Source organism: Papaver somniferum, chromosome 11 (genome assembly GCF_003573695.1).
Source record: "Papaver somniferum cultivar HN1 chromosome 11, ASM357369v1, whole genome shotgun sequence".
Lineage (NCBI taxonomy): Eukaryota > Viridiplantae > Streptophyta > Magnoliopsida > Ranunculales > Papaveraceae > Papaver > Papaver somniferum.
In genome coordinates this window covers 41,914,825-41,986,913 of record NC_039368.1, presented here as the reverse complement: position 1 = coordinate 41,986,913, position 72,089 = coordinate 41,914,825, and the positions used below count along the sequence as shown (strand labels likewise).

At 35.5% G+C, this 72,089-nt stretch overlaps 1 protein-coding gene across 1 annotated transcript; it reads right to left on the bottom strand.

Moving 5' to 3' along the window:
* Positions 1–31,440: 31,440 nt before the first annotated feature.
* LOC113323876 (TIMELESS-interacting protein-like) lies at positions 31,441–34,378 on the bottom strand. Its single transcript, XM_026572220.1, has 5 exons — positions 33,988–34,378; positions 33,666–33,788; positions 32,887–32,995; positions 32,480–32,598; positions 31,441–31,766 (listed from the first exon to the last, which is right to left on the bottom strand). Exons 1-5 carry the CDS (start codon positions 34,351–34,353, stop codon positions 31,542–31,544), a joined length of 942 nt encoding a protein of 313 aa, XP_026428005.1. The 5' UTR covers positions 34,354–34,378; the 3' UTR covers positions 31,441–31,541.
* Positions 34,379–72,089: the final 37,711 nt, after the last annotated feature.

The window sequence follows — 72,089 nt, the reverse complement described above, 5'->3', positions numbered from 1 at the left end:
AAATTTGGCGAATTTAGTCTCGTTGGAAACTTTAGAGACCCTTCTTTCACATAAAAATGATAGATAGAAGTAATAAGTTCATATCCATGACATAAAATCTCTTCCAAACAGGATAGAAATCACAATTTCATAAATTATAGTTTTTGACAGTCTATAATATAATAAAAAATTCATACGCCAAAATATTAGGAAATAGAATAAGGAAAATTTGGTCTCGGTAGAAAGCTACGAAAGCCTTCTTTAACATAAAAATGATAGGAAAAAGTAACAAGGTTCATAGATGTGTCAAAAACATCTAGTAAAAACATGACAACAATCAAGTTGTCAGAAAATTATAGTTTCGGTAGCCTACAGTCAAATATCCGTATAAAATTCATTAGATAATAGAATTTGGATGATAGAGTCATCTTTAGCACAAAAATAAAAGGTGAAGGTATCAAGGTTTATATATGTGTCGAAGAGTCTCCACAAAACAGGACAGTAGGACAAATTCAAATATTTACAGTTTTGCAAGTCTCAAATAGAAAATTCGTAGAAAATTCATTGATTACTGGTTAGAAAATTTGGTGCCTTAGGAAAGCTAAGGAAACCCTCTTTAAGACAAAAATGATAAGAAAGAATAAAGAGTTTCATAGCTCTACCAAATAGGACAGAAAACAAGTTTTCAGAAATTACAATTTTGATAGTCTATAATCGAAAATTCATACGAGATTCATTAGGCAACGAAATTCAAAAAATTATGGCTCGTTGGAAAGCTGAGAAGTCACTCTATCATATAGAAATTATAAGAAAATACAGTAAGGTTCACAACTGTGTGGAAAAGACTCATCAAAACAGGAAAGGAACAACTTGTCAGGAATTTTCAGTTTAGAAAGAAAAAAAAAATTAACGTGCACGGATTAGTTCATGGACTTAAAACAACATCGAATTCAGTAAACCATAGCTACGAAGGAATGAGGTGTATCAAGTATTTCAAATAAATTTACTATATTGTCGAGAACCCAAGCTTCGTTGGAAATCAGCCAAATATAAAAAAAAATCAAGTTGTTTTTCTCTCGGCAATAATGACAGGATCATACAGAAAAATTTAGGATTTTCATAAGCAAATTCCAGCTTAACTCTAACACTAATGTAGTTCATAAATACCCATTTAAGTAAAATTTGTAAAATCATACAAATCAAGGAATAACGAAGTCAATTAGTTCACCAAAATCAGGCAAAACAAGAACATCAAGGGAAAGAAAACCCCTACTTAATACTAGCGATATGAGAAGGAATTCTAACGGCAACAAAACAAAATTATATACCATCCTTGTAAAGAAAGGTAATCGTTTCATATAACAATTCACTACTGTTGGATACTTGGGAAGCCAATCCCTGCCTAAAATAACATACAACGATGTTCTTATTAAAAAAAATGTCTAGATAGTTTTTGGTCACCAACCCGATAATTACGGCGTAAACTAACACTTGTAACTAGAGTTAACAGATGAAAAATTTCCCTAATGGTTCGGAATGCAAATCTACTAAACAACACGAATAAGAAAAAAACCTCTAGCACCCACAAAACGGTCAACAAGGTACCTAGGTTTCCAACTATCGATTCAAACGAGTTCCGTTAATATCATAAAAGCAACAATCAAGCCAAAAAATTAAAACAAACTTAACACGCAATCAATCAAAGAGTTTTTATAAGAGGAAATGTGCCTAAGGTCCCATGTAAGATCTAATGCTCTGATACCAACTTGTAACACCCCAAAATTCGGATCATGGATTAACCAAAATTTTAGAGGTTACGGGCGGGTATCGAAGCCTAAACTTACTTCTTGGCTTACATTTTGTGCCTACAATTTGATAACCAGGACTAACTCACATGATATAATGTATTGTTACCAACCTAACAGATGGAAAGAATAAGGCTTAACCAAATAAAAAGAATTCCAAAATGTACATAGTAAAAATCTAGGCACAAATGACGCAGAAACCAGTCCCAGGCAGTGTCACTTGCCAAGACTCCACGGACCTCGTAAAGAGTCCAAATCCAGAGCTTGATCCCAATTTTAAAACTAGACAGACTCATCTTTCAAAGCACCTGAAAAATCTGAATTTCGAGTTTATTTGGTCTAAAAATGGGCGTGCTAAGATGATCACAGAACTGCGAACCTGCAGTTTCCAGATCTTGTCTACTGGACGTTGTAGGCTAGAAATCCTAAAGGATAATTCAAAACACTAAGACCTTTGAACCCACAACGTCCAGATATCCTAAACGATAATTCGAAACACTAAGCCCTTTGAACCCATTATAGACAAGACATAAAGGAACGTTTTTTGTTAAGAATGTGTCGCCTAAATCCTTACCTATTGGTGCCAGTTTCGCAGTCAACAAGGTGCAGAAAAATGTATCAGAAAACATGTTTTTTTTCAACATTCAGTTTAAATATAGCCTTCAAAGACAATCACCATTCAACATAAAATCTTTTCAAATGTATAACAAAAACTTCAAGGATAGTATCTCATGTGTCTAAGTCTCCCATATTTATTCTCTCAAAGGGAAACATCAAAATACATGGAAATGAAACAAGAAGCAATGCACGCTTAAACTAAAGACTCCTCACTTGCTTCGTCCTTCGATAAAATCCGCAAAACGTCAATTGGGGTGAGATAACGGCTCAATAGGCTTACGTTCCTATCCTCAAAGAGATGCGGAAGGAATCTCGGAAAACATAGGGGATTAAAAGTAAAGAAGCGACGATAAACTTCGAATGGTAAACAATGTATTCAACAAACATATTCACAACACCAAAGAAGTTTTCAACAAATCCATTCATTTAGATTTCGATACATTGAGTCCACGACACGAAAACCTTGGTTCGTACATCCACCTATCGTTTCTCGGCACGGACAACCGCCATCGATGGTCGGGAAGCTAAGTTCCTATGGGGATCATTACCCATTTGTCTATATCGGGGATCATTACCCGGCGTATGATGGAACCATGTTCCAACTAACGGAAGACATGAACTCAATCAGTTTTCTTCATATAAATCATTTTATTATCAATAAAATAAGCTTCATTTCCAAGCTAACATAACTAACTCACAATCAAAACAAACATCTCAAGCGAAACTTGTCGGCAGAATACATACGGGTATACAATCACCCAAATTCAGTAAAGTTTCCCAATTTCATATTTGAAGTCAACCATTTCAAACTTGCAAGAAGTAAAATCACTGACAAACAACATAGTAAGAAAATGAGTCCAGTACCATGCTTTCATAGGTGTAAAAGAACAACCTGGTTTTATGTCTCACAAACTTGGGTAAAAGAAATCAAGTTTCAAACAAACATTTTGACAAACACCTTAAGCTCCAAAAGAACACAGTGAGAACCAACCTTTTGAAATTAGGTATTTCCTTCACAAAACAAGCACTCCTATTTCATAATTTAAGATAATTAAACAATAAACATCTAGTTCAATTCGTATGGATCATTTCAATAACAAACGTGAAAGCCAAATCTGGGAATTTAAATCAGCAATTGTGATGAAATAAGGCTTTAGTAATAGGAAGCTTCTCAAGCAAAATGAGTAGTAAACCTACCTCAAATTAGCTCAATCCAAGCACTCTTCCTTAGAACTCTTCTCATGCCCTAGCTTCAACTCCAGGAAAAATCTCTGATTTATAGTTCATATATTTAATTTCAATTCTCATCTTTTCATCTTCCATAAGTTATAAAACCCATTCTCCTCGATTTACGTTCATGTTTCTTAAGTTCATTTGCAAAACATATATAAGTGATGGCTATTCCCACCCTAGCCTACTACCACTTAATGGGGTGGGATACAACTATTTATATTTCTACTTTTATCCTATACATAAACTTTTCTGGGCTAGTGACGCGTATGGAATAACTAGTGCTAAAAAATGTATGATGCTAGCCCAACTTTTAATGCAGAACATTTTAAAACATGCGGCAATACCAAACTCTTGGTCAAAATTTAACAATCAAAACGCATATTATTTAATACGGTTGATACTCGACCCAAAACACACACAAAATGGGTAAATAAAAATAGAGGGTATCACAGTTTCCACTTCTTACGAGACCAGGGTACGTTTCGTTGCGACTTGTATAAATAGGTCTCACCTATTTCCACCAAAGGAAAAGTTTTGGTCAGGAGAATACAACACTCAGAAATCACTTGTTAGCTTTACCATATGTTAGCTTTCCACTTTCTGATACAAGTCGTCAAACAACTACTCTTCCCGAATCAACTATTCTGGTCTCAATACTCTCTTCGCTTCCCTCCCTGTACCAACCCCTTCACTTTGTGACTGAAGCAAGTATGGAACGACCATTTCTTGGTTTATGCCGGATTTGTACAGATTGATCTCTCGAATCAAAGTACTCCCTTGTAGTACTTGTTTAGGGTTTATACTCGTTTCTCACCCACACACTCGAAATTAATATTTTATCTTATCTGGTCCTGACATCAACAATTCATCAGAGGAGCAACACTTGCTCATACGAGCAATATTTGCTCAGACTAAGGAATATTGGTTCAACTATCAATATTCAACAATTCAACAACATTTTCTCACCTTAAGTTATCAACATTTATTCAACAATATACTTTTATCTCAACGGGCATGTTCAATTCACGAGTCTCAGAACATTTTCGAATCACGTTCAACTCAGCAATAAAAGGACTCATCGTCCCATAAAGTCAGCAACTGAATCCACAATCACGAGATGTCAATCGTGTCACATGGGGGATATTAATTAGGATTTTGGTCTGGCGGTCTATGACACGTGTGTTCATACACACGACGAGAATGTGAGCAAGTCGTGCAATCAGTTGGAGGAGTTAGCAAAGTAGTGGATGGGAAATCAACCAAGTCTCCGCACGATGCGCAACTGGTTCTGACACGACTTCCTACCTCCCCACTCTTTGACTTCAGCAACTGTCACACTTCATGGGATCAAGGTGTTTTACAATTCCAGCAATATAAAAGGTCTCTGAATCATGATTGAAACAGATAAGAATTTCTCGACAAGTTCATACAGATAATCTTTCGTCTACATGAACTCATCGTCTGAGCAATCACTCTCAACTGAGTAAATTCAATCATTCAGAAATTTCTTACACAGAATACACAATACACCCACAATCTCGATCACCATTGATCTCACACATTTCTCAACTTTCCTCCTACAGATCGACCCATCCTCTCTTGTGACCGAATTGACTCTGAAACGGCCATTGTCTTGGTTCAGGTCGGAGTTCTACAGATTGATCTCTCGAACTTAAAGCACTCCCTTTTTGTAGTGCATCTGTGTGAGGTTGAGCATTTGCTCGGTTCAAGGAGTCTCCTCCGCATGGTCATCTCCTCGATTCTGTAAAAACCAGCAAATCGTTTTTCCCTATCTACAGTGCTAGATTTTCTCTATCTAAGTGGAACAAAATGGTGTTTGGAGACATCCAATTAAATAACAATAAATTGCAATCTATACTAGAAATTGCTCCTAAATGATATTAATGTTGTTGATCAAAATGATAGAGTGAAAAATATTGTTAGTGAATTGGAAAATTGGTATAAAATCCAATCTGATTTTTATAAAGAAAAGTCTAGGGATAAAACTATTCTTGATTTGGACAATAATACTAGATATTTTCATACTATGGTCAATAAAAGGAAGCATACTTATAATATCAATGTTCTTTGTGATGCTGTGAATTGGATTAGAGATAGGAAAGATATTATTAATCTTCTTACTAGTCATTTTAGTAATATTGCTACTACTACTAATCCAGTTCTCTCTGATGTTGATTTTGATGTTATTCCTTGTATTATCTCTGATTCTGATAATGTTATGCTTCATGTTGTTCCTACTGATATTGAAATTAAAAATGTGGTTAAAAATATGCCTGCTTGGAGTTCACCTGGTCCATATGGATTTCAAGCAGGTTTTTATCAAACTCAATGGCAATTAGTTGGTAGAGATATTATTGATGTTGTCAAAATATTTTTTCAAAGTGGTCATATGCTAAGGTGTCTTAATAAAACTTATATTTCACTTATTCCTAAGTGTAAAAGTCCCAACATGCCATCTGAGTTTAGACCTATAGGTCTTTGTAATGCTTCTTATAAGATTGTTTCTAAAATTTTATCTAATAGAATAAAACCCTATCTTAAGAAGTTAATTTCACTTTATCAGGTTGCATTTGTATCAGGTAGAGCAATTCATGACAATATTACTATTGACCATGAAATGATTCACTCCATGAAACACAAGGAAGGTTTCAGTGGTACAATGGCTCTTAAGCTTGACCTGTCAAAAGCTTTTGACAGATTAGAATGAAGCTTTATTGGAAAAGTCCTAGAAAAATTGGTTTTAGTAAGGAATTCTGCAATCTTATTATGCAATGTGTTTTCACTACAAGCATCAATGTACTTTTTAATGGTTCTCCTTATGATCAGTTTGAGCCAACTAGAGGCATAAGACAAGGTGATCCTTTATCCCCTTATCTTTTTATTCTTGTCATGGAATATCTTTCCAGAACTTTGTTGCTTGCTGAAACTAATAAAACTATTGTGGGTGTCGAAGCCTCTAGGAAAGCTCCTGACATTACTCATTTGTTGTTTGCAGATGCCATTTAATTTTTGGTCAAGCTAATATGCAACATATTAATGCCATTTTGCATATTTTGAATGATTTTGGTAAGTTGTCAGGTCACTTTAGTAAGAGTTTAAGTCCTAGTGATTGTGTTGTTCTTGCTAGAGATTTGAATATGTCTATTGTCTGTGATTCTGATAAATATATAGGAGCACCTCTTTTGCTTGGACATTCTAAGATCAAATTCTTTGATCCCTTAATGCAATCTTTTCAAGCTAGACTGAACAACTATGTCAGTAGCACTCTTAATCAAGCAGGTAGATCAACTTTAATCAAATCTGTCTTGAATACTTTACCTGCTTATCAAATGGGATGTTTAAAAATTCTTTCTACTTTGATCAAACATCTTGACACTTTGCAGAGAAATTTCTGGTGGGGGCATAAGGCAGGTAATGGTATAAAATTCACTTCTTGGGATAACATAAATATTCATAAGGATTTAAGGGGGGGTTAAGATTTAGAGATTTATAATATTTTAATACTGCTCTTATCTGTAAGTTAGTCTGGAAAATTCTTGCTGAACAAGATGAACTGTGGGTCAAGCTTTTAAGTGCCAAGTACTTTAAAGATTGTAATATATTGCATCTAGAAAAACTTAAGGATAATTGTTATTGGATATGGAGGGATATCTATAGATGTATAACTATCATTAGATATAATATTTGCTGGGCTGTAAGATGTGGTTCTAAAATTAAAATTTGGTTAGATTGTTGGGTAATTGGTCTTGACCATCCCCCCACTCCAGCTGATGGCTTAGTGAACATTGTTTCCTATGTATGTGTCTCTGATCTTTTTATTGAAGACACTAGAACTTGGAATTCCCTCTTGATACACTATTTCTTCTCTTCAGATTCTTCTAATAATATTTTAGCTATGAGAGTAACTACTACTGGAAGTGATACCGTCATTTGGTTGCCTGATAGGAAAGGTCAATTTACTGTTAAAAGTGTCTATAATGTGCTGACTAGAACTCCTAATCCTACTGCAGGTAGTCAACCAGTTGTTAATCAGGTTTGGAAAAAAGTTTGGAAGGTTAACTTACCTCATAAAGTTAAACTTTTTATATGGAAATGCATGAAGGATATAGTCCCAACTAGAGATAAGATTGCTAGATATAAACCTAACATTGATGTGCATTGCAGCTTATGTAATCATCCTCTTGAATCAGCGGATCATTTGTTGTTGAACTACTCTTATTCTAGATCTATCTGGCTAGTTGTTAATATTAACTCGTTTTTCACCCGTGCGATGCACGGGTTTGTTTATTGCTTATGGGATATTGTATGCTCTTTTTATACAGAGAATATACTACAAAACCATTATATAGAGAATATACTACAAAACCACGGTAATTTCAAATAAGTGTGTAAGACAAAAATGAATAAAAAGGGGTTAAATATGACATTTACTAAAAGGGAACCATAACATTTACGAAAAGGGAAACTATAACAAAGTTGGAATTGTTTCTGATTTCTAAACAAATTTATTTCTAATAAAAATAAAAGAAAAACTCATTCCTAAGTAATCATAAAAAAAAAACTCTAATTAAGGACTCAAATCACTCTAACCTTCTATTCACGATTCCTATTATAGGCCACTGCTTGGAGAATAATATGGTCTATAGACTCGGAATTTTCAGGATTGTGTTGATGGACAATAGTTTGGTGTATCCATCTGGTAAATCATTCTTTCTGATGATAGTGATTTTTGTTTTTGATGGTTCCTTAGCTGTATTTGAAAAGCCAATGTATGACGGATTTTCATCCTCCAACTAAAAGCCAATACTGTGTAAGCTTTGTGCCTTGCATCTGTCAGTGTGCATTGCAAAGGAATTTTTTAGTGGAAACTGACATCTAGTTAGTGGTATGGTGTCCCTTGATTTCATTACATGCCTCCCTATTACCATTTTTTCCCCGACTGCAACTCCTGTTAACACTTCTACAACAATTTCATGTTTCAGTAACTGTGTTATAATCAACCTTGTGCCCTCAACAATGTCTTGGTTCCTTGATAGTGCACTCAAGAGAATAATCAGTAATCCAATTTTTAATCTTAGTTCATGAGGTGGCATCTACGCATTTTCAACCTTGTTCAGAAATTTCCTAGGATACAACTGCACTGCTTCAGTGTAATTATCAGTAGTAAAAGATACACAATCTCTGCTCAGATACTCACATCCTTCTTCTGGAAACAGGGCGGAGATGAGCTTATTTATTTCATTGATTTTGTCATCTTGATGAGCGGGAATAGCAGCATGAGCAACGTACTATTTTCTGAACTTATTTTTCACCAAATATCCATATGAGGCTGCGATTATTTCATTGAGAAACTCATTATATGTTAAGAGAAATAGATAGAACTTTGTCCGGGTAGTAATCACTGCCTGATCTCCTCCGTTAATGGTACTTAAAAGATTTCTCAAATACTGATTTTCTGCCATACCTGTGGTTCAATAAACAGTAAGCCATAATATGATTAACACGAAATAAAATATACATCATGTTTATCATACGATCTACTATATATTGTGCGCCATTAACAACACTAAAACATGCGAAAACTTTAAAATACATCATGCTTATCAAATGATTAAATCATGTGAAAAGTAATACAATCCCAAAAGTATTCAAGTTTATCGTACGATCTACTATATATTGTGTGTCATTAACAACATTAAATCATGCGAAAACCTTAAAATACATCATGCTTATCAAATGATTAAATCACGTGAAAAGTAAGATAATCCCAAAAGAGAATGACTAACCATGTTTTGTACTAAAAAAACGAAATCAATTTTGTGAAACCCGCAATGAACTTATACATACGATGTTGTCTATTCGAGGAACCATCAAATCAATATTTGGATCGGCCATATTAAATAACAAATCTATGGATTGGAGCACGCTCATCTGTTATAACGAAACAAAGAGTATGATAACATGCTAAATAGAACGATAATATGTTTTGATATATATAGATAGAAAAATCAAAAACAAAAATTCGATAAAGAAGTTATTGTCGTACCTTTGAGAATGATGCTTTGATATCCATCAAGATTTAAGAATCAGATAGAATACAACCGGGAAGTGATATGGAGCTATGGTTGCACCTCTTGATCAGACATATATAGTTTTATGAAGTGATATTAAATTAGGTTTTTAGCATATTCTCATGCACTGGCCCATTAAATTGTAAACGGGTTGGAAATGGGCAAATGGAATAGGTTTTATGCTGAAATGGGTATATGGAATAAGCGTTCATTGGTTTTGGTTCTGGTTCTATTTCGACAGGATCAATTCCATCTTAAACGGATTGGAAATCAGTATGAATGTAACTACAGTCCATTTTTTATTCAAATTTAGGGTTTTAGTTACAGAAAATCCAAAGAAGACCATCATTAATGGATTAACGGAATCGTTGCTGGGAATGAGGAACATCTGAATCGTATTGGATGCAATCTGTTGTATCCAATACGATTCAGATATTCCTCATTCCCAGCGACGATTCCATTAAAACAAAATAAAAAAATCAATTTTCTCTCCGCCTTTTTCTTGAAAAAAACCAACCCTTTGGAGCACCGAAGTATACCCGGTCTCACGTACAACTCATGAGAATTACAACGTACCAGTGCAATTTGTTTCCATCTTCTTTATTCAATTTGTTCAATGATGAAATTTATTGGATTCGATGATTAACTGAGATACTCTAATTTGACTACTATAATTCTCTGGAGTTAAACAATAAAAACTTTTTTGAAAATAGCAAACCCACATTCGCTCGAAAGTAAATTTAAATTATCTGATAGGAACTAAATATCTCCTGGTTGGTTGAACAGAACCCTATCATTCTCATCTAATCGAAGATTATCACCTGTTTCTTCTAGGATTTCCTTATTTTCTTCGTATATCCTCCTTTTTTTGTTGATGCACAGTTCTTCAAGGTAGAGATACGTATACTTTTCCCTCTCATATTGGTCCTTAAGCATAATGTGTTTTTTATTTTGTGAATCTGTTAATTTTTGCCATTTATTTTTGTCAGCTTTGATTCTCACGTGCAGGTAGTGATACTCGTACATAATTGTTAGTTTTTTCCTAAATATACCAGGATATTTAGGTTTCCATGTCCATGCACAAAATTATACATATTATTCCATATCTTTCTTCATACATATTATTCCATATTTTTCTTCCTATATTTTCTTTTTTAATTTTGGTTAGATCACGTCCATATTTTTCTTCCTATATTTTCCTTTTTAATTTTGGTTAGATCACGAAGATTCAAGACCTGTTATAAGGAAGTAAAATATCGCTAACAACTCCTTACTGTATTTAGGTTTTCATGTCCATGTACAAAATCATAGATATATTTCTTTCGATAATTTCTTTTTTAATTTTTTTTTAGATCACGAAGATATTCTGGTTAAAACTCAATTTCTTTTTTAATTCTTTTTAGATCACGAAGATATTCAGGCTAAAAATCAATACTTGTCATAAAGAAGTAAAATATCGCTAAGAAGATACCATTCTTTGCAGAATATCAGGCGTGCAAAGAGGGTTCCGATATTCATTCCATGATGAGGCCTGTCCTGCCCAGTTTGGATTTTGATATTGTTTTTTGTGAAGTACAGAATGTTATTTCGCCTAGATTCAATCCCTCATACGATGGGAAGTATGAGGATGTAATAAAGATTGTTTAAAAGCAGGGTTGCTTTTTATGAAATTTCCTAAGCGTAGATTAACACCCATTACTTCTAGGATTATCTTAAAGATTGTTTAAAAGCAGGGTTGCTTTTCATCAGATTTCCTAAGCGTAGATTAACGCCCATTACTTCTAGGATTATCTTATTTTCCTTGCATGTTTTTTTCTTTCTTTTTGTTGATGCGCATATCTTCAAGCATGAGATAACCATTCTTTGCCATATCATTTATTTCCTAAGCGTAGATTAACGCCCATTACTTCCAGGATTATCTTATTTTCCTTGCATGTTTTTTTTTCTTTTTGTCGATGCGCATATCTTCAAGCATGAGATAACCATACTTTGCCATATTATTTATTACCCGGATACACAGCATTGACATTCTGAAACTTACAAAATTTGAAAGCACCAAAATGCTTTCTTAAATATAGTACTGTTACATGTAAAAACTGAAACCACATATTTCTCAAAACCTAAGTATCAAAATATAAAACTCGATACTGGACTCTAATTTGACATCAAAACCTAAGTGTCAAAATATAAAACTCGATGCTGGACTCTAATTTGACATCAAGATCCCAAACCATCCTCTGCATTCGCATTTGCCATGGTCTGGTTTATAGTATCATCCATGAACCGTGAATTCTCAAAGTTTTGCTTGTAAACAGTGGATTTTGTATAGTGTTTTGCTTGTTGTTCCTTTTTTAATCTCCAATTTTGTACTACCATACATTGCCTCCTTTGTCGAAACACCAATGTACTCCGGATGTTCACTATAAGTTCCAGAACTTAAGAAGAACCCAGCGTGGAGTAGGTTTTGATCCCTGCCACCGCCAACTGCCATTGCTACGCATACTTTCACAGGAAATTGATACCTGATTACCGGCAGTGTATTGTTCAACATTATTGCCCTGCGCCGTATTATCGCTATCTTACCAGCTAGCACCGGTGAGGAATTCTGCCACAATTTCCTCAGCGCCTAATTGTGTTATAACCAATCGTATACCTCCAACGACGCCCTCTCTTCTGTTGATGTCTCTGAGAAGAATAATCGGTATTCCAACTTTTAATTGTAGCCTATGACTTGGAATATGTGTATACTCTAGTTTATCCAAAAACACTTGAGGATACAACTCCATATTGGCATTGTAACTCAGAAGCAAGTGATATGTAATATGTACTCAGATATACATATTCCCGTCCCTGGACCAATGATACCAAGGACCAAGATGCTTGTCTGAGCCAAATATATTTTTTCCAACTGGTTCTCCAAAAGATTCACATATGAGATGGCAAAAACTGTACTCAGTAATTCATCGCCAGTTCATATGATCAAATCCATTTTAGTGTAAGCCCCATTCCTTAATTGAATTGCGTCATCAACCATTCCATTATGAGTAGCATTCCTCCTCTTCAACATACTTCAAAAGCTGCTGATTTTCCGTCATGCCTGCCATCATTTGTTAGCCAAAACGTCAATTACTGTATACTTGAAGTTCAAATTAGAAGCTTTCATGATTTCTAGTCTAAATATCATACTGACGAAAAAGAAAAAAGAAAACATAACCCTACCAATTTTTTCATTTAACGAAGAATTACCATAAGTGTGTAGGAGAGATTAATTTTCGATCGTGTGTAGTTTTTGAGATATCTGCGAAACAAAATAAAATACAACAAAAAATAAAGAGCTGCGTCAATTAAGCCTTGTACATCCTCACTTATTCTTATTACCATAAATTAGGCTGCGATACACAATTGTTATCATTAATTGGAAGGCACAACAGAACACAGATAGGGGGAAAAAATAAGCTATATAAGACTGACCGCACACTCAACCAGGAAAAGAAAGCTGTGATGAAGAAGGACCAAGGTATATATACCAGATTATTATACCAGAGTATATACTATTGGAGAAAATGAAGTTATAATATGTTTAATAAACTTGAGCTAGCTTATGCCTCGGGCTAGCATATTAGTAACTCATTTATTCATCTCTATTGCACAGACAATTTTTCCATCTGCTAGTATTGAAGTCTCGTAATTGCTAACCAAATATAGATATGAAAGCTTTCTGGTCAATCCTAAGCTGCTCCACCTGAGCAGCAAATACGTGTATGCCAATTGGTCCACGGTGATCCTTTACTTGATCTGTATCTAAAGACTTCATAATCACAGGTGTTTCTCTTATCAAAGCCACGCTTCTCTTGTTATTTTTTTTTCAATAATAGTTGTCATAATTTTATCATCTACCACCTGATATACGTATCGAATCAAAACGATTACACTCTTCATTATTATGATCTCATTGCCGCAAGTCACAAGACTAAGATTATCTGGTTGACTACAATTTCGGAAGAGCTAATAATAATGAAGAACTACGTACCGAAGGTGTTCTCACTGTTCTGATTATTAAGCCTTGTAACGAAGTTACTATTTCAGACAAAGTGATCCATTTTGTATGAAAAGTTTGCAGGTTCTTCTTTAATACGAAGATGTAACTAATGTTTGGCTTCTTAGAAGCGCAGCCGATTGAAGATTAGTCAAAAACCTGAAAACATAGAATTACTTCAGTTACAAAGGAATAAAACCAACGAAAATGTTAGATACACCGTTAAGTGCAGCACCGTGTGAGACCCCTGTCCCAATGCAGAGAGGGTGACATTGAGGCCGTCATATCCCCTCTCGGTACACATCACGATACTGCACTTCGGTGAGTCTATCATCACTCTAAAACCATAAGAAGCGAAAATACAGCACACCATATCTTTGCGCCCTTGGGACTATGCTACAGCTCAATGATTTTTTCATTAGTTTTCCATTAGCCATGATCTTATTCAACCCAGCTCCAGCTAAGTACACCACCAATTTAACAGATAAAAAAATGCAAACAACAATGAAATGTAGTCTTCCTCGAGTTCCTCGTTATTAAGTCTGCCAACCTAGTGAAGAAATACCCCTTCCAAAGCCAAAGATCACTTTGTTACCTTGATTTTAATTAACCAGCAATTAAAAACATAAAAAGAGAACCATCATAAAAACATTTAAAAAAAGGAAAAAAAAAATAAAAAAAATAAAAATAAAAATAACAATTGTAGGAGCACGATCATGGATAAATTGAACTAACCTTTATTGCCGGAGTTAGCAGCAGGTGAAGCAGCAACAACATAAATAAACAATAATAAGAGTTGCAAATGCAAATCGTGTTGATGCTGCAAAATAATAAACAACCATGGTGTTCGATACTGCAACTATATTTGCAAGAATTAATGAGTTTATACCTAGATATTGCTTGGCGGTATGCCCGGTTACAGCAGGTGCATGATCAAGCAAAAAAAATTCACGACAGATACATGATAAATACCTGCAAAACGAAAAGAAAAAATAGATCAGACAAAAAAAAATCATAAACCGCAAGAAAATAAAATAGATAAGACAAAAAAGCCAAATCCTAAACCACAAGAAAAAAAGATCATGGAAGAAAAGCATCGTGGGCATTAGGTTTTGGTTTTTGCATGGAACGCTTTATATAGAGAAACACCAGATTTACAAATTCCATAAATTAAAGATCTTGATTTGGAAATAATATTAATCTATATCTAAAATATCGAAAGTTTTAATACATTTGGAAAAATAGTTTTTACTTGGTGTAATCTTTTGTTCAAAAAAATATGTTGAGTATCTTTTGACACAATCTAAGAATAGAAATATATAATTGATAGTTTTTTTTATTTTTTGGAATTAAAAGTATCACCAAAAATAAATACTACTCCTATTGTAGAATATCTATCACTTTACACTTTTAGTTAGGGCAATTTATTTTTCTGGTATATTTTTGTTAACAAAAAGTATTAAGCATATCTTTGTTTTGGCAGGGATGAAGATAATATTGAAAATTTATTGTTTCCCCACAATTTTTTAGTTTTCTTTTCCTCTTGCTTAGGATTGATGTTGAGTGTTTTGCTTAATTTTTTCTTCTTTTAGTAATGATTTTAATTTGTATACCACTATTTGACAGGGCTTGTCAATTTATCGGCGGCTGGAGAAGTATACTTTGATCACTGGATAATCATTCACTGTTCTAGGTATTTCTGATATAAATTTTAATCATTCATCTATATTTGATGGAAAATTTTATTTTTCATCTCAATTGAAATTATAATTAGAATTAGTTTAATTTTCAGCGTTAGAATGTAATTAGTTATGATTAGTTTAATTTTTAAAAGTGTAAATTAGACACTGGACTATGGATATTTTATTTAATTATATAATTTTCTTAATTTTATGTGATGAAATCGTGATGAGTAATAATTTTAAGATCAAATCATGACGAATAGCATATACCATGTTGTAATTTATTCAATTAATTTGTGAACTTTGATTTTAGACATCTATTTTTAGAATGTAGAGAAATTAGATATCTTATTCTTGGCAAAAGAAATATTTTCCTGATTTTATTTGGTTTAAATTTAATAAGTTTTCCAAAAACAAAAAACTGGTGGTGCCAGAATCAACCAGAAGCGAGAATTAACCATTTGGAAGGATAAATGTTCTAAAATATTTCAGCATATCATTCCAAATAGTTTACAAGGTGGAATTGGACTAATTGTGAGGAATTTTGAAGGTAACTGCATTGGAGTACAAGGAGACTATTTTGATGGAGGAATGACTCTGGCGATTGAAGTGGAGGATCTGGAGTGCAAAGCAATGCTTGCAACAGTTAACTATGGAATTGAAAGAAGGCTCATGAGAGTAGTTTTGAGTCAGATAGTCAAGTTTTAATAAAATCCATCAATGAACAAACATTTTATGTTCATTGGATGAATCAGACCCTGGTTTTGGACATTAAGTTTTTGTTAAGTAAGTTAGAACAGTGGAGTTGTATCTCAGTCACGAGGAAGAAGAAGCACTGGTCACGACCAATGTTCCTGTCAAAATTTAATTCAAAGGTTGAGGTGTCCCTTAATGTAAACAGGAGTTCTTATATCACATGTCCATTGAATTCAAAATTATTTTAGAGCGGTGCTATCCCGCACGACAGTGCGGAAAAGCTCTATAAGGTAGCGGGTTGGTCACCATTAGATGATGTTACATGATAAATCACAACCATTGATGGGAGTCTTACAGATGTTTATAAAATTAATTGTACAAAAGTCCTCCAAGTTAATTTCGCGAATTCAAAAAAATCCCCATTTATTTTTAATATTTTATTTAATGTTCTTTAAACACCCATTTGCAACACCACATTTCTTTCAATTTTTTCTTTTGTTGCTTCTCCTAAAACAGAATCTGTGCTTGTTGATACTAAATTATTCATTTTTCTTCATCACCTATCAACGAAATCAAAAGGAACAAAGAAACCCATAAATCAAATATATGGATGAATGCAGTTCAACTGTATTCAAAGGAACAATATAATTAGAATCCATAAAGGCCTCTCTTTTTACAAGAGCAAAAACCCAGATAATAATCAATGGGTGTTTTTTGATGTGATTGAAATGATGTAATTAGGTTTATGTTTTTGAAAATCTTTATATATTTCACTCTTTTCTTATCCTTATATCTTAATTGCAAATCTTTGTCGATGAAATCCATAAATACTTAAAGTCAAAAATCAAAGATGAGATTAAATAGATGAAATCAGAACCAAACTCATTCACCTTTGATGATTTCTCTGCTACTACGACGAGAGAAATAACAGTAACCTTCGTTTCTCCACCATCGGTGATCTTAGCAATCCATGATTTTTTAGTTTAATAATTGAACCGTAAGAAATCAACGACAAGACATAGTTTTTCTATAGGGGATTTAATGGTGAGTAGTTAGGAAGCATGAGGAGAACCAAAAAAGTGAGCTACAAATTCCAAATTTGGTAGATGTGTTCTTGTAGGATGAAGCAATTTTTTTTAGGTATGTTGAATTCAATTTCGATAATCAATTCATCTTCCAAACTAATCATTGGAAGTAGCGCAGAAGAGAAAAATGACATAGAGTGAAATAAAACTAATCTAAAAAGGGATTGTTTCCAATATTATAAGTTAGCCGGGTGCAATATTTTAAGAAAACTAATTCAATATATTTTGACGGTGGGAAATATAATCTGACGGTATATAAGTCGCTACCTTATAGAGCTTTCCTGCACTGTCGTGCGGGATAGCATTGCTCTTTCTTCTATACGTGTATTTAAAGTGGGAAAGTTGACCTCCCCTTAGCGGCTAATGGGTTAGTAATAATGACGTGCACCCCTTATCATTTCCCAAGCTTCTCAGTTGGTTGTAAAATGACCATTTCGCTCTTTTGGATATTTCAATTCCCGAAATTCTTATTTTTCTCATAACTTTCTCATACAACGTCGGAATGACTCTATTCTTTCGCTGTTGGTTTTGTCATTTCCTCATATTCAAAATGATGACAAGAAATCCCTGATTTAAACGAGCTCCACTTCCTTTTAGTTAAGATGACCCCAAATACCTAAGAAACTCAAAATTAAATAACACCAAAACATAATAATAAAACTATCAAGAAAACAAAGCATTTGAGTACCTAACTTGTGCAAATATTTCACCTATCAACTAGATAAAAAAATTAAAATAGGATTACAAGATCTTCAATAGATTTTAATCAACTCAATGATTTTTTCTTTCAAATTTTTCTTTCTTATATCAAAATACTTTTTTGTTGGGTGGAGCAGATTTATAGGTTGTGTAGAACTTTCCAAGCGTCTAGTCATCGCATTTCTTGAGTCTAAGAAGCCTATTCTATTCCTTCTCCCGAGATATGGAATCCCAAATACTAGTGATAACTCTTTTGGCGAGGATGTTAAAATGTATGCTATCTCCATTACTTGGAAAGTGAATATACCATCTTGGCCAGGAAAAAAATTGTGCACTACCCATGAAATTTGTACACCTCTTGTTAATTTATTCCATTAAGTAGCAACAAAAATTTCATTGTCTTCCAAAAATACTTCCACTACATTCCATGACAAACTCTCGGTCAACAACTTTTTTTGGTATTTATTTATCGGTCCGCGAGTTATAACCCCAAAGGTGTCACATCCATGCACAAAAACTCCACCAAAACAAAATGTTCACAAAAACCCCATTTAACATAAACTGTCTATATTACCCTTCTACTATTTAAATCACCCCAACAAAAACAAAAATCAACCCAACCTTTAAATTTTATTATATTATCACCACGAACAACAACCCACCACCAGCAACACCACCACCGCCAGTCGTCGCCGCCGCACCGACCACCTTCGTCGCCGCCGCCACCGACCACTGCCGCCTCCACCGACCACCACCGTGCCACCACCAGAAAAATGATGAAACCAAAAATTGGTTTCACCAAAATAAGATGAAACCAAATTTTGGTTTCATCATAAAAGAAAGGAGAAAGAAGAAGAAGAAAAAATGAAACACAATAAGATGAAACCTTTCACCACCGTCAACTGAACCGCCCCCATCGCCACCACAACCATAATCACCACAACCACCACTACCATTACCTCCTTAACTAAGACTACTTTCAACAAAAAAACAATCCACAATAAGATGAAACCTACCACCACCGTCAACTGCACCACCCCCATCGCTACCACAACCACCAGCACCACAACCACCACTACCATTACCCCCTCAACTACAACCAGTTTCAACAAAAAATAATCCACTTGTATCCCACCATCAAAAATTAGCTTCACAGATATTAATATTCAACAAAATGAAAAAAAATACGATGAAACCTAATTAGGTTTCATCAACTTCAGCCAATTCATTACACTTTTAACAATGCAGACATACACCTCTTTAATTGTAACCCATACCAGTCCTTTATGCAACACCTGAAGCTCAACTACAACTCTCATTACATTAGCATCACCCTTACTCAGTTAATCCATTCTTTATCACTTCCATAACTTCAGTTAAGGCCACCACTACCAACAAAACTTCTTCATCAATACTTGGAGTACCAGTACCAGACCCTGCTATACACATTCTCCCAATTCATACACACATATCATCAAAACCACCGTACATACAATCGAAACCACATATTGTCATTTCACCAACATAACTTCAATGATGAAACCAAACATGACGTCTTCCAAGTCAGACCGAATAAACTAGACAAAAATCAGGTGAAACCAAAATTTGGTTTCATCATAAACTTAATTTTCATCATTAAAATCTTTGGTTTCATGACAGAAAATAGGCAAGTTTATGATGAAACCAAATTTGGTTTCATCATTAGTTTACTGTTTTCACCAACCAAAACTGTCAGAATTTGATGAAACCAATTTTGGTTTCATCATAAATCTGTCATTTCCCAACACAATATTGATTTCGACTTTGAAGATGTATCATCATTTGCTGGTGATGAAAACATCATAAGGTGGTGGTGGTGATTGTAGAGGATTGAACGAGGAGGCGGAGGTGATGTTGGGAGCGGATCTGCAGGTACTGGTGTTGATTGTAGATGAGGTGTTGTTGGTGGCCGATTTGAAGGTATTGGTGGTGGTTTTAGATGATAAAAGGAGGAGGTAGAAGTAGTGTTGGTGGCGGATCTGATGTACTGGTGGGAAAAACAAAAATAAGAGGAGGCGGTGTTGTTGATGGAAAATCGGTAAACGGAGAAGAAGAAGGTGATGATGGTGTTGATGGAGGAGACGGAGGTGATGATGGTGTTAATGGAGGAGACGGATGTTCTGTTGGTGGCGGATCTGGACACATCGGTTGGTTTGATGGTGGTGGAGCTACTGTTGGTGATAGATCTGAATAGAAATAGAAGAAAAAGAGACGAAGGTTTCGTGGAGGAGACGAAGGTGTTGCTGCTGGTGGTGACGGAGTTGTTGTTGCTGGTGGTGACGGAGGTCTTGCGATGGTGTTCATGGAGAGATATTTGTTGTTGCTGGTGTTAATGGTGGTGGGAGATGAAGACCGCAGAAATAGAAAAAAGAAAGGAAAGAAGAAGAAGAAAACAAGGTAAAAAGGGTATGTTTGGCTTTTTTTTAAAGTAATAAAAATTAAATTTGCACATTATTATTTGACTTGGGGTTTTTATGTCACTTTTTAATTAAATGGTTTTCATTTATTAAAAAATAATATGGCTGGATTTTTTGTACCACATGTTTGGTCACCTTGATTTTATTTGACTAGTTTTGTTCATTTATACCTGTTTTTCCTGGTGCTTTAATACTACTGGCAAGTGAAATGAGTGCAGCGAAGCTACACCTTTTTGTGTACATAAAAAAAATCACTTCGTACAGAATTAAGTCTATAACAGATATCTTAATACCAAAGAAGGACCAATACTTGGAGTACATTCAGTATAATCAACGCTCAAAGAAGAAAAACATCTAATAAGTTCAGAGTTCTTCTGCAAAATGAAGACCATGCAGACAAAAAAGTACCCACATTCGGATTTCATTTAATGGAATGGAATCTCAAAGAAAAAAATCATCTGATAAGTTCAGAGTTCATTCTAAAAAATGAACTTCATCCACACAAAGAAGCACCAATACTTGGAGTTCATTCAATATGATGAACTCTCAACCATAAAATAGAATGAACAATAACATCTAGATATCTATTTTTTTTTTAACTTCATTCCGCTCCATAATCTTCAAAAAGAAGGACAAACAGTCTGTTAACAAAATGAACAGTAGCATCTAGATTTATAGTGCTAACAAAAATTAATTATACTTCATTTTGTTCCATGAACTCCGACAAGGTATACATTACCTATAACTGATATAGTTAAATCAACATGAAACAGCAGAAACACGATGAACATGCATTCAAAATAATATTCAACATCAAAAATCAACTTGTAGTACTTTGATTTTGACATTTTTTTTGTATTGTACCATTGCTGATTTTCTTCGATTTTCATTTTATATCATATTCTTTTAAATTGGTTCTTCTTCAACTACAACTAGTTTCTGGTTTTCTTTTTTATTATTGTTTTGTCTTTTGTTTTCTTTTTTGATTCTGAAATTTAAGGTTTTGATTTTTTTTATTTATCGTCATTTTCTGGCGTTTTTGTTGATCGATGTTTTGATTGATGAATGATATATTCTAGTTTTTTTTGGATGTATTATTTTCTTTTGTTTCTGATTTTGATTAATGAATTTTTAGGGTTTATAGATTTACAATCGTGAGGGTTTTCAATCACGGAAATGAAAAGAGGAGATGGAATCGACAAAATAGGAAATGAAACGTTTTTTGGTAGTTGGGTGTACTGAAGGCGGTAATAATTAAGGAAAGTTATTTTGGTCCACATAATATTTTCGAATAATTATGGACCAAAATGAACATGCATTTTTCTCTATGGACCAAAACGAAATGCCAATGGGTATAAATTGACCAAACAATAATTTTTCTTAATATAAAAAAGAAATAAAGTTAGGCATTTACCTAATCCAAATCTTGTTTAAGTCATTTATCTTGCCTCCTTTACCCAAATATTTGCAGCCTTGTTTCCTAATTTTTTAATGAAAGAAAAGCCCCAACAATTGTTGCACTGCTTTAACACACTCAAAGCCAACTTTGAAACGCTCAAACCTTTCCAAATTACAACTTGATTTTCTACCTAATAAAAGTCATGTTTTCCTTTTGCAAACTCTAGTATCCTCGGTCTCCTTCTATCCAAAAAAAAATTTTATTCATGTTTCGTTTGTCAACCAGCCACTTGAAGCAACGTTACACCTATATTTATTCATGATTGGCTGCTTTGGATATCTTAGTACAAGCTTTAGCCCATGTATGTGCAATATTTCTTAAAATTAGACCATATCTTGCATAAATTATTTTATCCAAGATAAATCAAAATATAACTTTGTTTCATAATGACAAGGGGAATAAAAAAACAAAGACAAGGTTAATATAAGAGTTAATGTTAGCTATTAGATTAGTCTCATAATCTTGGTTAGAATTAGCAAGGTTCCAGAACTCCAAGTCTCTGTGAATAAGCTAAGGAAGTTTGAACCTAAATAGTAGCTTTGTTGTGGGAGATTCTAGCACATCTTTCTTTCCAAATTACCAACATTTTGTTACAGCTTTCTTATTGAATTATTTGCACCAGATGTCTTTACTATTGAATTATTTGCACCAGATGTATTTATAACAGTTTAGAAAAGAAAATCTTAAGTTTAGATTAAGGCTCGTACTAGCTGAAGGAGGTTATTCATACATACTTGACAAAAGAACAATAAAAAAGAATAAGTTTTTAATTGTTTCAAAAACATTATCATACCAAGGTGAAAAGGCGGGGGTACAACAACCACACCCAATATTTCGTTCGGCAATCTGAATAGACGAACTCCAATATACTTTCAAGAGAATCAACTAGACAGTCAGACGCAATCTAGAGAAAAGTATATCAAAGAGTTTATATCTATATATATCAATTCAACCTGCAATCAACAAATAGGAATCTGCGAGCCCGATTGAATAAGAGAAATAACTTGAACGGTACCAAAGACCAATGTCCAAGTGCCAATCAATTTATATCTACAACCAAAGGTTGGATTATTTAATTGATTGATCTTAACGCACAACCCGTGATATTTATAATTATATAACAAAATATAATGCGTAAAAGAAATAACACAGATACCAGAATTTTGTTAACGAGGAAAACCGCAAATGCAGAAAAACCCCGGGACCTAGTTTAGCTTTGAACACCACACTGTATTAAGCCACTACAGACACTTGCTTACTTCCAATGAAATTTATACTGGAATGTAGTTGAGTCCTAACCGATCTCACACTGATCAAGGTACAGTTGCGCTCCTTACGTCTCTGAACCCCAACAGGATTCTACGCACTTGATTCCTTAGATGATCTCACCTACAGTCAAGAGTTTCCACGACCCAAAGTCGAAGACTTGATAAAAAAATCTGTCTCACTCAAAAAAGTCTATTGGAACAGATAAATCTGTCTCCCACAGAAATACCTACGAGTTTTGTTGCGTCTTTTGATAAATCAAGGTGCACAGGAACCAATTGATAAACCGGACTTATATCCCCGAAGAACAGCCAAGTATTATCAATCACCTCACAATTATCTTAATTATATGGTAGCGAAATAAGATATTGTGGAATCACAAACGATGAGACGAAGATGTTTGTGACTACTTTTAATCTTACCCATCGGAGATAAATCTCAAGCAAATCTTAGTAAAGATAATACTCAATCACGATAGTAAAAGTAAGATCAGAACACACAACTACAGAGAAATTAGTTGGATTTGGCTTCACAATCCCAATGACGTCTTTAAGTCGTTAACCTACAGGGTTTCGTGAAAAACCTAAGGCTAAAGGAGAATCGACTCTAGTCGCAACTAATATCACACAGGAGGTGTGGGGATTAGGTTTCCCAGTTGCTAGAGTTCACCTTTATATAGTTTTCAAATCGGGGTTTGCAATCTAAGTTACCTTGGTAACAAAGCATTCAATATTCACCGTTAGATGAAAACCTGATTAGATTCAAGCTAATATCTTTCAACCGTTAGATCGAACTTAGCTTGTCATACACAAATGAAATGTACCCTCATTTAGGTTTGAGCAACCGTACCTAAACGTGTACACTATGTTGGCTCAACAGTAGTTAACCGAGGTTAGCTATATGAACACTCTCATATCAACCTTATTCATCTTAACCATAACTAGTTCAAATGACTCAGATGAAACTAGTTAAAGAGTTGTTCAATTGTTATATTCTCATAGAAGTATACAAGAACACAGTTGAAGAAAAATCGGTTTGATTTACTCGAATCAATTCATGAACATTATAGCCATGGTTTGCAAAGAATGCATTCCTTATTATATTAATCTATTAGTTCATGTCATAACAGACTTTAGAACTTTAACCACTCAAGTTTGCAAACGGTTATACATACTTAAGTAGCCGTACCAAGTTTGGTTTTCTCCAGTATGCGAACGGGTATGTATACCTCCAAACCCAGCAGAATTTTCCGGACCTAAACCTTACGCCAGTACGCGTACGGGTATGTGTACTTAGGTTCCCGGACTTCTCAGACCAACAGGTTTGCATACGGGTATGCATACTATGGTTCCCGGACATGGATTACATATATGCAAGAGTGCATAACATGTTTATAATCCAATGTTGGTTAAGTATTCTAAATTCTATTTCAATCATTGAAACTTTCTTAGAGGATGACAATAGCCGTTTTCACACACTATTAGCGTCAAAGCAAATTTCAAGTTATTGAAATAATCATAACGAAACATTCCAAGTCTACACCAAATGATTGTATCACACAAACCATGTAATATGTTACTAGGCGATTTTCACATGATCATCTTTTGACTTTTGTCAAGAATATAAGATGAACTTGGTTGAAGCGAAAGCTTACCAACACATATTCCAGAAATGAACTCCATGTAAAAACCTAAAAAAACCAGAGTTCATTCCAGAAATGAACTCCATATAAAAACCTACAACAACAGAGTTCATTCTTCCTTCTATAATGACTTTTCCAATGACACTTGCTTCTCAGTTAGAGCTTTCTTCAACTTCTTCATTATTATTCGCATGTTGGACCACCACTACATCGTTATATCCCCCAGATCTAGAATAACTTGTCAGCTAAATCGTTAACTTGACTCATATTTCCATCCTCCATTGTAAAATATGTGTTAGGTTTTGCGCAGTTGCTAGGGAAAAAAAGATACAGGTTCAAGACGATATAAGGGTTATGGTTTGATTGATGTATTAACAGGGGTGTATTGGATCATGATTTATCTAGATAAAATTAGATATTAGTTATACCCGAATCTGGTGGATTTATAACGTTTTTTAAGTAATCTTTAGGATTCCTATGGATATATGATTCTGGATTATAATGGATTGTCTTAGGAGTAGTTAGATCTTTAAAAATTGAAATATATTACAAATTAGTAATATATTTGAAAAAACCACGGTCATCATGATTCCCTTAAGAAAAAAAAAGTTGAGGTGGTGAGTGGAGGCGGTGGTGGGCGGTGGTGGGCGTTGGCAGTGGTGGTTGGTGTGTGGCGATGATGGTGGTGACGGTTGGTGGTGGCGGCGTTGGTCGATGGTGTTGGTTGTGCTGGTGTTGGTTGTGTTGGTGTTGGTTGGTGGTGTGTGGTGGTGGTGGTGGAAAAACATAGCATGTTGTCATTAAAAAAAAATTGTCCATAAGAATCCATGAAACTCGTGTAGTTTGGGTTAAGAAAGATATGAGATAGTAACATACATATTTTGCCTACAAATATCCATAAGAATCCATATATATCATGTCCCTTAACTATCCTAAGATATCCTAAGCCAATTGAATACCTAGGATATTTGAGGAATCTAATACAATCCTAATTGAATACCATGGATATTTAATGATTCGTTACATATCCTAATTGAATACCTAAGAGTTTTTAGGATTATTAAATATCCATGTAAATCTTAATCCAATACACCCCTGTTAGTCTTGGAAGAGAGAATATATTTAGGCTTGTATTATGGTAACAAATTGTACGCATAATATTTTTGGAGTAATTACTATGCCAAATGTGAATAGTTAATCCTAAGAAGGCTATGTAACTAACTTTCCATAAATTTCTGCTTCCATGGGATTTGAAATTTTTTAAATTTTTCCAAGAGCGGGATTTCTGCTGAATCAGGTTTATTGAGTTGAAACTGAACCAGGAGAACTTATCTTTGACACCATGAAAACCAGAGGCATCAACACGAGCAACACTTACAATCAAAAGCTTTATGACAAACACTGCAAACGATTTGAACACAACACAAACGAAAGCAAACGCCAGGGGAGATGATACTAACTGCAAACACATTTTGGAGAAACAAGAAACTTAGTTAATCATAATCAAAAATAATAACAATGGTTAAGAGAATAAACCGATTAATAAAATGAAAGACTTTTAGAGGATTAGAACAAAACTAAATCATGAAAGATAACAGTAAAAAACAAATCAAAGGAGAAATGACAAGAACCTATAGAGAAAATGATGAAAATATTAAAGTTTCCAAGAAGAACTGGGTTGACTCATTGATCGTCCGATTCACAGAGCATGTTTTTTAGAACAGCCCTCCTAAACTGCATGACACGGAGCCTGAATAAAATTGTACATCCTACGAGAATGACATAGACTATGTCTTCATGTTTTGAATAGTTTTGCAGTTTCATCCGAACGTTACGAAACATCTAAAAGAGTAAGTTCATTAAGATGCACAAGTACATTGTCCATTGAACGCTAATGTAATGCACTAATAAAGAAACATTCATTAGTCTAAATTATTTGAGCAATGGAGACTTATCCCGAGCAAATGGATTTCTTAACGGGAAAAATATCGTTTAGTCCTTTTTTAGGTGGTCCCATGTCTGTTTAGTCCTTTGAAAAACATATTTACTGTTTGGTCCATAATTATTTAAAAATATTATAAATGAATAAAAGTACCCTTCCGTGTTAATTTCTACTAATGTTTCTGTAGCAGTTCATTTTTCAAAATGAACTCCTGTTAATTTCTACTTATTTTTTCAGAAATCACCTAAAAAAACCAGAGTTCATTCCAGAAATGAACTCCATATAAAAACCTAAAAAAAAGAGTTCATTCCAGAAATGAACTCCATATAAAACCTAAAAAAACCAGAGTTCATTTCAGAAATGAACTCCATATAAAAACCTAAAAAACATAGAGTTTATTCCAGATATGAACTCCATATAAAAACCTAAAAAAAAAAACAGAGTTCATTCCAGAAATGAACTCCATGTAAAAACCTAAAAAAACCAGAGTTCATTCCAGAAATGAACTCCATATAAAAACCTACAACAACAGAGTTCATTCTTCCTTCTATAATGACTTTTCCAATGGCACTTGCTTCTCAGTTAGAGCTTTCTTCAACTTCTTCATTATTATTCGCATGTTGGACCACCACTACATCGTTATATCCCCCAGATCTAGAATAACTTGTCAGCTAAATCGTTAACTTGACTCATATTTCCATCCTCCATTGTAAAATATGTGTTAGGTTTTGCGCAGTTGCTAGGGAAAAAAAGATACAGGTTCAAGACGATATAAGGGTTATGGTTTGATTGATGTATTAACAGGGGTGTATTGGATCATGATTTATCTAGATAAAATTAGATATTAGTTATACCCGAATCTGGTGGATTTATAACGTTTTTTAAATAATCTTTAGGATTCCTATGGATATATGATTCTGGATTATAATGGATTGTCTTAGGAGTAGTTAGATCTTTAAAAATTGAAATATATTACAAATTAGTAATATATTTGAAAAAACCACGGTCATCATGATTCCCTTAAGAAAAAAAAAGTTGAGGTGGTGAGTGGAGGCGGTGGTGGGCGGTGGTGGGCGTTGGCAGTGGTGGTTGGTGTGTGGCGATGATGGTGGTGACGGTTGGTGGTGGCGGCGTTGGTCGATGGTGTTGGTTGTGCTGGTGTTGGTTGGTGGTGTGTGGTGGTGGTGGTGGAAAAACATAGCATGTTGTCATTAAAAAAAAATTGTCCATAAGAATCCATGAAACTCGTGTAGTTTGGGTTAAGAAAGATATGAGATAGTAACATACATATTTTGCCTACAAATATCCATAAGAATCCATATATATCATGTCCCTTAACTATCCTAAGATATCCTAAGCCAATTGAATACCTAGGATATTTGAGGAATCTAATACAATCCTAATTGAATACCATGGATATTTAATGATTCGTTACATATCCTAATTGAATACCTAAGAGTTTTTAGGATTATTAAATATCCATGTAAATCTTAATCCAATACACCCCTGTTAGTCTTGGAAGAGAGAATATATTTAGGCTTGTATTATGGTAACAAATTGTACGCATAATATTTTTGGAGTAATTACTATGCCAAATGTGAATAGTTAATCCTAAGAAGGCTATGTAACTAACTTTCCATAAATTTCTGCTTCCATGGGATTTGAAATTTTTTAAATTTTTCCAAGAGCGGGATTTCTGCTGAATCAGGTTTATTGAGTTGAAACTGAACCAGGAGAACTTATCTTTGACACCATGAAAACCAGAGGCATCAACACGAGCAACACTTACAATCAAAAGCTTTATGACAAACACTGCAAACGATTTGAACACAACACAAACGAAAGCAAACGCCAGGGGAGATGATACTAACTGCAAACACATTTTGGAGAAACAAGAAACTTAGTTAATCATAATCAAAAATAATAACAATGGTTAAGAGAATAAACCGATTAATAAAATGAAAGACTTTTAGAGGATTAGAACAAAACTAAATCATGAAAGATAACAGTAAAAAACAAATCAAAGGAGAAATGACAAGAACCTATAGAGAAAATGATGAAAATATTAAAGTTTCCAAGAAGAACTGGGTTGACTCATTGATCGTCCGATTCACAGAGCATGTTTTTTAGAACAGCCCTCCTAAACTGCATGACACGGAGCCTGAATAAAATTGTACATCCTACGAGAATGACATAGACTATGTCTTCATGTTTTGAATAGTTTTGCAGTTTCATCCGAACGTTACGAAACATCTAAAAGAGTAAGTTCATTAAGATGCACAATTACATTGTCCATTGAACGCTAATGTAATGCACTAATAAAGAAACATTCATTAGTCTAAATTATTTGAGCAATGGAGACTTATCCCGAGCAAATGGATTTCTTAACGGGAAAAATATCGTTTAGTCCTTTTTTAGGTGGTCCCATGTCTGTTTAGTCCTTTGAAAAACATATTTACTGTTTGGTCCATAATTATTTAAAAATATTATAAATGAATAAAAGTACCCTTCCGTGTTAATTTCTACTAATGTTTCTGTAGCAGTTCATTTTTCAAAATGAACTCCTGTTAATTTCTACTTATTTTTTCAGAAATCACCTAAAAAAACCAGAGTTCATTCCAGAAATGAACTCCATATAAAAACCTAAAAAAAAGAGTTCATTCCAGAAATGAACTCCATATAAAACCTAAAAAAACCAGAGTTCATTTCAGAAATGAACTCCATATAAAAACCTAAAAAACATAGAGTTTATTCCAGATATGAACTCCATATAAAAACCTAAAAAAAAAACAGAGTTCATTCCAGAAATGAACTCCATGTAAAAACCTAAAAAAACCAGAGTTCATTCCAGAAATGAACTCCATATAAAAACCTACAACAACAGAGTTCATTCCAGAAATGAACTCCATATAAAAACCTAAAAAAACAGAGTTCATTCCAGAAATGAACTCCGTATAAAAATCTAAAAAAACAGAGTTCATTTATGGAATGAACTGCAACATCATCATCTTCATCATCTTCGTTGTCTTCAACAACAAAACACGAGTTCATCTTCAACAACAACATCTTCATCACAAATCTTCGTCGTCTTCATCATCTTCATCGTCTCCACCATCTTCAACAACACTAGCAGCAAGAAAAAAAACGCACAAATCTTCATCGTTCATCATCTGCATCGTCTCCACCATCTTCAAGAACACTAGCAGCAAGAAAAAAAGAAGAAAAACGCACAAATCTTCATAATTCATCATCACGTTCTCCGTCTTCATCGTCTCCATCGTATTCAACAACATCAGCAGCAACAAAAAAGAAGAAAAACACAAAAATCTTCATCATTAATCATCATGTTCATCGTCTGCAAAAAAAAAAATGGAGAGGAGAAACTAGATCTGAAAATATAGAGGTGATGGAAAGTAAATCTGAGAATGAGATATTTTCTATTGATTTTTTGTATATATGTGGCCCAAAAGAATATTTCTGTCACCCCACAATAACAATTACATCATCCATGACATCACCCTAGGACCAAACCATAATTTCTAAGACCAAACTATAATATATTTTCCCCAAAAGGACTAAACATACACATGACTGAGTCAACTGGACTAGACTCTCTCTAATATATTTTTCCTAGGACTATATGGTATTTCCTACTTCCTTAATTTCCCTGTCCTCTCTACCTCTCCAGGTGTCCATTTGTCTCCATATATATACTACAAAACCAAAATCACCATCCAATACTATTTCATGCTCTCTCATTCCCATCTCACACATTTTGTACGTATGGATATGAAAAATATGAATCTTACTTCCAACGTGAACAAAGACGACTGCGACAATTGCTACTATGATGATGAGATGTATGCCGACTTGAGAAGGCAGATTCTAATTTTAACCGATGGTGACGATGAACCAAACTGAACTCAGGAAACTCCAAGACGGCACAGAAAGGGAGATCAAAGGCGGGTCAGCATATTAAACTGGTACAGTCGTGTGGTTCGTTCAGTTGCTGGATTCATGAACACCGATATTATACTAGTCCGATTCTGTTCAAACACGAGGAAGTGAGAAATAAATGCAGTAGCGGAACTGGTGTGTTCATCCCGCGTATAACCCATCAAACAATGAGCAATAATTGAATGCCACCATCTGTCTATTCCCTTACGGACCAACAAATTTATCTATCTAGCTCACTAATATTGTCATAAACTATGTTTGAATTGTAATGCGATTGGTAGTTTCACCAACAATTTGATAAATCGTGTACATTACTAGAATGTGACTTGAGTCCTTTGATTTATTTGTATGTCCAACTTGGTTTTGGTTTTGGTTTCAGTAATGTGTTCTTCTTTCTTTCTTTTCTTATGAAATTGAGAAATGCAACTTGAACCAACGAAAAAGTGGTCAGGAAAAATCAGAGGCACTTGGGAGAAAACATCATAAGTAGGTGTCGTCTTTATAAAGATACCAAGGGAAAAATGATTTAGAATTCCAAATTATACATTGTACAGAAGCTATGAAGCTTTCTGTTGATCCCCCAATTGAGGCCAGCAAACCATGGAGTCTGTTAAAACTTAGCTGTGAATAATTTCATACGGCGTGCAATAAACTGTATCGGTGTCGAACAAATAAGCTAGTTGCTGATAGTTTCTGGTCATATGTAAAATTTCTCTCACCTACTGTGAATTGTTGTTCAATTTCCTAAGTTTCCTGAACTGTGACAATTTATCACTCATACAAGTAGGCAATGAAAAACAAGTTTAGAAGAGTATCATTCATTTATTGTAGGCATGTCTTTGAACATTAAAAGATAAATTGTACAAAAAAATGTACAAAACAAAACAGAACAATTTAACCTGCCTGCGACAACAGGGCACGAGCAGCAGCTCTCTCTAAAGCCTTCAACCGGTTAGCTTCTATACGAGCTTTTTGTTCATCAGACAATTGGACAGTACTAGAACCACTTGCCCCATTATCTGATGGCTGATTTGGTAATTTATTTAGTGAACTATTGTGATCAGACGGTACTTGCACAGTTGAAGTAGTCACTGGATGTGGTGATGGATGACTTGTTTCCTGTAATTATAAGATTTGTAAGAAAGAAGCTGGCTCAACAAAACAATCACTTTGTGATCTTTTCACGTTCAAATTATATATGTTGCTATATCATGTGCGGTAATGGCTTTGTTTCCTTCACACATTCTACTACTTAAGGAAGAGCTATGAAACGGTTATAGACATCTGATTATGCGAGTGTATCCGTTAAGTCGACCTACAGCATAAACCAGTGATGGGCCAGATATATTCAGGTTGACACATCTTTCAGCTAATACCCAAGGAAGAGTCATAAAGCCAGATATTTCATATCATATATATACTCCACTGCTATAACAGCAGTACTTCCACAAATGCCAATCTTGCTCTTGCAGTGTTACTTAAAGAAGCATGCTGTGAGATACAACACAATTGTGTTCTTACAGTAACTAAGAGTCTTTTGATTTACTATTTATACAAAAGTTTCCCTGTGGTTATTCTCATTTGAGTTGGTGATGGGTGTAAGGAATATTCAGCTATTCATACAGATTATTTTGCTAAACCCTACACCATGTGTGATTTTCCTTCTAAAGTTTCTCAAATGATGTTTTGTGCAATATGTACTAGTCTGTGATAGGAAGCAACAATAGGCATGATCAAGCTAATAAGACTTGTGAATATTTGACAAAGGAATCAAAACTACAGAAGAAAAGGGTCGAGAAGTTCATAGAACAGGTAAAGAAAATAAATCTTACACTAGTAGCCGCCTGGTAAACCTCATCAAGCATTTCTTCCTCCACATCCATATCATGGTGGGTCTCCAGTACTGAATCTCCCACATCGGGAATAGGGTTTTCCAAGTTGTTAGCATTCTCTGCAATCAAAAAGTTTTAGTTCAAAACTCGGTTGAGTTTGTTATCTATAACACAAGCTTCTCTAATTGAGCATATTCTTCATCGTCGATTTGTATTTACAACCAAAATATGGTGGAAAAAATGATACTCCCAAAATCTGTAACAGTTACCATTTACAAGCATACTTATAGTCTGTAATGAAAATCTATGAGGTAATGGGTGCAGACCTTATTCGTGTGACGTGAAAAGAAACTAATGAAGTGGAGGTTTCTTTAACCAATATTACAGAGCGAATTATACTTGCTTACCTGGTACAGGAGTTGGCTCAACAGGTTCGTTAAGGTGGACAGGTGGTTCATGTAACTTTGAGGGATCCCCTCCATGGGAAACTCTGTCTCTCAAATCTCTAACACATGTCTGGCCAAAACAAAAATAAAATTGAACAAACTAAAAATAAACAAAACCTGAAAAATGCAACTGATCAAAAAGCATATCAAATTTGTTCTTGACTATGACCAGGTAAAGATGTAAATTTGATGTAATAGTTCCTGCATAAATCGAAAGTACAGTTTATGGCTTTTCTGACGCCCGTTTCTGGCTGTATAATGGGTTGAAATATGCACCACACACCATTACATCAAATATGCATAAGGGTCATAGTCTCATACATTGAGATTGTTTTCTCCAAAAATATCTTCCTTTAACTAGATTTCTTGTTTCACTCCAATGTGTAACATAGACCAGAATCAAAAGAAACAAAAGACTAATCCATTTCCATATTATGTAGTAAGTTGACATCAGAGTATTGAGATGAGAAAAAGAAAGGGAGATACATATTATAACTGCAGGTTGGCAACAAAAACAACTGCAGATCACAAATCACTGTATATGCACCAAACAAACAACACAGCCAATCATTTATAGTATGTTTTTGTTTAGACCTTCCTATCTATATTTAGCAAAAAGTCATTTGTATTAAGACAATTATCACAACATTGTCACACTTCACAGTTACTTCTAAAAACAATAAACACAAACAAAAAATTGGAAAGAGAGGTGGAATGGTAGAAGAACATCAATAACTTACCCGAACTTGTCTAGTGGCGCCAACTTGCTCCACTTTCTCAACGAACTGATCAAACGAGTAGTAAGGAAGTAGACGATGGTGCCATTGAGTGTATAGATCAATCAGGTTTCCCAGATCATCAACCTGTTAAACCCACCAAAATAAATCATTGGAATATCCTTTTTTACAAAGAAACACGGCAGTAATAAAAACCAGCCAATCGAAATTTGGACCGGTTAATAAAAAAATTGCTATTAGGTTTCCCAGATCTTCAGCCTGTTAATTTCTCATGGACAGACACAATTGAAGAAGAAATGTGGAAATGGAGAGAAAGATGTAATACCTCATGTCCGCGACCGCGGAATTTGAAAGATCGAGGGAAATGACGAAGAATATAACCAAGGCCATCATCAGAAAGGAGAAGGTTAGGAGTGAGTTTAGGTCTAGCTCTTGGAATTTTTTTGGGCTTTTCAATAGGTTTGTCTATTAAGGGTTTTGAAAAGCCACCACCTGCGTTTTTGAAAGATGATGATGAAGATCCACTGAAATAAGTGTTAGATTTGGGATTGGTATTAGAAGTGGAAATAGGGTTAGGGTTTGTCGCTGAAGAGGATGATGGACAATCTCTAGACCAGTGACCAGGACGACCACATTTATAACACCCTGTTGCTGATGGTGCTCCTCCTCCACCTCCTCCAGTCTTCTCCATTTCCTTGCTCTCACTCTCGCTCTGTACTTTCTCTCTCTATATATATAGTCTGGATTTCACTTTCTGCAGAGCATTTGGTTTGTTATATTCCCAATAATTTGGCGGGAAGAAATGGAGGGAAAACGTAGGGAAAAATCAAAAAGTCCAATTTTGACCGTTCATCATTGACCAAGTGAATTCCGATCAGACGGATAAATCATCGTCCGTAGGCTCTCAGAGCCAGAGTAGTCCAGTTCGCATCTCCATATTTTAGCATTGATTTCTGTTTATGGCTCAAAAAATTCACTTTAAGTAGTTTTTGCCTTATGTTTTCTAATTATCGCCTTACAGTTTGCTCTTTAACCTGTTTAATTCCTTTTTTTCCCTTCTTCAAAAGGCATAGCTGGTCTGGACTCTGGCACTCGTTGCCATTAGCTGACAAGGTATGCTGCACATACCCAAGCTGAATAGCTGACAATCAAAATCCCAGTCATGAAAATTTCAGCACAATGCTATCAATACTAAATAGACAAGTAGTACTAAATAGCACATTGTTGTTCCTCCCGCCCTCAACAATTTCAGAATGAGATTCTTATTGATCTTCCTACCAAATTTACTGTTGAGGACAGTTCTCTTCTAAATTTGCCTCTCACCTCTGAAGAAATAAAGATTGATGTTTTTCAAACGGGGAGAAAAAAAGGCTCTTGGCCCTGATGGTTTTTTACGGGTCTTTTTTATCATAAACATTGGGATATTGTAGGGGAGACTGTCATTGACATGACTCAAACTTGCTTTAGAACAAGACATATTGCTAAGGTTTTTAAACATACCAATATTGCTCTTATTCCCAAAGTTCCTCTTGTTGAACTTCTGTCACAATATAGACCTATAGGACTTTGTAATTTCATCTACAAAGTTTTTTCAAAAACTCTTGCAAATAGACTTAAACCTTTCATGAATACTATTATTTCCCAAAACCAAAGTGCCTTCACTCCTAAGAGGAGTATTTCTGATAATATTCTGCTAGCAAATGAGGCTATATTTTCAGTCAACCATAATGACAAAATTGAAGGTATTGCAGCAATAAACCTGGACATGTCTAAAGCCTATGACAAATTAGAATGGTCTTTTCTTGAAAGTGTTTTGACTAAAATGGGGCTTTCTAACTACTGGATTAAACTATTAAATCAGTGTGTTTCTACAGTTTCCTATTTTGTCCTCCTTAATGGTAACCCTACTGGGTTTTTCCAACCTGAAAGAGATTTGAGACAGGGGAATCCTTTGTTCCCCTATCTCTATATCATCTGCTCTGAAGCTTTATCCTCTTATATTGATAGCCTTTCTAAGAAAGATATTCTGGAAGGTATCAAAGTTTGTAAGGATGCTCCAGAAATGACACATCTGTTGTTTGCTGATGATTCTCTTTTGTTTTCTAAAGCTACTGTTAAAAAATTTAAAATTATAAAAGATTATCTTCAAAAATATTGTTTGGCCTCAGGCCAAGAAATAAATTTTGACAAGTCTGGCATTCTTTTTAGCAGGAAAGTTCCTGAACATATGAAAGCTCAATTGGCTAATATTCTACAGATTCAAAACAGAGATTTAGGAGAAAAATATCTTGGCACTCCTATTGTGTTTCAAGCTTCGAAAATCCAAACCCATGTGGGTATTCTCCAAGCTGTGAATGCTAGAATTTCTATCTGGCTACATAAGCTCCTGTCCTAAGCTGCTAGAATTACTTTGATTAAACACATTGGTCAAGCCATTCCCCTTTTCCAAATGGGAGCTTTCCTTATCCCTAAACAAATGGATTCTCATCTTTGTAAATTCTGGTGGGAAGAGTCTCTAGATCCTAAAGATAGAAAACTGCACCTGCTAGAGTGGGACATTTTATGCGCCCTCAAGGCTCAAGGTGGTCTGGGTTTTAGAAAGTCTGAACTTAATAATCTATCTATGTTTGCTAGAAATGCTTGGAGAATTCTTGATAATCATGTATGCTTGCCACTATTCTTAAAGCTAAATACTTTCCTAGAACTGATTTCTTGAATGCCAAGTGCACTGGTAAATGCTCTTGGACTTGGAAGTGTTTACATGCTATCAAAGAACTCATTAAGCCTTTCATCTCCTGGATAGTTGGGGATGGTCAGTTCATTGATCCCTGGTGTGAGAAATGGATCCCTAATTTGGGCTCTGCTAAACCAAACCCTTTAGTCCCACCAGACCCTAACATTAAAGTTTCTTATTTTATTGATCATTCCACCAGAACTTGGAATTTGTCTAGACTAAACACACTTTGATGATGTTTTTGTTAAGAAGATTATCACCATTCCCTTAAGCCAGTTATACACTCCTGATAGGAGGGCTTGGGATCTTTCAAATTTTCTTCAAAATATGCCTACATGGGGCTAAGAGGTCTTAGACATTCCCCTTGTAAAAATCTTTGGATGCGTATTTGGAAAATCAGGGTTCCTTACGGAATCCAAATATTTACTTGGAAGGAAGCTAGAAATGCCCTTCTTTCTAGAACTATTTTACATACCAGAATGCCTATGCATAGTGTTGATTGTGCTAGGTGTAATGATCCTCAAGAATATATTATGCATGCTACTCTGTCCCTTTGCTAGCCGAGTAGGGTTTCTCTCTGATTTTTACATCAACACTCATTTTTTTCAGAATTAGTCCTTCATTGACTGGCTTCTGTTTTGGTTAATTGATCCCTTGACTAGACTCCTTGATGAAGCTTAATGTCTGTTTGTTTCTATCTTGTGGTCCCCGTGGACTAGCAGAAATAACTTAACTTTCCAAAACTTGAAAGAAACTCATGTTGTTGTCCTCTCTAGAGATAAAGCAATGCTTCTAACTAGGAAACCTTATCTTACCATTTCTCTTACTACCCCTGTTAACCTATGTGACAAATGGATTCCCCCCTCCTTTGGATGGATTAAGTGTAACACTGATGGTGCTTATGTTGATATTTCTAGAGCAAATGATGCAGGATATGTGATGAGGGATTTCTCAAGAAAAGCTTCCTTTTGTGCTTCCATGGTTTTTGAAGTCAAGTCTGCTGAAGAAGCTGAAGCAAGAGCTATTTGGGAAGTCTTGGAGGAGCAGTTAACCCATATCATAGTCGAAAGTGATGCGAAGTCTCCCATTGATCAATTTTGAGCTGGCCAGTTTAATGGAGACTCGCGTATGGATGTTATATTCAAGGATATTCAGTTCTTTTCTTCTAAATTAGTGGCTTGTATTTTTAATTTTCAATCGCGTACTTGTAATTTTGTAGCTCATGAGTTAGCTCAAGGGGAAAAAACAAACAAAGCCTCTATGTACTGGTCTGTGTCTCCTATTTGGCTTCTGCCATCATTCGCCTTTTTGAAGGCCTTTGCTTATTAAAATAAATAAATAATATAGACAAGTAGTGAGCACGTGCGATGCACGTCGGCAACATTAACTTTTCATCTTCATTTTACTTTTCAATTTAGCCTGATATTAGGTAAAAATGGAAAGAAAAAAAATTAAAGCATCACTTTTAGTGAAACAAAGATAATCTTTTGTGTCGAAACTAAAATCTATTGATTCTTCTAAGTAATTTTATAGTATATCAAGTGAAGTATTTGAGGATTATATAGGCAACATATAAAAAGTATATAAGCATAACCTCTATCAATTTACCTTTAAATTATAGCTATTTTTTCGGAATACTATAAATACATTAAAAAGAAAAGATTTGATATGGTTGTTTATACTCTTTGCATAGATGATTGAAAGAGCTTTCCAAATATATAAAATTCACAAAAATCCAACGTACCATTTGGAAGATACGAAGTTTTCAAATATTTATCTTTATTTTTATAAAAATGGCATTTTTGTAAATAAACGATTTCATAAATTATTATTTTAAGCCCCTATTATATTTAGCATTTCAGTCCTTATTTATATTTCTTAACTAAACAGTCCCTATTTTGTTTAACATTTTAGTCCCTAATTCGTTTGGTTAATCATTTTCCGTTTGGTGAACCAAAAAAAGAGTAAGGATTTCAATTAAGCTTGCTTGCTTTAAAGAGAGGTGAGATACACGTAACAGTATTGTACTAAAGCAAACCAACCTCAATTTCTTTAATTTTTTTGTTTTTTTGCTAAATCATATTATTTTATTACCAAAAAAGGACTAAAAAGTCAATTACAGCTTAAAGAGCAGAAGAGCTAACACAATAGACTTAATGGTTACAAAATTACGGGACTGACAATGCTTTTATTGCTAACAAAATTTACAGTAAGCTACATATGGCATCTCAATTCTCTTCATAGAAGTTGGCCTCCCTATTTGAATAATTCTTTCTCCTGCATTTAGCCTATCACCATTCTTTGCTAATTCATCTGCAAAGAAATTTATTTCTCTAAAGCAATGCTCAAATCTGATATCCTGTAACTTCTTTAGCACATTAAGCCATCTATTTCTTATGTACCATGACACCTTCCCTTTAATGAATTTATTCATGACTGACTTGGAGTCTGATCTGATAATCACTTTCCTACAATGCATGTTAAATGCCCATTCCAGTGCACACAAGATCACCAATTCTTCAGCAATGAAGTTGGTTGCATTTCCTACACCACTTGACAATGTACCAATTACTTGACTATCACTGTTTCTCGCAATGATTCCAATTCCAGCATCACCTGGATTACCAAAATATGCACCATCACAGCAAAAAAGTACATAATTCTCAATTGGGGCAGTCCAGTAACACTCCTTAATACGGCTATATTTGATTTTTCTCTCACCCAGATGGAAAAAATATATTATCTTGGAGTCATAGTCTTGGCTCCATCTGGTCCCTTGCATTCTATAACCTCCTTCGTGTACCATTTGACATATTCTGCTCTTAAATCCATTGCAGTTAGGCAGAGTTTCTTCAAACAGCTTTTTATTTCTTTGAAACCACAATTCTTTAATAGTAGCACAAGCAGCAGTTATCCAAGCTTCTTTTATTAGTGTACTTTTATTTTTGGCAGCTTTGAGCACATCTTCAAAAAAATCTGGAATACCAAATCCAAAAATCTCATTCAGCCAGCTCCAAATTGATATACTGAATTTGCAATCCCATAAAGTATGCTTCATACTGTCTTGTTATTCCATGCAGATGTAGCATCTAGACACCATTTCAAAACCCTTTTGAAGCATTACCTCATCAGCAACATATACACCCCGCTGCAACTTCCAAACATTACTATCAATACTAGGATGTAATGCTGCTTTCCAGATGTACCTTGGCCAGTGAAGAATTGGTTCTCTGTGCCTTATTTTCTCTACAGCTGAAGCAGTTTTGAACTTACCACTTTTATCACCATTCCACACCATTATGTCAGCTCCTCCACTTATTATAGGAAAACTAGATTGATTAATGAAAGGCTGCAATTCAACTGGAATTTCCCAAACATTATTCTGCAGTAAATCTTTAACTTTCATATTTAAGTTACTTCTTACAAATCCAGTTAAGCCCATTACTTCTATCACAGGAGATTCCCCAATCCATGTATCATACCAAACATATATTTGTGCTCCATTACCTACACACCACCTTACATCTTCCTTTAAATAATTCCAGGCCCATTTCAGACCCTTTCATATTGTAGATTGTTTCCATTTAGTGATCCATTGCCCTTGTTTGTCTTTAAATTTAGAAGAAATGAATAAAGCCCATTCTTCAATTGAGTTCAAAAGATTCCACATCATTTTCATCAACAAAGCTTTGTTAATAACCTCGGGACCTTGTCCAGAATTGAATACTCTCAGGACTAAGCCGCTACACAAAATTACACCTAACTTCGTATAGTTGAGACCAAGCAACTAAATCTATAGTTCACCTAGTTCCGTCTGTATTCCCACGCCTCCAACTTATAAATAAGTAACGTACTTGGAACAATTCCTTTGGTTCGTATTCCAAACAGTAAAGGAACAACAAATATGTTTGGTATCAACTCTATTCAACCAAGTGATATGAGTCGGACAAAGGCTGTTTCGTTTATCTTAACATAAACTCATTCATCAGGTCCTTAGATCTATCTTATGTTCAATTACCGAAGTAATCGTTTAAGATTAAGCCAACAACACTCTTAATCCAAAGAATTGTGTTGATGCCGATCTACTCAACTAATCAATCCAATCTACCACAAGGATAAACCGATTATTAATTGGATCCTCTTTTACCAAATCAAGTATTTTGCACACCAATGATTATTAACCCAAGTCAGATCTTCAATATCTTCTTTGTCTTCAAATCTTCTTAAATCTTCAATAAAAACCTGCACACAATCACTTGAATATCTTGTGATCAATCACGCACATAACGGAGTCTGTTAACAATGGATTATCATAAGATCGTATTTAGAACTAACAACAGTCTAAAGATCCCTGTCGAAACTCTAAACTAGTTTGAGTGAATCTTATATCAGAAGAGAAGATCCTCAAGCATAAACAAACTAGGTGCAATCAGATTTCAACCACCGTTAGTCAATCAAATCAATTGAAAACAAAAGATAAATCACAATTTTCTAGTTTCCCACCAACGGTACCCGCTAGAACTTCTCAATCCCAAAGAAGACTTTAAACTGAGCGGCCGTAAGAGATTTCGCCTAATTAGGTTACTCTCCTCTCCGAATAGGCGGCTACACCAGAAACAACAACAAAAGAGAAAGTCTGTTGTTACGAAGGATTAGTTTGCTAGAAAGGCAAACTTCAAGTATTTATAGACAAGGAAGTTTAGACACCAAGGAATTTCCAAAACCGAAAATATTCTCAAGATATTCACTAAAGCACAAATTCGGTTTCCATAATTCCTGGAAATGCTCTGTCCAAAAATAATGATCGAAATCTCTCGGAAAATCTAATTAGTAAATGCACATTACTAATTCTTATATTTTCCTACAAAATAAAATTAATAACCTTAATTAAAAGATTCTTAACTTACTATGTTTCGATCCTGGGATTTTCTTCCTTTATCTATTAAGGAATAACTTTGAACAATTAAAGAAATAAACATTCACTGCACGTGTTCAAAGTATGTCGACATCCTTACTTTGTAAGTTCTCTTTCACACTTACAACCTTGAAATCGATTTGCCACACTTCCAAACAAGTTTAGAATTGTTTCATATGACTTTCAAGAACTATGTGATTGATCAAACAAACATTCAATCACAATCATGGGTTTGACGGTTCTACCTCCATGTGAGTATTGTGCATAGTCACACTAGCTTTCCAAAATTCGGTTGACTAGGTACTAGGATCGGTTCCCCACATATATATGGTATCTAACTTATATGTGTTGCACATGTCCATAGGATCGGTTCCTCTTTTCCTAAAAACGTGTTGCACATGTCCATAGGATCGGTTCCTGATGTTTTTTCAAAGTTGTTATAGTAGTATGATTCGTTCAAGACTTGTGAAAGCGGATTTTTAGATTTTTTTTTTAATAAATAAAAATAGCGAATTAATTTAAAAAGATGTTGTGAAAATTATGGAGAGAATATAACTAGGATTCCACCATTGGTTGATATTAGTGATTTAATAAAACAATAATTATGCAAGTCAACATTCAAATTGATTATAATAGTATTGCCTATACATGTATATTTCCAAAAGAATAGATGTTAATCCAAGCATAGAATATCAAAACCCTGAAGCAGGCATATTCTATCAAGAGAAAATACACCTAACTAATCAAAATCATATAAACAATTTTTAGTTCAATGCAAAAATCATAATAGAGTTGTTTTAATTAATTAATAGAAATATATCACTTTTATCGAAACAACGGCTTCCTCCATAGCCCCAAGGATTGGGTTTAGCTCATCATTTTGTAAACACGCTCAAAATATTTGTTCATTGCTTCAAAAATTGTTTACAAAGATAAAATGGAGAGAAAATGATGAAAATCGGGTGTTTAAAACTCTTCCCCTAATCACTCCCTAATCTCTCATCCCCCTTCTCTTACATCTCAGGAGCTATTTATAACCTAGCAGTAACCACAAATATCTCCAATTACTCCTCAAAATCTTCACAGTGAAGGAATATTATTCTCGGGAATAATTTCCTATTTTTTTCTTTTCTGCACGCATGAATGAGTTGTAAAACATCTCCAATTACTCCTCAAAATCTTCACAGTGAAGGAATATTATTCTCGGGAATAATTTCCTATTTTTTTCTTTTCTGCACGTATATTTCCCACAATAACACCAACAGTAAGTGAAACGAAAATATATTTGTTCCCTGTTTTAGCTTATCACGCGTCTGTTTAGTGTTGACGTGTTCCAACATGCATATTTCTCGAAATATATTGATTCTAACTCGTGACAGGATAATCTCTCAACGCAACTCTGAATAGTAAACGTCCTCCGGGTTGCCTTTAACACTTTTTCGAGCCAATTTTTCCGAAAATGTTTATTTCCTAAAAATATATAAAAACACAATATTAGTACAAAAATCGAGTACCAGCAATACATGAAATTAAGGACAACGTATTCACAAAAATGTGTCTATCAAATACCCCCAAACTTATTATTTGCCAGTCCTCGAGCAAAACTAATCTAGAAAATAAAATGACTACACTTAGCACGTGCAGCAAGCCGTTAAACCGCTAGGTGGCCCTAGCGGCGGAGTGTTGTCTCTTGAGGGTTTACCAGAGGTGTACCCACAAAACCATTACTCCAGACCCTAGCTATCTACGCAGAACCTTGAAAGGCACTAAAGAATCTCCTTGGTTGGCATACAAACATTGACTATAGGAGGAAGTACCCTGATGCGAATTTCCAATTGATGTACACGAGTTTTCACTCAGCATACTATAATTCATATATAAGTGACAGAGCTCTACTCAGATAGTTTCTAGACATCATAACCGGAGTCAACCAATCACATGGAAAGATTAAGAAGATGGATAAAGAGATGGTTAAAAGTGAATGGTGTTTCCCATATCTGTCTGAAAGCCTCTGCCAAAGTGAACCTATCCTAATGGACTGAGATACCGGTCTGACTAATATCAACACAACTGGCATATACAAGGGGACCAGTGGTCGATAAACCTAACTCTAGGTCAACACAACTGGCATATACAAGGGCACCAGTGGTCGACTTTATTGAATTTATTCCGGTTGGTCTAATGGTATGGTTTTTTGTTTTTGGTATCTCAATCACTCTATTCCACCCTAGCAAAGGTAACAACTTGAATCGTGTGCCCCACCAAATCACTTAAAAATAAAAACAGAAGGATTAGGATTCAACGAGATGTGGCGAAACTACCATGTTTTTTTTTAATTCTAACACCTGAGCTATGTGCTTTTATGAATAGACTTTTTAGATGTTTCCATCTAATCAGATTGGTTCCTCAACTCCTACAACCAAGATGTTCCCATCCACTTAGATTGGTTAGTGCCAACCTTAATAAGCATAAATTTATAGGCTCTGGAGTTTATTTGTTGCAGCTAAGAGCTAACAAAAAGTTTCTTCCCCACCCCCAAACTTAAATCTAACATTGTCCTCAATGTTCTAAAGATGAAATTAAAAGCATGAACAATAAGAAACTGTTACCACTTGATGGATGGAAAAAGAAATAAGGAAGGATATTACCGCAAGCATGAGTACCTCCCAGGAAATGCTAAATTTAAAGTCTTTAGCTAGACATCATATACCTCAAAAAGGATTGTCACCTTTCAAAGTCATATATCAATAGTCGAAACAATTGTGGGTCCATAAGACCAAACAGAGCTGACACCAGTATGAGACAACTGCACTGATTCAGAAAAATGAAAAGAAGCAGCACGTCCTCATCTAAGGTTTCTTTCAAGACAACTGGGTTTATCTGCAGCGCGTAATTGAACTTCATATGTGTGTCTCGATAAATAGATTCATCCGAAAAAAGGGTCTCTAATACCTGGGTTACCTCCTGGACAGTATCAGGAGGATCGGGTTGCGGAGTCTGAAAAGACTCAAGTAATATCTCAGATATACAAGGCTCGAGTCCCAAGTTAGGGACTCTAATTAGGGATACGATACGATACAATCACAAGAACCATCACTACCCCCGAACTTAGGGTTCACAGACAAACCTCTAACTATTTCTTGAATTTCCGGATCTTCGGAGTTCTTAAAATACTCAAGAGATTCTTCTAGTTCTCTACCCCCAAACTTAGGGTCATCATTATTCTCAGAAAAACCTAAAACTATTGCCTAAATTTCTGGGTCCATAGAATCTTTAAAATACTCAAGAGCTTCTTCTAAAGATTGATCACATATCTGATCTAAGAGAATGGTTTCCTCAAAATCATCTAAAGAATCTACCAGTAAAGTGTCAAGCTAATTATCCTGAACCAAATCCTGAACTAAGTGCTAATCATATTCACTTCTTCTAAATCATCATTCTCAGAAGGTTGTCTAGTAACATTAAAGACATTTAGTTCAGTGGTCATATTACCAAAGGATATGTTCATAATCCCAGTCCTACAGTTGATGACAGCGTTAGCTGTGGCTAAAAATGGGAGACCTAAAATCACTGGGATTTAACGACTTGGGTCCTGAACAGGCTGGGTTTCTAGAAAAACGAAATCCACAAGATAAATAAACTTATGAACCTCAATCAGAACATCCTCTATGACACCACGAGGGACTTTGACAGACCTATCAGCTAATTATAGTGTCATTTTATTCGGTTTCAACTTACCAAGACCTGGATGGGTGTATACATGATACGGGAGTAAGTTAACACTAGATCCTAAGTCAAGTAAAGCTTTATCGACCATGTGATTACCAATCGCACAACATATGATGGGGAATCCAGGATCCTTATACTTAGGGGGTGTTTGGTTCAGAAGAACGGAACGTACCTAACCAACTAAAAAATATTTCTTATGGACATTAAGCTTACACTTTCGTGTACAAAGATCTTTAAGGAACTTGGCATAAGCAGGCATCTGCCTAATTGCTTCTAATAGCAGAATGTTGATGTTCACCTGCTTAAATGTTTCCATTATCTCGTTGAAAGTCGACTCCTTCTTAGTTGGGGCTAACAAATGTGGATATGTGACTCTAGGCACAAAGGTAGACCTATCAGGAATTTCTTGGGAATCCTTAGAGACTGTTTCAGTTTCCTCGTCTACTGGATCCTCTTAGGAAGTAGAAGGTGGAACTACAGTATGTCCACTAGGCATGGCTACCTTATTGTCTACCATTTTACCACTCCTAAGGGTTGTTATCGAGTTCATATGGTTTGATGATTTCTCACCAGCTAAAGATATTTGATGGACTCCCCTAGGGTTAGGTTGTGGTTGACTAGGAAACTTTCCTTTTTCTCTCAATGTCTCATTTATCTGACTAACCTGGGTTTTCAACTCGGAAATAGCCTGAGAGTTAGCCTGACCTATTCTCTTATTTTCTTCTAAACCTTGAGCAACAGATTGCTGAAACTGCACAGTGTTACGAGTTAACAAAGCAAAAGACTCTTCTAAACTCATAATCTTCTTATCCGAAGGGTTCTGAAACTGTGTCGGAGCTGAAGGATTCTTAGTGTAGCCAAAACCTGGGGGAACCTGAGCATTACTATACTGACCTTGATTCTGGCCCTTGGACCAAGAAAGGTTTGGATGGTTTCTCCAGCCAGGGTTATAGGTTTCTGAATATGGGTCAAACTTCTGTTGGTTATCAAACCTAGTGTTGTTATAAAGAGCATTGACTTGCTCTTCAACAACATGGCCTTCCCAAAAAGGCTCATTTCTTCCACTACTACCACTAGAATGACCTAATTCTAAGGCTTCTAACCTTTTGGCTGTAGCTGCTATTTTGGCGTCTGACTCATAAGATCCTTCTACCCTATTAACATTTCCTCTACTTACAAGAATTGTTTTCTGGGGTTCCCTACTATTTTCCCATTGTTGGGTCTTATCGGCGATTTCATTCAAGAATGTCATCGCTTCATCAACAGTTTTATTATCAAACCCACCTGTGCATAAGGACTCAACCATGGTTGTTGTTGAATAATCTAAACCCTCGTAGAGGATCTGAACTAACCTAACCTTCTCCAAACCATGATGAGGACATTGAGATATCAAGTCATTGAACCTTTCTAAGTACCTATATAAAGATTCTCCCTCTTGTTGGGAAAAAGTACATATTTGTGTCCTAATAGACGATGTTTTATGCCTTGGGAAAAACTTATGTATAAAGGCAGAAGTAAGTTGGTCATAGGTTTCAATTGACTCAGAGTCCAAACTATACAGCCAAGATTTGACTTTATCTTTTAAGGAAAAGGGGAATAACCTAAGTTTCAACGCATCATCACTTAGGTTTTTAATTTTCAGAATACTACAAACTTTCTCAAATTCCCTAACATGAAAATAGGGGTTCTCATTCTCCTTCCCTAAAAATATTGGGAGCATCTGTAAAGTCCCAGGTTTCAGTTCATAATTTGCCTCGGTTTCATCTAACTTGATACAAGAAGGACGAGAGGTCCTAGTTGGGTTTAGCAAAGCTTTCAAAGTTGCCATTTCTGGCACTACCAAAGGATTAGGAGTACTAGGGGTACTTTCCTCACAAAGAGACAGATTCTCAAAACTGAAGTTTCCAAAAACGGGGCTCTCAAAAGAAGAGTCTTCGAGCTCCCCGTCTTCACAAGAAGAACTACTAGGTTTTTCACTAATCAAACGACCTAGAGTGTTTCTTTTCCAAGCCCGTTTAAAAACTTCGGGCATACACTAGAAAAACAAAATCAAAAAGGAAATCCCTAAAAAGAAAGGGATGTTCTATGCAAACACAAATAAGGCTGACTCCACCATAGAAAACCTACTGATTTCTAGCAAACAAAAAGCATGATGGCTCCACTTAGATTGTTTCTAGACCAGCTTCTAATCCTTCGAACGGGAATTCGTTACAATTTAAGCAAACCCCTCTGGAATCAATCCGAGTTAAAGTAAGTTAAATAGAGGCGAGGGAAGCTCGGTGGAGCTTTGATACCCAAGGCCTCACCGGTATTACAAGGCGGCGCAGTCACGCATTCAAATTACAGTAACCGTAAAGAACTTGGAAGTATGCTTAAAAGAGTAACAAATATCTTTCGAATGACTTTCCTGTTAAGCTCGTTACCCTATTGGTCTCGTTCTAGTCAAAATTTTAGGCTTAGGTTCGCGTTTGGTGTCGTTTTCCTAAGGCGGGAAAGAAGAGAACTGTGATGAAATCCGAACCCTTATCTTGTATGGCCAGTCCTTGCCCTTTACTAGGAAATTAAAGCAGCCGTTTTCAAGTCCTCAACATATATGCATACGAAGCAAGACAGTAACTCGCTGACAGGGGATTCGCGAGTGCTTCGAAAAACTTACCTCCCGTACCAGACGGGGAATGAACCTTTGTGGTCGACTCGGGTCACGACTCCTATGTCATGTACGAACCCGAGGGGCCGGGGTGATATCGTAATCACCATTCTTCTCAGCAAACAGTTTATATTTAAACTACCCTTTCATAGGGTTTAAAATTAATGTCCCAAAATTTAAAGTCCAAAGTCCAAAAATTATAAAGTGCAAAAGAAAAAGGAAGTCTAAAAAAAATCTACAAAAAATAAAAATGTCTCTCTTTTTTTTTTCTCTTTTTTTTTTTATAAAAAAAAAAATCTTCTTCTTTCGCTCCTTTCGCTTTGCCTTTTACTCCAAGTCTTTAAGTATTCACCAAAAGCTTTAGCAAACTTTTCTTTCGCTCCAAATTCCAAAATCTGAAAGGAAAAGACAAAATCCAAAAACGCTCAAAATATTATTGTGTAAACACGCTCATTGTGTAACCTTATCATAGCCTGGTCTAACCTTATCATTGTGTAAACACGCTCAAAATATTTGTTCATTGCTTCAAAAATTGTTTACAAAGATAAAATGGAGAGAAAATGATAAAAATCGGGTGTTTAAAACTCTTCCCCTAATCACTCCCTAATCTCTCATCCCCCTTCTCTTACATCTCAGGAGCTATTTATAACCCAGCAGTAACCACAAATATCTCCAATTACTCCTCAAAATCTTCACAGTGAAGGAATATTATTCTCGGGAATAATTTCCTATTTTCTTCTTTTCTGCACGCATGAATGAGCTGTAAAATATCTCCAATTACTCCTCAAAATCTTCACAGTGAAGGAATATTATTCTCGGGAATAATTTCCTATTTTTTTCTTTTCTGCACGCATGAATGAGCTGTAAATATCTCCAATTACTCCTCAAAATCTTGACTGTGAAGGAATATTGTTCTCGGGAATAATTTCCTATTTTTTTCTTTTCTGCACGTATATTTCCCACAGTAACACCAACAGTAAGTGAACGAAAATATATTTGTTCCCTGTTTTAGCTTATCACGCGTCTGTTTAGTGTTGACGTGTTCCAACATGCATATTTCTCGAAATATATTGATTCTAACTCGTGACAGGATAATCTCTCAACGCAGCTCCGAATAGTAAATGTCCTCCGGGTTGCCTTTAACACTTTTTCGAGCCAATTTTTCCGAAAATGTTTATTTCCTAAAAAATACATAAAAACACAATATTAGTACAAAAATCGAGTACCAGCAATACATGAAATTAAGGACAACGTATACACAAAAATGTGTCTATCAGTTCCCCTTTCTGCTATAAACCTTGTTGCACCTCATAGAAGGATCGGTTCCCCTTTGTGATGTACTGCACCTCTTACTTGGATCGGTTCCCCTTTCCCAAATTTGGTCAGACATAAAACAAACCCGATCATACCATCTCGGGTGATTGCTTAAGATCGTTTCACTAATAAAAGTCATACCAATATATAAGTAAGGCCTTTGTAAATAGTTCTACCAAGAATGCAAACAAGTTGTGAGTGGTTATACTCAATCACACATATTGGTTGTTCATAGGATATTCAATGAATAACAAAACCAATGACACCTGGAAATTTCCTTTTCGGTTCACAAACAAGTGTATGAACTTACTTCCTTAGAACACATGTAAACATTGTTCCCTAGGATGAAATCCTCACCTCATACCCATACATAATCACAATAGCATTCAAATGATTATGGCGCTGTCTTATCTACAAATTTGAATGGTTAAGCAATAAACCTCGTATTGTATTCCTTAATACTATGTCTATCTAGAGTTCAAATATGCTTCACAATTATGTTTTCAATATGCACCACTTGAAAGACATGTTAGGGGATGAAACGGTTCAAGTCAAATATCACTAACCTCAAGTGGAAGGATGATTGTTGTCGTTGTATCTCCTTGCTTCTTCACATCTTCAAGACTTCGCAATACTTGTAATGTCTCATATCTTAATACTTTGAAGCTAACCTATACTAAGTTGACTCAAGTATATAATCAAGCGACTCTTAACATGAGTTTTGATTCACTAAAATATGATAACCAAACTTGACATACCAACGCTTGGTGGGTTCAACCGAGCAATTCTCTAATAATCTCCCCCTTTGTCAATTTTAGTGACAAAACTCTTACATCATATGGATAAACAAATTACAAGAATTCATTACACATACGCTTGATTCCCGAAATCAACAGTACAATAAAACTGCTTACATTCAATCCTTGAAAATGTTGTTGTTGACATTATAATAACAAAGCTATTACTCCCCCTAAGGAAGATATGTAGATATTCAATCCACACGTCTTTGTTATACCAATTCATATGAAAATGACAAAGAAACGAAAAAATAAAGGACAACACGAAAAGAATCTTACAAATCTCAGTAGCCTTGCAACCTGTAGAGTTAGGCACGAGGGTTCCACACATCATGTTCTGATAACCAATATCAAAACTGAAACTATAAGTAGTTTTATTTTGATATGTTACCGAGGAAACAATTGTCCGAAACAATTTTTCCACTTTAATTCGATAAGACCAAAATAAAGATAACTTTATTTTTCTCATCAGGTTCTAATTATCCATAAACTTACTCCTTTCAATTTTAAACAAGACAAGTACTAGGTTAGTTAACTAGCATTTCTTGTTAAGGCATTCAATTAGACTTGAATAATCGAAAACTCACTTTGATAAGTCTAACTAAGATCAAAATTAACTTAGTTTCTCTTATCCAAAATCGAATTAGACTAAACAACTCATCCCGTACACCTTTTATTTCGTTAAGCCATAAATAATTCATACAAACCAACATAAATCAACTTGCATAATTATTCACCTCAACCGGAAGCAATTGAAACAACATAGACATTAAAAGCATCGCAATTGCACCGAAATTTTGTAAGCCTAAACAATTGATACCATACAAACGCAAGATAACAATAGTTTTTCTTAACCGGAACCAATTGAATCACACACAACATCAACTGTACCGAAATTTTGTAAGCCTAAAAAATTGATACCACACAATAAACCAAGATAACAATACTTTTTCTTAACCAGAACCAATTGAATCACACACATCCACACACACTTCATGGAATAAACATCAATTGTACCGAAATTTTGTTAAGCAAAAGCAATAAATATATATGATAAACTTAGGCTTTTCTTAAACAGGAAATCAATTAACTAACAAGATTGTTACCTCAAATTTCGCATCCACTTCCCCAATATGTTTGCATCTTCATCCAGGGATAATTGATATCGAAATATCATCATGTTGACATCCTTATGCATAAACAAAAGAACAACAACAACCAACCTTTACCAGAGAAAGGTTGAAAATCGGTTTTAACAATTGCAAGCAAAAGTTGAAAACCGTCGAAACACATATGCTTTTATGCTAAACCAAAACCGATTCAACATATTGTGACTTTTCACATATTGTTTCTACCAGAACCCTTCATGATTCTTTGATAAAGCCTACCAACATGGGCTAGAACTTAATCCTGCTAAACCAAAAAGTCACCCAAACCATAAGGGTTCCCAATATATAAGATCGAATATTAAGGTAGTAAAACCGAAATCAAACATCCCATAAACATACATAGCAATAAGATAAAAACATTCAAGCACAGGCTATGTAAACCGAAAACTATCACAACAAAATTATAAATCAAATAATTTTATTCATAATAGTTTTTATTCATAATAGACCAATACAATCAATGAAAGAAATCAAAAATTGATGTCTATTTTTCTTGTGTATCTCAGTTCTTGTGAAGATTGCATTCAAAAACTGGATTCACATTCCTCTGAGCACTTCCCCTTTCAGTAGATTTGTTCATCTCCAGCAATTGATAATGAAGGTTAGCTAGTACTTCTTTTGAATCCTTTATCATCAGTTCATGATATCTAATACAACCTTTAACAGAGTGAATCTGTTTTCTTAGAGAGTCTTGAGAGTTATCATGAAGAGGAACATCATGAGTTTCAGTCACAACTGATGCACAGAGTGCTAATTCACCAAGAGATGATTCTTCTTTCACTGATTTCTCCATTGCAGTAAGATACTTCTTTCGGACAGGGAGAAGTAATATAAGATGGGAGAAAATCAAGGAATAATTTGGTTTATGGAAACCGAAATTATTTTCCGAAAATAAAAGATATCTACTATTTTTTCACTTAAGAAACAATTATGAACAACCTGCCCAGATTTATGCTTCCTCACAATCAGAATTTTTGGGAAATAAGTGAGGATGCATCCTACAACACAATCAGTTTGTGTTGAGGTGAGAATTACTCTCACCATAGATAACAAAGACATCCCTTGGATGACTTATAAGCACAAAAAACTGTGCTCCCTTGTGTTCTTTCTTTCTCTTATGATTGCAAGATTTTTGCAATTTCTCATCGAGATCTAATAAACTTATCAACCTTCAAAAACTTTATCCCCTTAAGAAGAGTCTTGATAAATATATTTTGATGGAGGTTTCCACTAGAGATTGTGGTGTGGTTATTTCCTCCATTTAAAGAACGTGATGTCCTATTATCAGAAGTACTTGTTTCTGATACTTTTGGTATTTCACCAATTTTCTCTTGTTCATATTCTACCATACAGGTTTTATCTGAAAGAGACTTCAGAAGGTTTTCAAGATCTATGCTTAACCTTTCATTTTTCTTAATTCCCAACTCAAGTTTTTCAAGGAGTTGATTAGATTCACCGGAATCATCACAATTAGAGTTGGCAAGAAGTGCATTGCAATTAGATATTTCTTCATTGGATTCTTCCTCCGGAATATCATCAAGAGTGGAGACATACGCCCTATTGCACTTTCTAGTTTTTCTGCAGGGACAGTGTTTTGCCATATGTCCGAATCTACGGAACTTGAAGCATTGAACTTCATAATTACCCTTTTTATGGCAAACTGATAATGCATCAGGAACATGTTTATCAAAAGATAAAATGTTCTTAATCCGTTACGCTAAAAGCACAATAGTTGAGTCAAGCTCCTTTTCAACAGGTGCCTTTATCTCTTGGCAACGTTTCTCAGTGTGATTCTTCAAAATAATTTCTCTATCAAAGAACTTTGCTACAAGAGAGCTTTGAGAAAGTGTAGAAAGATCATTTCCTTCTATTATAACATGTTTCTTGGACTCGTATCTGGATGGTAATGATCTGAGAATTTTGCATACCATTTCCTTTTCAAGTATTGCCTTTCCAAGGAAAAAGGATGCGTTAAAAATCTCAGAAAGTTTAGAGTTAAACTCCTCGAAAGTGTCGTTATCATCCATATTGAGATGTTCCCATTCAGATGAAAGGGAAAGAAGTCTAGCTTCCTTTTCAGATTCATCTCCCTCGAATACAGTCTCAAGAATATCCCATGATTCTTTAAAAGTTCTACAAGCCAGCACATGATTTAGAAGTGAAAAGGCGAGGGTACCCAAATATACCTCAAGCTAAAACTTTTCCTACATATAAGTCCTTTCTCCGAAAGTGATTGTCTATGGACTGGTCGATACAATACAACTAATCGGTTCACACTTCGCGTGATCGTCTATGGAGACGAGATCGAGACAATACAACAACGAAATATGTTTACTTGATACCAAGGTTCGGACTTAACGAAACAGAATAGGATTGCTTATCAAGTAAATAGGAATTGACGTTTGTGTAATTTACTTTAATTATAATAAAACAATTATAATGCCGAATATAAAACTAAATGATACAGCAAGATTTTGTTAACGAGGAAACCGCAAATGCAGAAAAACCTCGGGACGTAGTCCAGAATTGAATACTTTCAGGATTAAGCCGCTACACAAAATTATACTGACTTCGTATAGTTGAGACCAAGTAACTAACCCCATAGTTCACCTAGTTCCTTCTGTATTCCCACGCCTCCAACTTATATATAAGTCAAGCACTTGGATCAATTCCTTTGGTTCGTATTCCAAACAGTAAAGGAACAACAAATCTGTTTGGTATCAACTCTATTCAACCAAGTGATATGAGTCGGATAAAGGATCTTCCGTTTATCTCAACATAAACTCTTTCTTCAGGTCCTTAGATCTATCTTATATTCAACCACCCAAAGGTAATCAATTAAGGTAAGCCAACAACACCTTTAATCCGAAGAATCATGTTGATTCCGATCTACTCAATTAATCAATCCAATCTACCACAAGGATAAACCGATTATTAATTGGATCCTCTTTTACCGAAACAAGTATTGTGCACACCAAAGATTATACAACCCAAGTCAGATCTTCAATATCTCCTTTGTCTTCAAATTTTCTTAAATCTTCAATAAAAACCTGCACACAATCACTTGAATCTCTTGTGATCAATCACGCACAGAACGGAGTCTGTTAACAACGGATTATCACAAGATCGTCTTTAGAACTAACAACAGTCTAAAGATCCCTGTCGAAACTTTGAACTAGTTTGAGTGAATATTATATCAAAAGAGAAGATTCTCAAGAATAAAAAAACTAGGTGCAATCAGATTTCAACCACCGTTAATCAATCAAATCAATCGAAAACAAAAGATAAACCACAATTATCTAGTTTCCCACCAACGGGTCGCGCTAGAGCTTCTCAATCCCAAAGAAGACTTTAAACTGAGCGGCCGTAAGAGATTTCGCCTAATTAGGTTACTCTCCTCTCCGAATAGGCGGCTACACCAGTAACGACAACAAAAAAGTAAATATGTTATTGCGAAGGATTAGTTTCCTAGAAAGACAAACTTCGATTACTTATAGACAAGGAAGTTTGGACACCAAGGAATTTCCAAAACCGAAAATATTCTCAAGATACTCATTAAAGCACAAATTATGTTTTCATAATTCCTGGAAATGCTCTGTCCAAAAATAACGATCGAAATCTCTCGGAAAATCTAATTAGTAAATGCACATTACTAATTCTGTAATTTTCCTGCAAAATGAAATTAATAACCTTAATTAAAAGATTCTTAACTTACTTATGTTTCGATCCTGGGATTTTCTTCCCTTAGACGTTAAGGAATATCTTTGAACAATTAAAGAAATAAACATTCACAACACGTGTTCAAAGTTTGTCGACATCTTAACTTTGTAAGTTCTCTTTCACACTTCCAACCTTGAAACCGATTTGCCACACTTCCAAACAATTTTAGGTTTGGTTCATCTGACTTTCAAGAACTATGTGATTGATCAAACCAACATTCAATCACAATCATGGGTTTACGGTTCTACCAAAACAAAGTTTCGGTTCTACCTCCATGTGAGTACTGTGCATAGTCACACTAGCTTTCCAAAATTCAGTTGACTATGTATTAGGATCGGTTCCCCACATATATATGGTATCTAACTTATATGTGTTGCACATGTCCATAGGATCGGTTCCCCTTTCTACTATAAACCTTGCTCCACCCCATACAAGGATCGGTTCCCTTTGATGTACTGCACCCCTTACAAGGATCGGTTCCCCTTTCCTTTTAATTGGTCAGACATACAAAATTCGATCATACCACAGGTGATTACTTAAGATCGGTTTTACTAATAAAAGTTATACCAATACATAAGTCAGGCCTTTGTGAATAGTTCTACCAAGAACACAACAAGTTGTGAGCGGTTATACTCTATCACACATATTGGTTGTTCATAAGATATGCAATGAATAACAAAACCATTAACACCTGGAAATTTCCTTTTCGGTCCACAAACAAGTTTATGAACTTACTTCCTCAGAACACATGTAAACATTGTTCCCTTAGATGAAATCCTCACCTCATACCCATACATAATAGCAATAGCATTCAAATGATTATGGCGATGTCTTATCTACAAAGTTTAATGGTTAAGAAATAAACCTCGTATTATATTCCTTAATATTATGTCTATCTAGAGTTCAAATACGCTTCGCAGTTATGTTTTCAATATGCACGACGTTAGGGAATGAACAGTTCAATTCAAATATCACTAACCTCAAATGGAAGGATGACTTTTGTCATTGTAGATCCTTGATTCTTCACATCTTCAAGACTTCACAATACTTGTAATGTCTCATATCCTAATACTTTCAAGCTAACCTGTACGAAGTTGACTCTAGTACATAATCAAGTGACTTTTAACATGAGTTTTGATTCACTAAAATATGACAACCAAACTTGACATACCAATGCTTGGTGGGTTCAACCGAGCAATGCTCTAATAATCTCCCCCTTTGTCAATTTTAGTGACAAAACTCTTACATCATATGGATAAACAAATTACAAGAATTCATTACAATCCGCTTGATTCCCGATTCAACAACACAGTAAAACTGCTTACATTCAATCCTTGAAAATGCCACTGTTGACATTATAATAACAAAGCTAATACTCCCTCTAAGGAATATGGGTAGATATTCAATCTGCACGTCTTTGTTGTACCAATATATATGACATGTTACTCCCCCTTAGTCCGTGCTTTCACTCTTTCGTTGGATAAAACATTCAAGTACCAATGTTCTTTTCCCTAGCGATGCCAATCAATATAAAAAATTGATGCTAGCATCACCTGTTTACTCCATATATTTCTCCCCTTTTTTGTCACAAAAATGACAAAGAAACGAAAAAATAAAGGACAACATGAAAAGAATCTTACAAATCTCAGAATAGACTTGCAAACCTGTAGAGTTAGGTACGAGGGTTCCATACATCACGTTCTGATAACCAATATCAAAACTGAAACTACAAGTAGTCTTATTTTGATATGTTACTAAGGAAACAATTGTTCGAAACAATTTTTCCAATTTAGTTTAGCAAACCAAAAACAACTAAGCACATTGGTCCCTTTGCTAAACCGATTGTTCAAAAACAACCGCTTAATTCGATAAGACCAAAATAAAGATAAACTCCATTTTCCTCATCAGGTTCTAATTATCCATATACTTATACCTTTCAATATTAAACAAGACAAGTACTAGGTTAGTTAACTAGCATTCCTTGTTTAGGCATTCAATTAGACTTGAATAACCGAAACCTAACTTTGATAAGACAAACTAAGATCTGAATTAACTTAGTTTCTTATCCGGAATCGAATTGGACTAAACAACTCATCCCGTACACAAATTATTTCGTTAAGCCATAAATAATTCATACAAACCAAAATAAATCAACTTGCATAATTATTCACCTCAACCAGAAGCAATTGAAACAACATAGACATTGAAAGCACCGCAGTTTCACCGTAATTTTGTAAGCCTAAACAATTGTTACCATACAAAAGCAAGATAGTAATAGTTTTTCTTAACCGGAACCAGTTGAATCACACACACATCAATTGTACCGAAATTTTGTAAGCCTAAACAATTGATACCACATAACAAAGCAAGATAACAATAGTTTTTCTTAACCGGAATCAATTGAAACACACATCCACACACACATCATGGAACAAATATCAATTGAACCGAAATTTTGTTAAGCAAAAGCAACAAATATATATAATATAAACTCAGGATTTTCTTAAACAGGAAAACAATTAACTAACAAGATTGTTACCTCAAATAACGCATCAACTTCTCAAATATGATAGCATCTTCCTCCAGAGAGAATTGATATCGAAATATCACCACGTTGTCATCCTTATGCATAAACAAAAGAATAACAACACACCTCAACCTTTACCAGAGAAAGGTTGAAAACCGGTTTCAATAATTGCAAGCAAAAGTTGAAAACCATCGAAACACATATGCTTTTATGCTAAACCAAAACCGATTCAACATATTGTGACTTTTTCACATATTGTTTCTATCAGAATCCCTCATGATCCTTTGATAAAGCCTACCTACTAGGGCTAGAACTTAATCCCGCTAAATCAAAAAGTCAATCAAACCATAAGGGTTCACAATATATGAGATCGAATATTAAGGTAGTAAAACCGAAATCAAACATCCCATAAACATACATAACAATAAGATAAAAGCAATTAAGCACAGGCTATGTAAACTGAAAACTATCACAAGAAAAATTACTAATCAAATAATTTTATTCATAATAGGATAGTTTTATTCATAATAGACTTTATTGAAATAAATCAAAGCTACTGTCTATTTTTCTAGAAGATATTTAATCTTCTTTTATTTGCACATTAGAGTATTCTTCAGACACAATTTCTTGTTCATCTTTTAGGAACTCATCATTGATTGCTATGATTCCTTCCAGAGTTTTTGGATCATTTCTGTATACAAACATGAATTGTCTCTGAATACAGTCTAATTGTCTTCCAAGACGCAGAATGTGAAACATGAGATCTCCATTACTGTAGATTTGATCATGTGAGATACTTGATCCCTTTTGAGCACCATACATACGGTTAATGACTCCTTGAGAGATAGTTTTGATAACTTTCTCATCTCCACAGTTGTTCCCCATTGATTTTTCACACAACTTGGTGATGAGACAGGGATATCCAAGATTTCTATGGAATCCTGTAACATTGAGAGATTCAATGATTTTAAGTATACGATTGATAATCATTCCACAGATATCAATTTTTTCTTGCCTTCAAGTAGGTAAAAAACCAATTCAGCAAAATCTCTATTCCGTTGAGAGGAATCTCTTGAGCAAGCATAGAGAGTTGGTACGGCCAGTTTGCCAAAAATCCTTAGGTATAAGGGAACGTCTTTGGTTATCATTCTTCCCTTTTTCCATTCAACATTCTTACCAGTGATGAGTTTTGAAATGTTATCGTGCTCAATTTCAGAACCGTGATCATACGACCTTTCACCTTATAGTTGATGACTTCTGATATCATCCTTTTGTCAACATGAAGAACCAAACTTCCAACCAAGGTGTTAAAAGTAAGATTTTTATGATTTATATTGTGAATATTACCATAAAATATTCTTACAATATCATGAGAGTATTTTTCAAAACCGAACATATTTCCCCAAATTCGATTTCGAACAAAGTTTACATAGCTGGTTTCTGAAACATCCGGATCGAATCGTTTTTCTTCAGTGAAGCTAACTCCCTTCATGGATTGATATCTTCCAAAGCATGTACTATCTACAAAGTTTGTAAAATCATGCTCTCCTTTGATCAAGTGTGGATTCTTGATGTTCTCAACTTCTTCAGGAGATAAAAGTTGGTTCAAGACAAAATTTTCTATTTCAGAGATATCTTCTTTTGTTTTACTTGCAAAAATATGAGAAACCCTAGTTACGGTTTTGAGCAATCTTCCCCAATGTGTTCGAATACATAGTAAGAGATTATCTTTTATAGGAAGACTTGACAACAAAAACTGGAAATAACTGATTTTAGGAAATACACTCAAAATCGGAAACTGTGGCTTGTGGGGAAACAATTCCGATTTTGCATCTAGGTCTTTCTTTTGGAAAACCGGTTTTCTATGGACTAGATCTTTAATTTGGGTTGATTCCATGTTTTTTTCCAAACATCTGTGTACTATATTATTACCAGAGTATGATAATATCACTTGAAATTTATTCAAGAATTTATTAGAGTATGCAGAGAAAAATTGAACAAAATATGATATTTGTTAATATCATCAGAACCAAAAACCATATAATATTTCAAAAGATCACTTGCTTCATTAAAACAGTTGTGAGGTGCATGAAGCAATCCATTGTTAATTTATTAACTGAAAACTTATTCCTTGAAGGAATACATACTTTCCAATATCGCATCCTAGAGGGAAAACATTGACAAAATTATATCTGAAAATGTACACGTATATACTTTGGTAGGCCGACCAAAGTATATTTAAGGTTCCAGATTTAATAGGAACATAATATCCATAGTGCACACAAATCATAAGAGAAATCTTATGCATTTTCAAGATACAACCTATTACATAGGCATTAGTATCATTGTTACTCAACAAAATGATATATAATCCTATGTAAATCACAGGAACATGTAAGTCACTCAAGACATACATAAGTATGATTCCTAACAGATTTAGGAATATGAGTATTACATACTTCATACGTGATTTCCACCACGATCTTATAAAGTAATCAAATCCTGCAACTACGTTAATTGAATCAGACTTTGGATTCATTCTTATAGGTTGAATCGCACCAAACACAGATTGTTAGATCTTTTCGTGTTTGCCTGCTCTGATACTAATTGAAAAGGCGAGGGTACCCAAATCTACCTCAAGCTAAAACTTTTCCTACCTATAAGTCTTTTCTTCGAAAATGATTGTCTATGGATTGGGTCGAGACAATACAACTAATCGGTTCACACTTCGTGTGATCGTGTATGGATACGAGATCGAGACAATACAACAACAAAGTATGTTTACTTGATACAAAGATTCGAACTTAACCAAACACAATAGGATTGCTTATCAAGTAAATAGGAATCGACGTTTGTGTAATTTACTTTAATTATAATAAAACAATTATAATGCGGAATATAAAAGTAAATGACACAACAAGATTTTGTTAATTAGGAAACCGCAAATGCAGAAAAACCTCGGGACCTAGTCCAGAATTGAATACTCTCGGGATTAAGGTGCTACACAAAATTACACTAACTTCGTATAGTTGAGACCAAGTAACTAACCCTATAGTTTACCTAGTTCCTTCTGTATTATCACGCCTCCAACTTATAAATAAGTCACGTACTTGGATCAATTCCTTTGGTTCGTATTCCAAACAGTAAAGGAACAACAAATCTGTTTGGTATCAACTCTATTCAACCAAGTGATATGAGTCGGACAAAGGCTCTTCCGTTTATCTCAACATAAACTCCTTCGTCAGGTCCTTAGATCTATCTTATATTCCATCACCCAAAGGTAATCGATTAAGATTAAGCGAACAACACCTTTAATCCTAAGAATCGTGTTGATTTCGATCTACTCAATTAATCAATCCAATCTACCACAAGGATAAACCTCTTATTAATTGGATCCTCTTTTACCGAAACAAGTATTGTGCACACCAAAGATTATAAAACCCTAGTCAGATCTTCAATATCTTATTTGTCTTCAAATCTTCTTAAATCTTCAATAAAAACCTACACACAATCACTTGAATCTCTTGTGATCAATCACGCACAGAACAGAGTCTGTTAACAATGGATTATCACAAGATCGTTTTGAGAACTAACAATAGTCTAAAGATCCCAGTAGAAACTCTGAACTAGTTTGAGTGAATCTTATATCAGAAGAGAAGATTCTCAAGAATAAACAAACTAGGTGCAATCACATTTCAACCACCGTTAGTCAATCAAATCAATCGAAAACAAAAGATAAACCACAATTATCTAGTTTCCCACCAACGGGTCGCGCTAGAGATTCTCAATCCCAAAGAAGACTTTAAACTGAGCGGCCGTAAGATATTTCGCCTAATTAGGTTACTCTCCTCTCCGAATAGGCGGCTACACCAGTAACGACAACAAAAGAGTAAATCTGTTATAACGAAAGATTAGTTTGCTAGAAAAAAAACTTCGAATATTTATAGACAAGGAAGTTTGGACACCAAAGAATTTCCAAAACCGAAAATATCCTCAAGATACTCATTAAAGCACACTTCGGTTTTCATAATTCCTGGAAATGCTCTGTCCAAAAATAACGATCGAAATCTCTCGGAAAATCTAATTAGTAAACGCACATTACTAATTCTGTATAATTTCCCTACAAAATGAAATTAATAACCTTAACTAAAAGATTCTTAACTTACTTATGTTTCGATCCTGGTATTTTCTTCCCTTAGCCGTTAAGGAATATCTTTGAACAATTAAAGAAATAAACATTCACAGCACGTGTTCAAAGTTTGTCGACATCTTAACTTTGTAAGTTCTCTTTCACACTTACAACCTTGAAACCGATTTGCCACACTTCCAAACAAATCATCTGACTTTCAAAAACTATGTGATTGATCAAACCAACATTCAATCAGAATCATGGGTTTACGGTTCTACCAAAACAAGTTTCGAAACTACCTCCATGTGAGTATTGTGCATAATCACACTAGCTTTCCAAAAATTCGGTTGACTAGGTACTAGGATCGGTTCCCCACATATACATGGTATCTAACTTATATGTGTTGCACGTGTCCATAGGATCGGTTCCCCTTTCTGCTATAAACCTTGCTCCACCCCATACAAGGATCGGTTCCTTTTGATGTACTGCACTCCTTACAAGGATCGGTTACCCTTTCCTTTTAATTGGTCTGACATACAAAATCCGATCATAACACATGTGATTACTTAAGATCGGTTTTACTAATAAAAGTTATACCAATACATAAGTCAGGCCTTTGTGAATAGTTCTACCAAGAACACAACAAGTTGTGAGCGGCTATACTCCATGACACATATTGGTTGTTCATAAGATATGCAATGAATAACAAAACCAATAACACCTGGCAATTTCCTTTTCAGTCCACAAACAAGTTTATGAACTTACTTACTTAGAACACATGTAAACATTGTTCCCTATGATAAAATCCTCACCTCATACCCATACATAATCACAATAACATTCAAATGATTATGTCGATGTCTTATCTACAAAGTTTAATGGTTAAGCAATAAACCTCGTATTGTATTCGTTAATACTATGTCTATCTAGAGTTCAAATATGCTTCGCAGTTATGTTTTCAATATGCACGACTTGAAAGATACGTTAGGGAATGAAATAGTTCAAGTTAAATATCACTAACCTCAAGTGGAAGGATGATTTTTGTCGTTGTAGCTCCTTGCTTCTTCACATCTTCAAGACTTCGCAATACTTGTAATGTCTCATATCCTAATACTTTCAAGCTAACCTATACGAAGTTGACTCTAGTACATAATCAAGCGACTCTTAACATGAGTTTTGATTCAATAAAATATGACAACCAAACTTGACATACCAACGCTTGGTGGGTTCAACCGAGAAATGGTCTAACAAGAAGATCATCACTAACCGCATGTATAATAGCATTTAAACCATCAGAATTTTGCTTTGCAAGAATCCTTTCTTCAAGAGTATAGGACGCTAGGCGTTTAAACTCTGACTCCGAATAGTCTATCGGACGTTGGTATCCGTCTTCGATTAATAGCGATGTATTAAAATTTCGGGATTGAAGAAAGGCCTTCATAGACGATTTCCATAATGGATAATTTGTCCCATTAAATCTTGGTGGAACATTAACTGAATCACTCATTAGATTCATTCTTATAAGTTGGATCGCACCAAACACATATTGTTAGATCTTTTCGTGTTTGCCTGCTCCGATACCAATTGAAAAGGCGAGGGTACCCAAATATACCTCAAGCTAAAACTTTTCCTACCTATAAGTCCTTTCTATGAAAGTGATTGTCTATGGAATGAGTCGAGAAAATACAACTAATCGGTTCACACTTCGTGTGATCGCCTATGGATACGAGATCGAGACAATATAACAACGAAGTATGTTTACTTGATACAAAGGTTCGGACTTAACCAAACACAAAAGGATTGCTTATCAAGTAAATAGGAACTAACGTTTGTGTAATTTATTTTAATTATAATAAAACAATTATAATGCGGAAATATAAAGTAAATGACACAACAAGATTTTGTTAACGAGGAAACCGCAAATGCAGAAAAACCCCGGGACCTTGTCCAGAACTGAATACTCTCAGAACTAAGCCGCTAAACAAAATTACACCTAACTTCGTATAGTTGAGACCAAGCAACTAAACCTATAGTTCACCTAGTTCCCTCTGTATTCCCGGGCCTCGAACTTATAAATAAGTCACGTACTTGGAACAATTTCTTTGGTTCGTATTCCAAACAGTAAAGGAACAACAAATATGTTTGGTATCAACTCTATTCAACCAAGTGATATGAGTCGGACAAAGGCTTTTTCCTTTATATGTTTGGTATGTCGACATCCTTATTTTGTAAGTTCTCTTTCACACTTACAACCTTGAAACCGATTTTCCACACTCCCAAACAACTTTAGAATTGGTTCATATGAATTTCAAGAACTATGTGATTGATCAAACAAATATTCAATCACAATCACGGGTTTAACGGTTCTACCAAAACAAGTTTCGGTTCTACCTCCATGTGAGTACTGTGCATAGTCACACTAGCTTTCCAAAATTCGGTTGACTATTTACTAAGATCGGTTCCCCACATATATATGGTATCTAACTTGTATGTGTTGCACATGTCCATAGGATCGGTTCCCCTTTGCCTAAAAACGTGTTGCACATGTCCATAGGATTGGTTCCCCTTTCTACTATAAACCTTGCTGCACCACATACAAGGATTGGTTCCCCTTTGTGATGTACTACACCTCTTACTAGGATCGGTTCCCCTTTCCAAAATTTGGTCAGACATAACACAAACCCGCTCATACCATCTCAGATGATTACTTAAGATTGGTTTCACTAATAAAAGTTATACCAATACTTAAGTCAGGCCTTTGTGAATAGTTCTACCAAGAATACAAACAATTTGTGAGCGGTTATACTCAATCACACATATTGGTTGTTCGTAAGATATGCAATGAATAACAAAACCAATAACACCTGGCAATTTCCTTTTCGGTTCACAAACAAGTTTATGAACTTACTTCCTTAGAACACATGTAAACATTGTTCCCTAGGATGAAATCCTCACCTCTTTCCCATACATAATCACAATAGCATTCAAATGATTATGGCGATGTCTTATCTACAAAGTTTAATGGTTAAGCAATAAACCTTTATTGATGGTGGATTTTAGTTCAGGGATAAAATTGTAAAACAAGTATTTAATACTCCGTCACCCTGTAAAGGGTAAAGCCGTTTAAGAAGCGATGAGTGCAAAAACCTCTTAGCTTTGACTGAAGCAATTAAATATAAATATATACATGAAATTCACTCAGAATGGTGCGTGCAACGACAATCCTAGATATTCTGTGAAATTCTATGTTTTGTTAGCATTATCAATTAATGCATGATTCACCTAGTATTTTCCGTGCTATGTTCTCAGCCGAACTCTCATCATTGACATGACATGACGATTAAGTGTTCACTCTCAACAGAGTAGCATGCATCTCCCGAAATGCCAATATTGAGATCTGCACACATGCTACATCATTCTCTGACAAAGAGAATCTCGTATCGACGCACTTTTAATTAAGGATAGCTCAATTGAACATGTTTAATTTCCCTAAGGGAAATCTAGACTGTCCATGTCAGTCTCAGAAATGATCACGGCCACACAATTTGGCAGCGCAATTTAACAAGCATAGCCAAATCCTAGCAGTAATGGGAAACCATCATGATGACCGTCGGCGGGCCCACCAATACCCTGACAGATCGAACCTCACCTATACACCTCCCAGCCATCCAACTTCGTTACACGTGAGGACCTGGAAGGACTCTTTCAGAATCGAAACAAGGGAAATTCGATGGATATGCACCGGCATCAACCTTCGTACCCTCATGACATGCAGCGGATTCCCCTTCCGAGAGGACACACCTCTCCTCAGTTCCCCTCTATGATGGTACTGGTAACGCCCGTGAATACATATCTCGATTTCTGGAATCTTTGGGGGAACATGAATACAACCACGTGCTCCGCCTGAAAGAATTTTCAAAGTCACTTACAGGAAGAGCGTACACCTGATACAACAACATCGCACCAAACAGTATACCCAACTGGTATGAGATGGTCACGGCCTTCTACAAGAAGTATTTCTTCGTGTTTGAACAAATTACCTTTTCAGACTTAGGAAGAATATTCCAACGAAATAGTGAGCATCTGAATGATTTCTTTAAAATATTCAGGATCCAGGCGTTGGATTGTCATAATCCGAATGTCACCGAGCACCAGTTAGTGGAAACATGCATTAATGGGATGGTGCCCATATATCGCGCTTTGTTAGAGAACCTGCGTTTCCAAACATTTTTTGAACTCCATGAAGCTACTAAGCGCTCGGCCACAACAGCACCGGCATTGTTGGAAAGGACCATGCTCGTCAGAAATGAAGATGCACGTGAGAGTCGAGGGAGCAGACGTCTCATCAACAAGCAATATAATACCGGTCCTTCTGTGAGCGTGGTAGGCGAAGGAGGAAAAAGGAAACCTCTGACAATGTAACAACAACCCAAGCATGCAGCATCAGCACAAACAACTCCACCCCGGAAAGCCGCAGTTAAAACTCTTGTCCAAGAAACAGGAGATGTTGCCCCAGATTTCCCATTTCTGATGAATGAAGTCATAGAGATCCTGGAAGCGTGGATTCAAGATAACGCAATCAAGTTACCTCCTCTCAGACATTTGCCGACCGAGGAAGAAATGGCGAATCCCAAGTATTGCCGCTGCCATAGGTTCGTCAATCACCCAACGAGTGACTGCAACAAGCTGAAGCGCATTTTCAACGAAAAAGTAGATGTGGGAGAACTCCAGTTAGGGAAAAAAGGCGTGCACAGAGATCCTCTTCCTGTCAGAAGTTGCATGATTTTCGGGGACTCCGTCCACAAAACCGTACAGTCCATGATGGAGCATTTATGTGAAATCCTGTATTTCTCCAAAGCGCAGTGTCAGGACACATTTTCAGCCCTCAACTGTATTATAACAGGCAAGCGTTTGTTTCCAAGAAAAGAGGTTGTTCCCAAACCCCAATCTTTCCTGGAAAGCGCGACCGATGGATGTAACTGGGGATTCTTGACTGTGACTTATTTGAAGGACGTCGAGTTTGACAACACGCTGATTGAAGTGTCCTTTAACTTCAACGTTATCTCCATCAAGACTCTGAAAGGTGCAAAGATTCAAAACAGGAAGTTGTTCACAGCCCAACCATAATCAAAAATTCAGAAGGAGAAACCAGAGACGCATATGGGTACACTAATCTCGAAATTAAGGTGGGAGATGCTCTGACGCACGCTAAATTTCATATATTTAAAGAATATCTGAGATATGATCTGGTCCTGGGGCGCTCATGGATACACGATAATAAGGCGAAGCTAGGAGTATGTCCTTTTCCGATGTCTGTACCTGAGAGGATCAACAATAAGCCATCCAATCCTGATGACTACTTGTTGCCATATCAACCACTCACGAACGTGACACGGCTTCTAAGAGAGAGCCTGTCATCATATATCCGAAGGTTCCAAGCCCAAGTAAGTCTTATTCAACAACCTTTTTGCAACCAGTCACTCCCCCTTCAGCTAAGGCTTGGGGACTCGCTTCGATCAACAACCCTGCTACCACTAGGAAATGTGAATGAGATGCTGGTCCTTTCAAATGCTTCATCAAAAATTTAGAAGCTTCCTCGGTCAAAGAAAACCGGTTTCATAATCAAGTAGCTATGCAACGCCCAAACCCATTTCAAATTGGAGATTTGGTAGTGAAGATGACCACGTTTTGAGTTGGAGACATGACAGTGAAGATGACCGCTCAGACTAACTTGCCTACAGATAAGGAAGACGAGCCATACCTGGTGGCAGACGTTATCTTAGGCGGTTACTGCAAGCTCATCAATGCCGACAAACTAGAAGGCGTGACGATTCACTCACGATGGCTCAAGCCCTACAATACCTAAAATGTTGTGCTACCATTTCCTCCAGCATTCTCCATACCTAAAACGCTGTGCTACCTTTCCTCCAACGTTCTCCATAGTCTTTCTTACAACGATTTCCTCTTTCATGCAATATTTTTAATTCCTCCAAAATGATTGAACTGTTTGCATTCATAATTATTAGGATTCCGATTTTCAATTAATCAAAGTATTATTTCCTTTTCAGAAATCCCTTTACCTCCGAATCATGACACAAAGTCTTGGACAAACCTAAAACCTTCATCATTACCTAAAAAACCTAAAGATAAATATCTTTCGAGACACATTGAAGCCCTGCATACATGAAGAAGAAGGCAAATGGGATTCGTAGGATTATTAGGTAAGTGCTTGAGAAGAACGACCTACTCCAACAAAGCGACATCACTACATGATCGAGATTGTGAAATATTGTCAACTGGAAATCATTCAGGGTCTCAGGATATCACAAATAAAACCAGTTCAAAAAAAAAAGAAAAAGAGAAAGACTTTGAACTCGGCCGCCACTGAGTATAAGAAAAGGAAAAATGTTCACAAGATACGAGAAAGTACTTGTCTAAAAAAAGGGGGGGATTAAAAATAAAAGGAAACAGAGAGATCTAGTTATCAAGAAGATCAACAGTGCCTTCGTCGGTGCTAGGAGATACTTCAGCACCGTTGTCTTAGGCTGTTACCGCCTCCTCCTTTGGATCTGCCTCCTCTTTCCTTTCAGATGCTGCTGCAATGTCCTCCACTTCAACATCCTCAAGAATTGCTTCCACACCTTCCCTAAAGCCCACTGCAACAAATTGTGCTGACAACCTTTGGATGCTCGGGCTCGTCCGTATCAGAGTCAAGGATTATCACGCCATCATGGATTGTATAACCGCATTTATATTTGCTTGGAGGCCGTTTATGTTCAATCCTTCGCCTTTTTAGGCGTGTTATAAATCTTTCAGCTCTTGCGCTCACCGGTGTCTGAGACGCTTCATCGTGCCTCCGTTTCTCCTCTATATCGATTGAATCCAAAAAGGTTTGAATACGCTCTCGAGCAATACACAAATGCAGAAGAGACATGCCTTGTATAGCCTGACCGTCCTCAAGAAGCGGAGGATCAATTTTAGACATGCCTTGCATCATCCTCGGGTTTGTTGACCTAAAAACTTCTTTCTGGAGAGGTAACAGAGTAGTCATCATCATAAGCCTCCATGATACAATGCCAATAAGAGTCGGTAATTATGTCAATAACTGGTAAAAAAAAATCATCATCATCATCGGTCAGAAAAACGAACTGCATGATGAACAAATATGGAGCAATACCTGGGAAAAAGAATTCTTGTGATGGGAGGAAAGCCTCAGTGTCTTCTTTATATCTCTCAAGTCAACAAGATCCCGGGAAGAAAAGGAGTCTCTACTTGCCATGTATAAATGATACAGATGCGGGATAGCAATCAACTGAAGGCTTATGTATCTGAAAGGAAACTACCATGTGATGAGAGGAAATGTATCTCGCCCAAGAGACAAGCTGGACTATATCTTGGTAATACGCGTTGAAAATTTTCCTGTGAATTTATTTTACTGTCACCATCTAGTGCATACCCCACAATAGTGTAACCATTATGTGCTAAGCAGGGGACTTAATGCTGATGGTGGATTTTAGTTCAGGGATAAAATTATAAAACCAGTATTTAATGCGCCGTCACCCTACAAAGGGTAAAGCCGTTTAATAAACTATGAGTGCAAAAACCTCTTAGATTTGATTGAAGCAATTCAATATAAATATATACATGAGATTCACTCAGAATTGTGCGTGCAATGAAAATCCCAGATATTCTGTGAAATTCTATGTTTTGTTAGCATTATCAATTAATGCATGATTCGCCTAGTATTTTCCGTGCTATGTTCTCAGCCGAACTCTCATCATTGAGATGACATGACGATTAAGTGTTCACTCTCAGCAGAGTAGCATGCATCTCCCGAAGTGCAAATATATTGAGATCTGCATGAAATACCCGCATAGGCTACATCATTCTCTAACAAAGAGAATCTCGTATCGACGTACTTTTGATTAAGGACAGCTCGATCAAACATGTTTAATTTCCCTAAGGGAAATCTAAACTGTCCATGTCAGTCTCAGAAACAATCACGACCACACAATTTGGCCGCGCAATTTAACAAGCATAGCCAAACCCTAGCAGGAATGGGCAACCATCATGATGACCTTCGGCGGGCCCACTAATGCCCTGATCAATCGAACCTCACCTATACACCTCCCAGCGCTATCAAACACCAACCCTAAGCAGGGTGGTCACGTTGATTGGAAGGTGATGTAGTTTTGAAAATGGTAGTAAAGTTCGTTTAACTCGGATTGTGTAAAGGTTTGATTTAAGAACTAAGAACAAAAATACTAAAAATATATTCACAAGGTTGTCACGAATATCGAGAGGTACTGAGACTTAGGATTTCACCACTAATCACATTCAATTGGTTCATATGATGACTCATAACAATTCTATCTCTTTTGTTGACTCTTTTCTTTGCCAAAAGTAGATTTTATGAAGCATTAGATGTAAATCACAAGCATGACGCATCAAAAGTTCCTAAAACCCAGCACGCGACATCAAACAAAATCACAACTAATCAAGAAAAATCATAAATCGATTAAAACAAGTGCAAAAGTCATAAAGAATCAATTATAGTTACCAAGTGATTGTGAAATAGGGCTTCCTCCATCATCCCAGTGTTGGGGTTTAGCTCTTCATGTCAAAAACACGCTCAAAATATTTAATCATGGCTCAAATAGGTGTTTTTATTGAAGAAGTGAATCTGTAACAGATATAATTGTTACATAATCCACTGTTACGGAAGCTGCCCTTACAAATAAATCCTAACATGAATAGTTGTTGCAAAGCTGTTACAAAGGTATTGGATTTGAAAGATTAGGTAACGGTTTCTTGCTAAGTTGCGAAGTGTTCTACGACGTTGTTCTTCAGCGGCAGAAACGTCTTCTCTGCAACTCTTGATTTTCACATCTGCAGCTTCACCAAGCCCTCAGCTCGGTCCCCCAAAGTCTCGACTCCCTTCTATGAACTCCCAGCAACTTATATATAACCAACAGAGCTATTTAATCTCCCCAAAACTTCTCGAAATCTCTTCTTTTCTTTTCTTGGCAGTTACGACAATAATCTCTTCCCAAAATTGTTTCACGCGTTTCTGAGCTTTCCAACTTATCTCAAACTCTTCCTTAGATAGATATGTATATTTGGGAAGAGTTTCTTGCCTTTATTCTTCCTAGAATTCCAAAAATAAGTCATACAGAGACCCGTGCAAAACCTGACTTCTATTTTTTTTCCGGCTATTCTAGCCAATTTGGGTTCAAACAAAAGACTTCACCAGGCCTGTTTAGGCCTAGGGAGTAAACCCAATCAATTTCAGCCATTGAATCACTCTGGAAATCGATCGAATTCAATCCCCAACTCTGTCAGTTGCATGCATATTTTTCCCGCCAAAAACTATAAAACTTGATTCATCTCCTGCGGATTGTCTAGCCAATTCTGCGCAAAAATAAGACCATTACCAGCCCTGTTTAGCCAAGAGGGACAAACCCATTTGATTTCAGCCATTGAATCTCCCTAGAACACCTTCAATTCTTCAACCCTAATTTTGTTCTTATTTTCCCTCCAAAATTCAAATTTCAAATGAAGAAGATAACCTCCCCTTATCCAAAGTGAGAGTCCGTATAGTAATTTTCTCCCACGAGCGCAAAAACCACTTTTTTAGCCAATTTCGCCGCAAAAGCTTATTTCTCCAAAAATACCTACAGGGACATAAAAAGCCATAATAAATATAAAATCGAGCATTAATAATATACACAATTGAGATTATATAAGACACAAAAATGTGCCTATCAAATAACCCCAAAATTATTATTTGCTAGTCCTCGAGTAAATAAAATACTAACTCACTGACGTAGGCATCGTCAATTGCATTTAGCGTATGCAATAAGCCTTTAAACCCCTAAATGTCCCTAGTGGCGGAGTGTTGTCTCCGGAGGGATTACAAGAGATATACCCACAAAACCTTTACACTCCAGACCCTAGCTATCTAGGCAGAACCTTGTAAGGCACTAAAGAATCTCCTTGGTTGGCATACTTATTGACTACAGGAGGAAGTACCCTGATGCGAAATTCCAATTGTTGTACACGAGTTTGCACTCAAGTATACTAAAATTCATATAAAGTGACAGATCTCTACTCAGATAGTCGCACTATGGACATCAATATCCAGAGTCAAAACTAATCACATGGATAGATCAAGAAGATGGATATAGAGAAAAACATAGATGGTTTTGATGTTTACTAAGTGAACGGCGTTTCCCATATCTTTCTGAAGGCCTCTGCCAAAATGAACCTATCCTAATGGATTGAGATACTAGTCTGACTAATATCCACACACTGGAATATACACGGGAACCAGTGATCGATAATCCTAATTCTAGTTCGACTCATCTGGCATATACAAGGGAACCAGTGGTCGACTTTATTCACTATTTTTTTTATTTTTTTTTGATCCGTTTGGTCTAATTTGTCTGGTCTTTTTTTTTTCTTTTTCTTTGTAACACAATCACTCTAATTCACCCTACCATTGGTAACAACTTGAATCGTGGGCCCCACCTATCACTTAGAGAAACATGGTTTAAAAACAAAATAAAATAAAAATAGAAGTGAAAAGGACTCAACGAGATATGGTGAAACTATCATGTTATTTCAAACACCTGAGCTCTGTGCTTTTATGAATAGACTCTTCTAGATGTTTCCATCCAATCAGATTGGTTCCTCAACTCCTACGATCAAAATGCTTCCATCCACTTAGATTAGTTAGTGCAATCC

What these genes read in the sequence shown, in the direction of transcription:
- LOC113323876 (XM_026572220.1), bottom strand. Translation starts at nt 34,353, where the DNA reads ATGGAGAAGACTGGAGGAGGTGGAGGAGGAGCACCATCAGCAACAGGG. An exon ending in TGAGCCAACTCCTGTACCAG is followed by an intron (nt 32,599 to 32,886) that starts GTAAGCAAGTAT and finishes TTTTGATTGCAG; the next exon opens with AGAATGCTAACAACTTGGAA. An exon ending in TTTACCAGGCGGCTACTAGT is followed by an intron (nt 31,767 to 32,479) that starts GTAAGATTTATT and finishes TTATAATTACAG; the next exon opens with GAAACAAGTCATCCATCACC.